Source organism: Lissotriton vulgaris, chromosome 10, assembly GCF_964263255.1.
Source record: "Lissotriton vulgaris chromosome 10, aLisVul1.2, whole genome shotgun sequence".
Lineage (NCBI taxonomy): Eukaryota > Metazoa > Chordata > Amphibia > Caudata > Salamandridae > Lissotriton > Lissotriton vulgaris.
Genome location: NC_141698.1, coordinates 614,418,185 through 614,490,273, shown reverse-complemented (window position 1 = coordinate 614,490,273; position 72,089 = coordinate 614,418,185).

The following is a 72,089-nucleotide window of genomic DNA, read 5'->3' as shown; positions in this document are numbered from 1 at the left end:
AGGCTTCCTGAGACGGGGTGCGCCGCCCCGGAGCCAGGGAGGACGGGAGGGGCCGGCTAACACTGAACTGCCTCTTACCCAGCTACATCGGCCTGCTATTCCCGAAGTACACGGAGGCCCGGTGACCCTCCTGACAGCACCTATGGGAAAACCAAAGGCCTCGCAGGTGACGTCTGTCCCTGAAACGGACGTTGAGAAGATGCCACACACAAGGACGTGGACGCAAACCAATGCGTCGCAAACCGACCCTACGCTGTCGGCAAAATTGGACCAGGTGTTGGCGGCGATCGAAATGTCTTGCCTCTCAATGGAAGAGAGATTGGGCGTCCTGACGACGGACATTAGCTTAATCCGCGATGAACATCGTAAGTTGGCAGACAGGGTGAAGGAAGGAGAACGAACCGTGACCGAGTTACAACCCGTGGTGAAGATGCAAGAGGAAGACATGAGAGAGGTCCTGCACCGTGTGGCAGCCCTAGAGGAACGCACGGTGGACTTAGAAGGACGCTCGAGACGATGCAACATCCGCGTCCTGGGCCTGCCGGAGGGGATTGAAAATTCAGATCCTCTGACCTACATGGAATCCTGGACTAGATCGTTCACCCCGGAGAGTGAGCGATCGCCGTACTTCTCCATCGAAAGGGCCCACAGAGTCCCGGCCCGGGCACCCAAACCCGGCCTCCCTCCACGACCCATGCTAGCTAAATTCCTGCATTTCCGAGACCGGGATGCGGTGCTCCGTGCGGCCCGGACAGCGGGTCCTCTGCAGGTGGAAGATCAGCATGTCATGGTGTTCCCAGACTACGCCCGGGAGGTCCAACAGCAGCGATCCACATTTGTGGAAGTCAAAAGGCGCCTCTGCGCAAACGATCTTCAATACTCCTTGCTGTTCCCGGCCCGCCTTAAAGTGCTTCACAATGGGAAAGCCCTCTTCTTCACTACGGCGGCGGAAGCACAAGATTGGACTGAATTTCACTGCCCACTGATCCCTAAACCCGGACCCCAGAGGACACGCAACAACGACTCCAGACGATCTAGAAGACGGGGTGCGAGCCGTGCCCGATCTGGCCGCCCCAAAAGCCAGGCGTCCTCCCCCACGGGTTCACCCGACCTCACGCAAATCATGCAAGAGCGACGAGACGCCCTACGAGCGGTGACCGAACTGCACACGTCACCCCCAGCTTCGACCTGGAAGGTTAACCGCACCTGTTCACCCCAGAGAAAGACCGAGACAGCGATGGAACGTTGTCGGGATTCGGCCCAATCTCTTCCCCCCTCATGGCGGCACCTAAACTGGACTCTACCCTGGCCGGCCAACCTAACACCTCTTCATGAACAATGAACTGTCAATTGCTGTATCCTTCTGATGGTTGTCCACTGTATTGCGCGACGTCTAGGAGCCTAGACTGCTTTGCCTGATTATTGTATGCGCTAACGAGCGATGGACACTTCTCCTACAAGAGCCCGACCCGCGCACAGGCCCAGCAGTGACACATGCTGCCACCCCCGCAGTTACCTGTTGTATTTCTCCCCTAGTGGGACACTAGTTTGGATATGCCACCTCCGGTGATATATCCTCAGTATTGGGACTGTTGCCCACCCAATGTTCTACTTGTTGTTAATCCCCTTAGTCCCTCCCCCACGATTGTGGAAGCTTGGCGCGCAGAAGCACACGTGACACATACACACTGGCGGCCCTCGGGTACTGTAGGGGGGCCCCCATCCCTACCACGACACCCCAAGAATGGCAGTCCCACGCTCAGACATTAATGTCCTTACATTGAACGTACGAGGCCTGCACACGCCCAGCAAACGATATTCTGTTTACTCCTACATTAAACGCATGTCAGCCAATATTGCACTTCTGCAGGAGACACACATAAACGCTACCGAACTCACTTGCCTGCAGTCCAAATGGCGAGGGATCTTCTGTGCCACACAATACTCTGCGTTTGCACGCGGCGCGTTAATCTGGGTCAGGCCGGGTACTCCCTTCCGGATGCTCCGACGGGTGGTGGACAGAGAGGGCAGGTATGCGCTTCTGGAGGGAATACTGGACGGGCAGGGAATACTCCTTGGCAGCATTTACGCCCCTAACACAGACCAGGATAAATTCTGGGATCACCTAACGGGTGTTCTGGCCCAGTTCACTACAGTTCCATGGGTACTGGGAGGAGACTTTAACTGCACACTAGACCCGACCCTGGACCGCTCACATCCTCCCCCCGCACATTCCCCGGCCCCCCGGCAGGCAGAGCTCTTTAGGGCATGGATCACACATTGGGCGCTCACTGACGCATGGCGACACCTACACCCACTGGCTCGCATTTACTCCTTCCACTCGATTCCGCACAACCTCCGGGTCCACCTGGACCGCTTCCGCTGTTCTGCACCAATTCTCCCTAAGATCACGTCTACAGACTACCTAGGCCGGATCCTCTCGGATCATGACGCTCACATTATACGTCTAACCTGGCGCCCCACCCCACCCACCGGTCCCCACCTGGCGCCTCCCTAGGGATTGCCTGACCGACCCAGTATTTAGAGACACACACAAAACCAGCATACAAGACTACTTCACACATAACACGAACACGGCATCGTCGGTACTGGTGGAGTGAGACGCGTTTAAGGTGGTGGCTAGGGGAGAATGCATCAAACAGGTAGTGGGGGTTCGCCGCACCTTGGAGCGGACACTCCTAACCTCGGAGCGGGCTCTGGCCGCACTCACTACACGGCCTGACGACTCGGAGGAGCACGCTGTACTCACAGCCGATTCTAAGGCGGAGTATCAGACCGCCTGCGCTGACCTCCGGAAATACAATTTTAGGGCTTATGCCTCTAGAGTGCATAAGGACAGAGACAAATCTGGGGCGCTACTGGCTTGGATGGCGAGGCAGGACACTGAAATCAAGCCAATCACAGATATTATCAACCCGGACGGTGTGCTAGTGCGCTCACAGGCCGAGATTCTCCTGGCGTTCCAGCATCATTATACACAAGTGTACGGGACCCCGGTCCAGTACTCCCCGTCTTCTGTAGACAATTTTTTAGACCCACTGACATTACCCACAATATCAGACGTCAACAAGCGCTCCCTCGACGCCAAGATTGTCCCGTCTGACATCACCCAGGTGATACGGGCCATGTCTCGTAATAAAGAACCGGGGCTGGACGGCTTCCCACTAGAATACTACTCGACATTCTCTCCCCTAGTGGTCCCCCGTCTGTCACGGATGTTCGGGGCGTCTCTTCATCTGGGTAGGTTACCCCAGTCACTGCGGGAGTCTGTGATCGTCACCTTTCCCAAACCCCACAGAGATCCACTTCACATGGGGTCATATCGCCCCATCACGCTCCTGTCGGCCGACTGTAAGATCCTGGGGAAAATCCTGGCTGATCGTTATGCGCAGATCATTCGCCCATTGGTCCACCCCGACCAATGCGGCTTCGTGCCAGGGAGAAACACCTCCCAGAATCTCCGCCGAGTCTTCCATGTTCAGGATCAGGTGCATGACCGATTTCCTCGCGCCGCCTGCCTCATTATGGACCTGGAAAAGGCGTTCAACACCCTCACCTGGCCCTATCTCTTTTCTGTCCTGCGGCGACTCAATATCGGCCCGACACTCATGGCGTACACGCGCCTCCTGTATACCGATCTCACCACTCGAGTTCGTATCGGGAGACGCATATCACCAGCATTCGGAGTTCGGCGAGGCACAAGACAGGGGTGCCCCCTGTCGCCTCTTTTATTCGCGCTGGCAGTCGAGCCGCTGGCGGTTCGGCTGCGCCAGGAAGGTGTGGACTGGGGCATCCCTCTTGCGGATGACACACATTGCGTATCCATGTACGCGGACGATCTCCTCATATACGTCCGAGACATCGAAATGGACCTGGCCCCCATAGGGACGACGTTGGCGGACTTTGCAGACGCCTCAGGCCTATAGGTGAACTGGGACAAGTCCACAGTCTACCCCTTATACCCGAGCCTGCCCCCCCCAGGAAGTCGAGCTCGGACCGCATAAACTCTCGTGGTCCGCGGAGGCTCCCCGGTACCTTGGTGTCCGCTTGTACCATTCTCCAGTAGCCATGTTTGAGGGTAATCACCGCGCAGTGCTTGCTAGTCTGCGCCCGACTGTCGCCTTCTGGAATAAACTCCCGCTGGCCCCGATTGGACGGATAGCCCTGGCTAAAATGGTGATGCTTCCCCGACTCCTTTACCACTTCACAAATTTGCCGGTTGTACCACCCAGGTCCTTCTTCCGCGATGTCGACTCCCTCCTAGGGACCCTTATTTGGGGCGAGGGCCGCCACAGGGTCGCCCTGAAAACCCTCCAACTTCCCACGATGCAGGGAGGGCTCGGAGCTCCGTCCTTCGAGTCATATTTCCTCGCGGCACAACTCCAATGGCTGTCTTACTGGACGGCGGACCGTTACCCTTAGGAGACTGTCACCTCAACCGGCAGAATCGCAACCCCGGAACTCACCCGTCTTCTCCTCCCGGGCACCAAGCCACGGCGCACACACCCCCTCCAAGTGGCGATAGCGCGCCGGTGCATGATGCGGATCCACCGGTTGTCCCCCAGTAGACCTCCGTACTCCCCGCTACTACCATTGATAGGCAGCCCCAGGCAGGACTCCTACTTCACCGCTCCACTGTTCACCGAATGGTCACTCTGTGGCATCACGGATCTGGAATCGCTCTTCGAGGAAGGCCAGTTAAAATCGCTTGACCGCCTGGTCGCTGAATACGGACTCTCCCCGGGCCAATTCCTCAGATATAGACAGCTCCTCGATGAATACCGGCCCCACTTTAATCTCTGCACTGGCGAGCCAGACACGCATCCAGTAATACATACAATCCTACGTATGGGGGTGGGACGCCACTTAATCACCTGGCTATATAAATCCATCCGGGAACTCTCACACGCTCCCCTTACGACCTTGCGAGCTACATGAGAGGAGGACATAGGTCGCGCACTACACGACTCTGAATGGACTAAAGCACTTGAGGCCCCGAAATGCGTCTCTAGGAACGCCCGCTTCAAGAACATCCAATACTATATCCTACACAGGGCATACCTCACCCCAGCGCGATTGCAAAAGTTCTATCCCTCCACACCATTCCTATGCCCCAGATGCTGCTCCCCTATGGCAGATTTTCGTCACATGTTCTGGAGTTGTCCCAACCTTCATCCCTTTTGGCGGGCAGTACACGACACTCTGGCGGAACTTACAGGTCTCACTACACTAGCCACCTGGGAGTCCAGCGCACTAGGCATTTTTCATGTTCCTAAGCGAGACCCGGTGCACAAACGCTTTGTGTCCTTAGCGCTCCTGTTGGCAAACAGATGTATAGCCATGCACTGGCGATCCCCGGAGGGTCCCTCTGCAGCAGCATGGATGGGCGCGGTCGGTAAATGGGCGGCGGCGGAGGAGGATGCCCTTAGAGAGGAAGAAGCCAGGGGTGCGTGTAAAAAATTCCCATATCCGTGAAATGGGCCATGCTCCTCCACAGATTCCGGCAGTCCACACGTGCAGAAGACCCACCTACTCCTCCCCCCCCCCCGCCCGAGAGAACCAGTAGCCTCTACCTTGTGTCAACCATCCCGGGGCAGTCTCCCGGTACCCCCTACATCCTGATCAAACCCTCATATGTCATACCGCCCGCCTCGATACCCGCATACACGGGGTGTATCCACCCCCTGCCCATTCCTCTTCCCCCCCTCTTGGAGCGCAGATCAACTGGCTCCGTGGCCCCCCCCCCTGACGCCCGTCACCAGTATCCCCTTGCTTAGACCCTGCTAGCGCCCACATGCTTCTCTCCCACAGTTTTGTCCTCCCCCGTTCTCTGGTGCCACCGCTATATGGACAGTACAGACCTCGATCCTACGCTCTTGAGGCGGGATCCTACCTACCTGTTATTATTCATCGCCCTACTGGCGATGCAGGTTCACTGCCTCCCAACCTGCGGACATATTTGCACGATCTGCACTGATTATTTGAGGAAATGTATATTTGCACCAGTTGTATAACAAGAAAACGTTGCACGCTTGGCTGTTCGTGGCTGAATGTTGAGGCCACGTCAGCAGATCATTTACACTGTACCCGTATACTTTGATGCAACAATAAAACAAATTTCAAAAAAATAAAAAAATGTACTGCAAAATGCCATTTGTGAATTGGACCCAACAGAAAAAACCTCAATGTCTACAATTTGTCCATTTAAACAATGGCAATGCTTATTTTTCTCACAGCTCCACTACTGGCTGCTTGGTGACTTTTTCTCGTTGGGAGTTTCCAATTTTGCCATCCCATTCTCAGAGGCAGCGAAAATGCATTTACCAATATTTAGAAAATTAAAGCTACCGCATCAAAAGTATTCGCTTTAATAGCCAATGTATTAATCCAACAAGCACTTAATTCCTATTAAATCTCACTGAGCTAAAGTAGTGTGCCTCTGTTTCTCTTAAATTTGTGTTGGTGCAGTAGTATCATTCACACAAATAGCCATGCCTTGTTGCATTTTATCAACCCTTCGTTTCTGTGTCTGGAGCATCCTAGCGTTTCTGTGTTCAATCACAGTATTCCTTAGGCTTATGGGTCAATTTAGTCATTAGGCTTAGGGGCCAATTCAGGCCAAGCCATCAAAATTTTAACCAGTTTTTTATCTTCAAAAATAAAATCCCAAAGTAGGATTTTGGTTTTGAAAATTAAAGAAAATAATGTCCACCCACACCATAGGAGTTGTCTTCCACATTGTAAGGGTCATTTTGTAGTTTTCACTGCCCCTTACCAACAGGTTTTACCTGACAGTGACGGACAACGAAAATTGGTCATTTGACTGATTACTCTAAATCAAATAGGCCATCAATGGCCAAATCTCCAATGGCGCTTACTCTGCCTGGCCTTCGGAGGTATATGTCAACTGTGTCGATGGAGTAGTCTTCGTGAATTACATATTGAAGTTACGACCGACTCTAAATGAGGCAGGTGGAATTTCAGTTTGGCATAGAGGGTACAACGTTGCTGTTGTGACTGAGAACCCTCTCTGCCAAACTCTAAATCAGCACTTAATCTTAGTATTATCACCCTCACATAGGTCAACATGATATACAGTATGTGTAAATGGTGGGCCTCAGTCCAAGTTTGTCTCTAATAGACCACACAAGTTAACAGGAGAACCCGAGGAGGTCATATAACCTCTTTGAGACCACAACTGCCCGTAATCATGAACTACGCCGAATCCATACTGACTATCGGTGTATATGGTGACTCGAAGTCTATCGCCTGCTAAGCAAGCACGAGTCAAAGCCACAATTTCAGCTACCTGTGCGGAGTGTACTCCTTCCAGGCAAGCGGCTTCTATAACTCTGGTAATCGTGCATACTGCATAAGCTGCTCTCAGCTGACCGACATCGCTTCTTACGCATGAACCATCGACGAAGAAAATTTCGTCTGGGTCTGTCAATGGCTCATCTACGATATCAGGTCTCGGTTTGGTACATAGTTCAGTCACATCGAGGCAGTCATGTTCTGTACAATTGTCGTCGTCCACTTCCTTCGGAAGTGGCATCAAGGTTGCAGGATTCAAGACAGAGCATCTCTTTAGGGTCACATTCTCGGCAGCCAGTATGACCTGCTCGTAGCGTGTGAGCCTGCTATTCGTCAGATGCTGAGTCTTAGTCCTGGTCATTAACAGTTCTACAGAATGTGGTACATACACTTCTAACTGATGTCCCATAACTACGCTTTCAGATCGTTCAATGCTGACACCCGTTGCAGCTACGGATTTGAGACATCCGGGCAACGCTGCGGCTACTGGATCTAACGTAGCCGAAAAGTACGCCACTGGCCTGCGCGCATCTCCATGGACCTGTGCTAATACCGCTAAAGCGCATCCCTCTCTCTCGCAGCAGTAAAGCAAAAAAGGTTTGGTGTAATCGGGCATTCCTAAAGCCGGGGCACGACATAAGTCCTCCCTCAGCTGCAAAAACGCCATCAAACAATCTTTGTCCCATGGTACCGGATCACTTACTCCTTTGTGCGTCAGTTGTAATAACGGTTTTGCCTTCAGTGAAAAGTTTGCTATCCACTGTCGACAGTAACCGACCATGCCTAGAAACATCCTGACTTCTCTTTGTGTCGTAGGCGCGTTCATTTTCATAATCGCCTCTATTCTGTCTGGAGACACCTTCCGCTTTCCCTTTTCAATCCTATGGCCCAAGTATTGCACCTCAGTCTTACAATATTGCAATTTACTTGGAGACACCTTGTGCCCGTTCTCGGCCAAGTGATTTAACAAGGTGATGGTGTCTTCTCTGCAAGCTTCCTTAGTTTCTGACGCAACTAGGAGGTCGTCTATGTACTGGACTAGAACTGAATTCTTGGGCAGTACCAGACTCTCAAGATTTCGTTTCAATAACTGGTTAAAGATCGATGGGCTCTCTGTATACCCCTGAGGGATACGACACCATGTTAAGACGCGATCTTCCAGCTTGAAAGCGAAAAGATACTGGCTCTCTTCGTCTAACGGTATCGAAAAGAAAGCCTGACACAAATCTATCACGGTAAACCATTCAGCTTGGAACGGTATCTGAAACAATATGACTGATGGATTCGGTACCACTGGACAACATGAGACAACAATATTATTAATCTTTCGAAGATCCTGCACTATTCTGTATTTTCCACTAGGTTTCTGCAAACCCATGATCGGGGAGTTACATGGACTTCCCACGATCTCCTTCAGTATTCCCTGCTTAATCATGGATTCGATCACAGGCTTTATTCCTGCAATCGTCTCTGGCGTTAGCTTATACTGTGGTGTTCTTGGATATTCAGCATGGGGTCTTACCAAGATTTTTACCGGTTCTACTCCTTTGATCAATCCTATTTCTTCTCCAGTAAAATCCCATACCTCAGCTGAGACTTTCTCCCTCAAGTCCTGTGGAAGCTCCTCCACTGTTAAGGTAGGATAAAGTTCCACACATTCCCTTGAGTTTACAACTTTAAAATCAGCGTCCTCATCATTGGTCTGCACTTCTACTCCCTCAGGTGTGCAATGTATCGTGCAATTTAGTTTGCACAGCAAATCTCTCCCTAATAAGCACACAGGACTAGAGTCGCAGATCACAAACTGATGTTCGTCACTGTAATTCCCTATCCTTACTGACACTGGTTCGGTCAAGGGATTCGTCATCCTTTTGTTCGCAACTCCTACCACCTGAACCGTTTCTCCTGATATTGGCAGACCCGGGACTACCGCCGATCTCAACGTGGATCGAGTGGCCCCCGTATCCACCAAAAAGGTCGTAGGACATCCCGCTATTTCCGCCTCTACGTATGGACCTCTCTGATCTACTTCCAAAGCGGCTCCTAGAGTACAATCTTCCTCCCTATTCGCCCGCTGCCCTGTAAGAGGATCAACGTAGTAGCATTCCTCTCCTCCTACAAACAATGGCATCTGTCTGTAGGTTTTCCCTCCGTTTGTGATGCGAGGTGGTTGAGGAAACGGGGCTCGAGGAGTCTGAGTCCCCCCTTTGACAAACCTGCCCTTCGGGACTATGGCTCCCTTAACCACGTTGCTCTGAACCTCTTCCTCCTCCTGCTCTAATTCCCCTGACTCAACATTGTAAGGACACTCGCGTCGCCAGTGTCCCACCTCATTACACTGATGGCATCTAGTCGTCTTTTTCAGTGTCGCGATATCCATTCTCGGTCTCGGTCTTTCTTCCTCGTCTCTGCTCTGATTATTCTGTTTCTTTGCCTGCGTTCCTGTTCCCTGCTGCCGCGGTTTATCCTTTCCAGCAGCTTGCATTTGCACTAACATTAACTTTTCTTTAAGCTTCTTTGCCTTCGAGTCTATCTCGTCACTACAATACCTTGCATACCTCAGAATTTCATCTAAAGGTTTGTTCTGCCAACAGATCAGATGCTGTTGGATCATTAGGCATATTTCTGGTCTTAATCCGAGGACAAACTTCGAAACAAACTGTCCTATGTCCTTGGGATCCATCACATCTAACCCGCTGTACTGCTTGAATGCTTTCAGCAATCTCTCGTAAAACTCATGCACTGTCTCTTTCGGCTCTTGGGTAGTCCGATCTATCTTTACCCAGTCTATGTCCTGCACCGGCACTTTCTCCTTTAGCCACGTTATTACTCTCTCGTATTTTTCCATGACTCTATCAGATGGACCATTCGTCCTGGCGTCTCTTGATGGCTCACAAGTGGGCCATTCAACACTAAGCTTGCACGCCGTCCATAGGTCTCCGGGTACTACGATATCGAACAGTGTGTTCAAATCGATCCACAGTACCTTCGAGATCTTCACAAATCTTTCTACCTGCTTATACCACTCGACGGGATTATCCCTAAGCTTTGGGAAGGAATTGGTGAATGCCGCCAAATCCCCCCTACTCCAGGGCACATGAACGTAGCTTCCATTCGCGATTTCTCGCAAAGGGAAGGCTTCCATTCGCATCAAGCCTGTGTCCTGGGAGCCCTCAAGTACACTCCGTCTAACAGAGCCCTTTCTGGACCATCTTTCCTCCCATCTATCTAGATCTCTCCATATTCTGATACTTACGATCAATTCCCTTATGTGTACTTTCAGCGCGATCGTTCTGCGATCATCCAAATCCTGATCCGTGCAAGTTAGCCTATGGTTACTCTGTAAAGCCTTAGTTCGTGACAGGTCTACCATGTACCTGTTTGCTAAATTTGATAAGTTCTCATGAACTGTCCTCGCTCTCCGAGTAATATCTTTGGATAGAAACAGTATCTCATCTGGTGTATACGAGTCTAATCTCTCTAGTGCCACTGTGCCATCAATCAACTCATCCAGATCTGCCTTCAAACTCATCACGTCTAGCCGTTTTGCTTTTATTTCAGCTTTCAGCATTTCAGTTCTATGTTCCTCTCTCATATCCCTCTCACCTCCACTATGCGCCCTACGCCTGAGCACAGGTGAGTTATGAGGAGTCTTCCTTCCATCTCTTCGTTCCCACCCTTCTAGATCCCAAGCCTTTCCATCTCCACGTGGGGTATGGTGGAATAATGCTCCGTCCCCCAACCCTATGTTCCGATTTTTAGGCTCGGTTTCTCCAGATGTGAGATAGGATCCACCGTTCGGTTCTAACCCATTATAACTTGCTTGTTGTCTGGTGTCGCTTAATAAGATGAAAGGCCCTCGCCGGTCTTCCGTGTTCCCGTGATCTCTTTCGTGATCACCGGATGCATGGCGAGACGTTTCGCGACTCCCTAAATTCTCATGACTCCTTCCACTATCCCCGGATGCATGTCGAGACGGTTCGCGACTCTCCATGTTTCCGTGACTCCAATGTCTCACATTCTCACCTGGGGCATGGTGTGTGCACCTAAAGGTATTCTGGTACTCCTGTGTCCTACGTTCCCCTTCACTGAAGGTGACGCGAGGCACTTCGCCACACCCTGCACTTCTGTCTTCGCACATTAGCCTGTTGCTGTTATCAGCAGGATAAGTATCCCTTCTGCTCTCTTGGCTTCCTCTCTCCCACTCGGGGCTGCTTTCGCCGGCTCCACAATGAGAGAGAATCCTGTTATCCTGCTCTCTCCACTCGGATCCCGTTTCTAAACTTTTATTCCGAGCCTCTTCGGCAGCGTCCCATTCTCTCAGGTATTCCCTTAATTCCTTATGGGTTTTTGGTTTAGGACCCCTCAAATCCATTGGCCCTCTTCGACCTCCCTGTTCTACTCTGGGACCCGTTGCGGAATCTAATGGGGTACTCCGACTTATTGGTGCTCGTATTTGCCTGTGGGAATTCATTGTGGCATTCCTATTCTCCTCTTCTGCTCTTTTATTGTCCCATCGTGCCTGTTCCTCCTGCTGGACCCCTTCTGGGTTATAGATTGACACAATAGGGCCTATGGTGACCGGAACCTGCAAAGCGTCCGGCATTTGGTATGACCTAGCGCATTGCGTCTCCGGCACCTTCTGGACCACAAATCTTCCCACTACTCTCTGTTCAGGACTAGCTTGGGGTATTTCTACAGTCTTAGTAGCGTCCCACTCTGTTACTGGGATCGACTTATATTCCCCCCACCTAGTTCCGTCTACTTGCGGTAATATGGGACTCGCAAGTTCACCGCTGTATGGAGGTGGTCTATCTGTTAACAACCTTTCTATTAGATCCTCCTCCGACTCGCTTTCCTCATCATCTTGTTCTAGAGGTTTCCTTTCTCCCGTAGCCTCTATCATGGTGAACAGTTTGTCCGCTTCTATCTTTTGTACCCTCCATTTCTTAGCTTCATCGTCCCATTTAGCATCCTGCACTGCTTTTACCGATCTTCTCACTCTTTCTTGTCGCCTCTTTACGCCCCTTTCGTGTGCTGTTCTAAACCACACACCAAGAGCTTCAAATTGTGTTGGCCTCGGTAGAGGTCTCATTGAAAGCATCGTCGCCTTCAGTTGGTTCAACACTTCTAATTTAAACGTTCCAAATCTTGGAAACGCTAGTTCTTTTTGCCCTTCTGTTAGCCTGTGCCACTCGGAAATCCATAATATCGAGTGTAGGCCTACATTTACTGCCATATGATATGCAGGTGTGCCTTCTGGTGGAGCTTCTTCTCCGGCATATAAATTTCTCCTTTTCTTTTTAAAGATTTTTCCTAAACCCTTAAAACACTTCATTTTGATAACGTACGATATTTCTTACTTATTTGCGTACTTGATAACAACCACCAGTCCCTGTACGACTCTCGCTAATCAGCCTATCCCAGCACGGTTCTATGCTAACCGACCAATCTCAGCGCGGCTCTACGCTGACGTCACTTCTCCCTTCTTCAGCAGCTTCCCTCGTTCCTCAACTCGTCTCACGATCTCATATGCGTTTTCATTCATACATTGAAAAATGACTACTTCCGTCCAAGCGATCACTTTTCTCTGACTGTACGGCCACAGTCTAACTGTAATTGCTACCTCAACTGGCACAGCGTCTTTCCTCTTACGGTCGGACACTTGCCTTAACTGATAGGTTACTTACACACAGTAGACGTACGACCAGCGTCCGCTACTCATTCACTCACACATACGCTCCCCCTATCATCGGTCTGTCGGGAAATCAATGGTACCTCATGACCCCCTTTCAATGGTAGACAAATTACTCTGGGTGTTCGATACACCCGAACCACTTAAGTCCTCTGGACATAAGATTTCATCCAGTTGCGCGCGCTCACAACCTTCCCTCAATCACACTACAGGCATTCAACTCCGCTTGACATTACAACACAGGAACAACATAAAACCCCGCAATCTTACAACGCATGACCCTTATACTCACTCTCGACCGATTCTGCTGCTTTTCTCTCGACGCACCGTCAGCACCGTCTTCGGCTGCAATTCTTCTTCTGGTCGACGATGACTAGGGACCTTGGGGTAAACTAACCTGGCCTAGGTCGTCTTCCTCAAGAAGATAACCATCATTTCTCTGCTACCAACTGCGGGGAATGAGATTTTGATATCAATTTATGATTATGATAAATTTAATAAAGAATCCCATTCATCTGTTTTGGACCGCTTGTATCTGTCATTGAGGAAAGGACCACCCCCGCATTGGTTAGACAAACCCCATTAACTGACGCCACTCTGAAGAACCACTTACAACTGATAAAGTTTTAAGAGTTTATATGAAGTTAATTTGAATGCGTTACAATCCACTCAGGATAAAATCTCAAAGTATACAAAATACAAAATCGGTTACAATATCAGCTGCTTAAGCTTCGGTGTGAAGTGGTTCCTTCTGCGTCATCTGCAGTAAGATAAAAATATCATCAAGTTAATCTGTCCCTACTCTATGCTACGTGACAATCCTACTTCGCAAGTTTCTTCCCTAAAAAGGTGTCAGCAGTTTGACTTCCAAAGAAGTTCAAACTCTCTTTAGCCTCTAAAGGAAATCTTAAGTTTCAGAAGCAGTACCCTATCTGCCTACCCATTCGCTCTCTAAGGGTCCTCGGCCTACTGCTCCCTTGCGCTCTGATGTCTCAGCGCATCTGCTCAAGGCATCTACCCTCGCCCTTCTCTCTCTGAGCTCCCTGCTGGGCTGTTCGCTATCTTATCCCCGGGGTGCTGTCCCTAAAATACACAATCACAGTGTGGGTGGAACGCCCCTTGACGCCCACCACGGACTTTCCCCGATGATGTCAACTTCCTGCTTCTTCCATTGGTCCACTCCTTGCGTCGTTCGTTAAGTTGACCCTTCTCCTTTGGATGTCATCTTCATCATCTCATCGTCGACATTTATTGATTCCTTTCAGATCGAGTAACATATGAATTTAGACAAGGCTTTAACTCTATGTCTCTTAACTTGACCCTGCTAGGTCCTGTGAATGGTCTTGTCAAAACATAGTCTACATTCAACGTGTCTCTCCTCACGTTCGAGCAATAAGCTCCGTCCGGCATTGTCACCTTAAATCTAACAAGTGCTAGACTTCTCGGCTCTCACGTCCACATCAAGCTATTTACGACCTTCACAAACCCTCTAAATTACATTCCATGTGACTATGCTCCTTCGAACTCTTGACCAGTTAGGTTACAAACACAAATGACCTAAACTCTTCCAGCATTCCTACAAAAACCTTTCTACACAGTATAACCTTTGGCATACATTTATATATTCGTACTTCAGCAAAAGCCCTAGTTATACTTAAATACATTCTACATCAAATATATGAAATACATAGAATACGACTGCATAGAATATAACTTATGCATTTTCCTTGGTTACATCTTTATGTGAGGTCTCTTATATATTTATCCACGTTTCTCCACGTTTACGTCTTTCCACGTTACATTTCTCGCCGCTTCTCCAATTTAAAGTTACACATGTACACGAATTCTACTGTGCACGTTCGATATTTCCTAAGCATTTCTACACATTTCTATATGTATACCCATCATGTATACGGGTCTTCTAAATCTAATGCATTTTAACGTGTGAATACATTTACATTTCCTATACCATGTTATCACATTCATTGGCCTTTATACTATAATCGCCAACTTTACATTACGATATGCGTTTCATTCCTACGTTTATAACATATACGTCTAGATATGGCTACTATATACTTTGCATTCAAATTGCGCTCTCTCACTTTAATAGCCAATGTATTAATCCAACAAGCACTTAATTCCTATTAAATCTCACTGAGCTAAAGTAGTGTGCCTCTGTTTCTCTTAAATTTGTGTTGGTGCAGTAGTATCATTCACACAAATAGCCATGCCTTGTTGCATTTTATCAACCCTTCGTTTCTGTGTCTGGAGCATCCTAGCGTTTCTGTGTTCAATCACAGTATTCCTTAGGCTTATGGGTCAATTTAGTCATTAGGCTTAGGGGCCAATTCAGGCCAAGCCATCAAAATTGTAACCAGTTTTTTATCTTCAAAAATAAAATCCCAAAGTAGGATTTTGGTTTTGAAAATTAAAGAAAATAATGTCCCCCCACCCACACCATAGGAGTTGTCTTCCACATTGTAAGGGTCATTTTGTAGTTTTCACTGCCCCTTACCAACAGGTTTTACCTGACAGTGACGGACAACGAAAATTGGTCATTTGACTGATTACTCTAAATCAAATAGGCCATCAATGGCCAAATCTCCAATGGCGCTTACTCTGCCTGGCCTTCGGAGGTATATGTCAACTGTGTCGATGGAGTAGTCTTCGTGAATTACATATTGAAGTTACGACCGACTCTAAATGAGGCAGGTGGAATTTCAGTTTGGCATAGAGGGTACAACGTTGCTGTTGTGACTGAGAACCCTCTCTGCCAAACTCTAAATCAGCACTTAATCTTAGTATTATCACCCTCACATAGGTCAACATGATATACAGTATGTGTAAATGGTGGGCCTCAGTCCAAGTTTGTCTCTAATAGACCACACAAGTTAACACAAAACGGCAGGGGTGAATGCACTTTTCTGGCACATGATCATGCATAAGCTCTGTGCACGTGATATCACTGTTAATGGATGTGCAGTTAGAGCATAAACTAGCACTTGCAGCATTAGCAAGTGCAGTTTTAGTACATCCTTTCAAATTGCATGCACTGAAACTTTGAATGTAGTAGGAACTCTGAATCTCAAGTGTTTTGGCCCAATCCATGCATTAATAGTTTTAGTGTTTTTAAATCAACAAGTAGCGTTTTGCCCATTCAAAAGCAAATGCTAGCGTTTACAACTTTGGAACCCGGCGTAGGATTTTTTATTTTTCTGTACACATCACTATAGGCGGAAAAAAATAAATTACTATCATGCTGCCGGTTTTTCTACTTTTTTTTTTTTTTACTGTTCCCTGCATCAGTAAGGAATTTACAAAACATTGTAGCGACGCTACACCTTGAAACAAAGGCCTTTTACATGGTGTCGAGTAGTAATTCTCTGCTGATTGTTGGATTTTGCTGTTGTCATGCTTTCGCTTCTCTTGATGGCATTCTATATACATCTTAGAGAGGTCGATCCATGATACAAACCAAAAGGCTGATTAGATACATAATGGCAACCTGCTGATTGCAAGTGTGGGAGAAAACCGAAAACTCTGATTATACACTTACTTAAAATGATGAAACTAAAATCAACACAGTGATTGAGCCTTTCATCCACTGGAAAAAGTCCTTACAGATTGCGTTAAATTCCCGCTACAGAAATTGAATGAAGCTGATAATGTAGGTGTGTATAATTGTGTTGCCTGGTTTTACATTTTAAATCCGTCGAATATTTCGCAATAATGCTTTAAAAAATCTTTTGTCTTTAAAAATGCTTTCGTTCTGATACCGTGAAAGCTGGGTTACTCTTGTAATTGGACAACCGGATGCTGGAATCTAATATACATGTCTGGGAAAACATACATGCTAATTCTGAACTCCCAAATGTATCACTTTATCATCTTTTTTGACAGTTGTGTACCTGTCAGGTTTTTAAAATTGTCTACTGTGTGAGGAGGATGGGGAGAGCCTGAGAGAGGACAGGACTTTCAAGCCGTCACATCCTGAGCGCCATGGAGGGACATTAGAGGAAAGACCCTTGAAGTAGGCGGAGTTTTGTGCAAAAGAAAACGCACAACAACTTGGCTCATGATTCCCCGGAGGCTCTGTAACCTGTAATGCCCCGGTTACTTACCGGTAATCTTCATTACTCCGAGTCCATGTCTTCCTCGCCACAGTATTTACCCATGAGCCTCCGGCTCCACACAGAACTCCAAGTCTAAAAACAGCGCTCTAGTCTCCCCTCCCTCCTCCAAGATGGCCCCCAGTGGCTCCAGCCAATCCCATAAAGGGATACATAGACAACAACTCGACCTGAAAAACCAAGCCGCAGACATGAAGCCACCACCAGGGCCGGGAGGGAAGGGAAACTATACTGTGGCGAGGAAGACATGGACTTGGAGTAATGAAGATTACCGGTAAGTAACCGGGGCATTACCTCCTCGTCCTGTCTTCCTCACCACAGTAATTACCCATGAGGCGATACCAAAGAAATCAGCTTCATGCAAGGAAAACACTCCACAGAAATAATGCAGAGAAACATATTCCAATCACAAGAGGTGCAAACATTCCACAGAAACATACACCTCAAGGAATCCCATCCGACAGTACAGAAGAGGCAAAGGAAACAGAACCCCCAACCCCAATTCGAAGGCGATAATGGGACATGAAAGTATGCGGGGACGACCAAGGGGCAGCCTGGCAAACATCCATCATGGACACCTCCTTAAAAGCAGCCCATGATACAGAAACAGATCTGGAGGACCGACCTCGAACATGAAGAGGGGGAAGTTCAGAAACAGAACCATAAGCCAACAGTATGGCCTCCTTAATCCAACGACTGACAGTGGACAGGGAGGGCTTCAGGCCCTGACCAGACAAATCAAAATTGACAAACAAAGTGGCAACCTTACAAAAGTAAGAAGTGCGTGATAAAGAAACCAACGATGCACATCCAACAGGCGGAGAAGGCAATCCACAGCTGAGGAAGGATCAGGACAAAGAACCGGAAGAACCACTTCAGCAAAACGGTGAAATAAGAATCCACCCCAGGAATAAACGTAGGATGAGGGCGCAAGACTACACGATCAGACAAAATGACCAAAATTAGAGTAGACCGCAGCAAGGCACCCAGCACACCAATACGCCTGGCAGATGCAATAGCCACAAGAAACACCACAGTGAGTGTCAAGAACTCCAGGCCCACCGACTCCAAAGGCTCGAAAGGAGCCGACCGCAAGGAACGCAATACCAGAGTAAGGTCCCAAGGAGGAGAACAGAAGATAGGACGGGGACGTGGCAAAGAAAGCGACTTAAAAAGCGGAGCCACCAAAGGAGAAATTTGAACCAAGTGCAGGACATGAAATGCCCGAATGGCGGCCCATCGAGCCCTGAGAGTGGAAAAGGCCAAGCACAAAAGGAAAAACATCAAGTAAAAAATCCAGAAACCGAGCAGGGTCCAAAGAAGCCAACGACAGCCTGTGACACACACATCAAGAGGCAAAGTAATCCCAATGCTTAGCGTAGGACATAAGAGTAGAAGGCCTCCTAGATTCCTGAATGACGCCAGCAACCACAAAGAACAACCTGCACGCAACAGCGATCCCCTCTCAAGAGCCAGGCCCGCAGACCCAGGGACCGGAACACAGGCAGAGGCAGAAGAGGACCCAACAGAGGATAAGGCACAAATGGTAATGTCCAGCCTGGAGAAACGGCCAAATCCATCAATAGGGGACACCAAGGGCGACGGATCCAACCCGGAGCAAACAGAAGGACAAACGATCCTTCCCACTCGAGTCCCTGCAAAACTACGGAAACAGGGGAACAGGGGGAAAAGCATACAGCAGACCCTCCGGCCAAAGGAACGACAGGGCGTCCACTCTCCAGGCAGCCCGGCAAGGCATAATTGTGCAAAAGCAGCGGATCATGGCATTGGATAGGGAAGCGAAACAGGTCCACAATCGGAGAACCAAACATCATCTGCAACCACCGGAACATCAACTGCGTGAGGGACAAAGACCCCATGGAAGGAAACACCTGGCACAGACAATCCGCCACAGTGTTCACTGGACCCGGCAGGTAAACTGCAGACAGGGACGCCAGGAGCACCTCCGTCCCAACCAAAAATCCAAAAGCTGAGGCAACTGAGGGAACGAACCCTGCACCCACCTTGATGGTACACACAAGACATCACCGACAGGACCTGCACATGGAGACCCTGAACAAGATCCGAGAAATCCAACAAACCCAGAAGGATGGTTTCAGCACCTCGTAGTCGGAAGAACAAGACAACACCGACCCAGGCCAAACCCCCTGAGACGTCGAATCCCCCAGAGAAGCACCCCACCCCAGCAGGCCTGCAACCATAGTGACTCATATAGAGGGAACAGGGTTCCCAATGCGACAAAATGCGGAACACCACCGGGTACAAGTGGAGGTAAGCCCACAGCACCGTCAACAAAGATGCAAACATCAGACTCAGAAATCTTAACTACAGGCCCACAGGATGAGATGGCCCCAACAACAGGGCACGAACTGCAGACATCAGGGATAGAATCCGGGGAGGGGGAAGGAACACCAACCCCAACTGAGTCCGGAACAGAGCCTCAATGAAAGTCAAAACCTGCGCAGGAACCAGGCAGGACTACGGCACAACCAGGAGGAACCCGTGATGCTCCAGGACAAGGCACACCCTCTGGACATGCAACTCCGCCTCAGGAAGAGAAGAAGCAGAAACCAAGAAGTCGTCCAGATAAGGAAAAACAATAATGCCCCCCCATGCAAAAGTCCAAGAAGAGATGCCAGAACCTCAGTAAAGATCCTGGGAGAAGAGCAGAGTACAAAAGGAAATATCTGGAACAGGTAACGACGACCCAGGACACAAAACCGGAGAAACCGCCGAGCGTTCCGGATGAACAGGCACATGCAGATAAGCATCCCTCAAGTCTATGGACGCCAGGAAATCGCTGCGAGACACCAGAGGAAGGATCAACTGAAGCGAAACCAATTAGAATATCTGGTGAGGGAAGAAAGAATTGACCCACTTCAGGCCCAATACAGGTCGAAGATCCCCGGAGCGCTTGGACACCAGAAACAGGATGGAAAACACGCCCAACCCCAACTGATCGCTGGGCACAGGAATCATCGCATCTCCGACCACCAGGGAATCGATGCCTTCCAAAAGCGTCAATCGTCATAGAGGGTCTCAGGGACAAGGCGTGGATCTGAAACAGCCTGGGGGAGCCTGGATAAACCCAAGACGTACACCCTCCGAAACCACCTGAAGAACCAAGTAGTAAGTGAGGCGACCCCCAACCGGACCCACACCAGGAGCTATCCAGTCAGGACTTGTAAGCAGAAGCACCAGAGAACCGGGACATATCAAAGGAAGGGGTACCCCGGCCACACCCCCAACCACGAAAGGCCCGACAAGCACGTCCCCTACAAGAAGGACCAAAAGCCCTCCGAGAACCAAAGGAACGGAAGCGACCAGCCCGTTCAGGAGCAAGCAGTCAACGGTCCCCCGCCGTCTTCCTCAACATTACTTCCAAAGGGGACCAAACATCGTAACCCCAGAAAAGGGGATCTCTGTCAGGAGACCCATCTGCGCAGCATCAGCCGTCCAGGAGCGAAGCCACAGCAGACATCTTGCAGCCACAGAAGAACCAGCCACAGAAGCCGCTGCCCCTAAAGAATCAAAAGAGACATCCAAAAGCAGGCAAACCTGCCGCTCCATCAACGCCAGGGTAGAAGAGACATCCACCCCCTGGACCAACAACTCCGACAGAGACTGAAAATCCTTAAGTAAGGGCTGGATCTAGGAAGAAGAAAAGGCTGCCACCACAAAGGAAAAGTTAGTAGCCGCAAAAGCGCGCATGACAGCACCATCCACCTTCCGATCCACAGGGTCAGCAGGAAAGGAAACCTCAGAGACCACAGTACCATGCGACAACAAACCGTCCATCAAAGAATCCACTGAGACCGAGGAAGGAAATTACGCCGAAAAATCATGCAGAGGATACCTTTTAATCAGGAAACGAGGAAAAGAGCTCTTGTCCACATCCTCTCATTCAGTTTCCAACACCTCCAACACTGAAGAATGAAGGGGCAATGAATCAGGTACAGGACGCTGATACCGAGAAAACAAGACATCCTCCAGAGGCATAACAGAGTCAAGGAAAACCAAGTTTCCGCAAATGTGACACAGCACCTCCTTAAGGACGGCACCCTGTACAAAACGACCCTTGACACCAACCTCCTCCTCAGGGACAGAGTCAACAGCCGGAATGCCATCAACGCGTGCTCACACGTCAGGAGGAACAGGAACCCGGTCCCGAAAGGCAGCTGCCACCGCAGAATGGAACATCTCTCGCAGCAAAGCCACAGAGGGAACAGACATGCCAGAGCCAGAAGCCTCCACTGCCTCAGGAGCAGACAAAACTCGAACCCTTTTCCATGACAGAAAAAGACCAAGTGAAAAGAACACCAGTAAGGCAATAAAAACACCTGAAAGGTACAATAAGCAGCAGGTTGCTAAGCAACCAAAGCAGACTCCCATCGCCCGCCCACAATGTATCATAAAAAACGAGGAACTCCAGCGCTCGCCTCCCAAAGAGACTCCCAACCCTTACACTGCAAGGAAAAGAAACGCGCGGCCAACCGGCGCGCTCCCCCAAGCCGACAACAAACACGGCAACAGGTAAGCGCAAAATGAAACACGGGCATGGCAAATGGGAAAAATAACCCGACCGTGCGATGTCCATGGAACAGGACGCGCGGTCGGCAGGGGGCCACACAAACAATAAACCTCCAGCTCAGCGGGAAGAGCAGGCACGGCCCCCATACGAAGCGAGAGCACCTACGCTCTCGCAAACACACAAAGCACCCGAAAGTTCACTAGAGCATGACAAGGTGCCCGGCAAAGAAGGGGGAAACAAATGCAAATTAAATAAAACATAATCACAAAAATCAGAAATAGAGACTAACTTCCCCCCTTCCAATACCCACGGACATAAGGGGCTGCTGAAGCAAGACCCCCGCCCCACTCACCTGAACCATCAGGGAACACAGCACTCGGAGAAGTGCAGAAAAAAGAACAGCTCGAGTTGCTGTCTATGTATCCCTTTATGGGATTGGCTGGAGCCACTGGGGGCTATCTTGGAGGAGGGAGGGGAGACTAGAGCGCTGTTTTTAGACTTGGAGTTCTGTGTGGAGCAGAAGTCTCATGGGTAATTACTGTGGCGAGGAAGACAGGACGAGGAGGTAATGGTTTTGCACCTATACATGTAATAGCTGGAAACCAACTCTGCACAGGACTGCAGAAGTGGCTGGTGAAATTGGAAATCGAGGAGAATCAACACTCCTCTCGAATTGCAAACAGTGAGCGAGTAAAGCCTGTGAGTGGGACTTTATTGTGGAGACTCTGTGAGGGGGTCTCTAAAATTTGAAAAATACAGGGCCAATAGATTTTTTAACACAATTTTCAAATAATTAAAAAATGTAAATGTTTTAGACGCATACAGTATTCAAAGGGCAGTGCATCCAATTGTTCTCTCTGTTGATATACTGTTATTTTTGTCTTTGAGTCCTGGGAGACTGATAAACACCTCTTAGTGTATGCACTCTATATTAAAATATGGTAACCATGTTTAATTCTATCTGGCATTACTGGATCTCTCCTTGAGCAACAAGTCATATCATCCATAGGCACCAGTGGCATAAAGATGAGAAGTCACATGTGCTGAGGTACGTTGTAAAACAACTCACATGTGTGACTTTGAAAGTATTGCTTAAGTGTCCTACATCCTTGTTTACTCTGTTTTGTAATTTGTTTTGCCTCTTCCATTCTTCCCATGTTCTTTTCTTATTACCTCCCCTCCCTTCCTATTTCGGCCCCCCTTCTTCGTACCCCGGCTCATTCCTTCACACATTCCTCCTATCTTATTCTCTTGCCCTTTTCTCATATTTACACTATTATCCTCTTTTCTCCGCAATCTACTTTGTCTTAATCTTTTGCAAAGTGAGTACTTTCCTATGATGACACATTTTTATATGATTATTCTGCCGTTACCTTATATCTATCTTTGTTCTATTTATATTTAATGAACTCATAATGTAAACTATATTCATTTCCTATTTATGTCAATTACATATTTATTAATTCTTACTCTTCCTACATTCTTCTTCCCTCCCCGTTGCCCACTGTTTCCCTTTTACTCTTTGCTTTCTTATTTTCTGTCTATTTATCTATTCAATTATTTAAATATTTATTCACAAACTACTTATTTATATAGCTCATATTTATATGCATTATTTAATAACAAACGTCATGTATCTACTGCTACTTTTTACCTCACCAGATTCTTTTACCCATTTATTACCAATTTTTTACTGTTTTATTATCCTTATTCTCATAATGTACTCTCATTGTAAAACTCAATAAAAAAATGTCAACACAGAAAGTATTGTTTATGTGCAGTGCTTGTAGGCCAGGCCTGCTATAGCACATGCTAAAGCAATCGATTTGTAAGAAAGCCGACTCCTAACATTAGCTAAGTCACCCATAAATAGTTATTTGCAGCGCGCAAGGTGTGGGTGAAGCAATCTTTCCATTTTTACCAAGGCCTGCTTGAAATCACATCACAGCTCCTCAAGCAACTCCGGACCGTACAGAACACTGCAGCCAGACTCATCCTCAACCTTCCCATTTGAACCAGCACCACCCCCCACATTAGAAGTATCCACTGGCTGCTGACCCATGCCTACAGAGCCCTTAACAACATTGGACCCACCTATATCAATACCGCCCGACCTTCAACCATCCCACCAGGCAACTCTGCTCCACCTCCCTTGCCGCAGCGGAGGTAATTCCGTCTCCTACCTCACTGCCAAGTCCTGAAACAACCTCCGCACTGCTCCATTACTCACCGACTTCAGAAAAGAGATCAAGACATGGCTGGCTCTTCAACTAATGGCCCTTGTGGTGCCAGCACCTGGATTCCTCCTGGGGAGGTAAGCAGTGCTATACAAATGCTGTTTAATGTATTGATTAAGCAGAAATTTCACATTTTAATACATTGGCTTAGGAAAGAGCCAGAAGAAATGTTGTACCTTGTTTCCTTGAAGAACATCCTCTCCATAGCTGCTCAGCCAGGATGAATGTGATGTCTGTGTGGAATGTTGGAATGCCTGATGACAGAGTGGAATGTTAGTGTGCCTGCTTGTGCATGGACTGGGTGACAGTTGGAGAGAGTAGGCTGAGCATCAAAGATGCAGCTCCTGGTGGGGCCCTTACTGGACTTACTTTTTAACTCCCCTGGATTAACTACCATCTTAAAACCAACATGTAACCAACCAATAAACCTTCTACTTGTGTTATACTTCCTGGCTACCTCTGATCATCATTGGATCTAACTTTGTAACATTTCAACAAAAAACATCGTTGCTACCTCGTTATCTTTATAAAAAATCCAATTAACTGGTGAACATGGACTTTTTGCCTCAAAGATACGTTTGAAAAAGTTGTACATCTCTATCTGAAGTCTGTACAGGTACCTGGTCGGCTCTGGCAAGGCCTGTCTCACCACTGAATGGGTGTGAAGTGTCTCCCAGCAAGGATCACTAATTTCTGGGAGCAGACGACCTGCATCTTTCTGGCAGAAATCAGGGATGAAAAATAATTTAGCAGGGTTATAAACACAATGAAAAGTACAGGAATTGAAAGAATGATGTGCATCTTTCTCAGACTCCCTTATGAATGAGTAGACAAGAAAAGATTTCACAGAAAGATCAGTTAAACAACAGAGTCCCTCCAGGAGCGCAAACTAGTAAAACAACCATCTTCGTCAGGAATTAAGACAACTATAACAACACCCACCATCAAAGGAAATTCATGTTGTCCTAATATGGCAGGCATGGCATTAGAGATCAGTTGCCTGACATCCTGTCCTTGATCCTTCTGGCATCTCCCATACTTCGTACCACCTGTGGAACAAAGTCACTCCCCAGTGAGTTTTGTCTGAGGATGTTACATTTAGTTATTTAGGACTGTAAGGGAAGAAAAAGGCATAGATGTGCACAGAGAATAACAGGAAGCATTTACTTTTGGATGTTATTTATTGTGAACAACATGTTTTAAGTTGGCGCAGGTGGTGGGACTATTGAATTGAATTCATAAGTCCTTTAGTGATTTTGATGACTGAATTGCAAACAAATGCTGGATATTTAATGAGGTCTAACATGCAGCCGCCGACATTGATTAAGGCTTTTTCCAAAACGTGTCTGCATGCACAGACGTCTCCTTCAACCACTCCACTGGACTACACTGGACTGACCACAGCTGCATACACTTCATCTTCAAGAAGACCACATCTCACCACCTCATGCATCGGATCCCCCGCAGATGCTGGAGCAAAATCACCACAGACCAGCTAACCACATCACTGAGCCAGAACCCACCAGCCAACACCAATCTACCTGACACCAGCAACGCAGCCCACAACCTCGCACAGTGGATCACCAACTGCGCCAACGACCTCGCTCCACTAAAAAAAAACTAAGGCAAGGCCAGCAACAGAAACCCCTCATGGTTCACAGACATTCTCAAAGCCGCAAAGAAATCCTGCCGAACACTCGAAAAAACCTGGCGCCTCGAACGGACAACAGAAAACATGACATCCCTCAAAAACGCCACCCGCGAATACCACCAGCGGATCCGGGCCACCAAGAGGACATTGTTCAAAGAGCGACTGGACAGCAACACCCACAACAGCAAGGAACTCTTTAGCATTGTCAAAGAACTCTCCAACCCCAACGCCAGCAACAACAACATCACCCCTTCACATGACCTCTGCAACTCCCTCACCACGTTCTTCCACCGCAAGATCGCAGATATACACGACAGCTTCGGACCCCAAACACCACCTCCGGCCACCAAACCAGCGACCCCCACCACCACCCTCAGCGCATGGACCCCCATCAGCAGTGAAGACACCATCCACGTCATGAACAACATCCACTCCGGCTCTCCCTCCGACCCATGCCCCCATCACATCTTCAACAAAGCCGACACCATCATCGCACCCCATCTTCGGAACGTCATTAACAGCTCCTTCACGTCAGCCACATTCCCTGAGAGCTGGAAACACGCAGAAATCAACGCCCTTCTGAAGAATCCCACAGCGGATCCCAAAGACCTCAAACACTTCCGCCCCTATCTCTCTCTAACCCTTCCCGTCAAAAGTCATCGAAAAGACCATCAACAAACAGCTGACCGCATTCCTCGAGGCAACCAACTCGCTGGACCCTTCCCAATCCGGATTTCGAGCCAACCACAGCACCGAGACCGCCCTCATCACTGCCACAGACAACATCAGAACCCTGATGGACAACGGAGAAACAGCCGCTCTCATCCTCCTAGAACTCTCAGCAGCCTTTGATACCGTCTGCCACCGCACCCTAATAGACCGCCTCGACAACACCGGAATCCAAGGAAAGGCCCTGGAATGGATCACCTCGTTTCTCTCCGGCAGAACCCAGAGAGTCCGCCTCCCCCCTTCCGCTCCGCGGCCACCGAGATCATCTGTGGTGTACCCCAAGGATCCTCACTCAGCCCAACTCTCTTCAATGTCTACATGAGCCCCCTCGCCACCATCGCACGCAAACACAACATCAACATCATCTCCTACGCCGACGACACACAACTGATACTCTCCCTCACCAAAGACCCAGCCTTCGCCAAAACAAACCTTCAGGAAGGCATGAAAGATGTAGCGCAATGGATGAAGCACAGCAGTCTGAAGCTCAACTCGGACAAGACGGAGGTCCTCATCCTCGGACAATCCCCCTCAGCATGGGACGACTCCTTATGGCCCACGGCACTGGGCACCGCACCGACCTCCACGGACCACGCACGCAACCTGGGATTCATCCTGGACTCCTCCCTCACGATGACCGAGCAAGTCAACGCCGTCTCATCCTCATGCTTTAACACCCTGCGCATGCTCTGGAAGATCTTCCGATGGATCCCCACCGAAACCAGAAGAACAGTCCCCCAGGCCCTCGTCACCAGCCGACTGGACTACGGGAACGCCCTTAATGCAGGAACTACTGCCAAACTTCAGAATCGCCTCCAGCACATACAGATTGCCTTCGCACGCCTCATACTCGACATCCCTCGCCACAGCCACAAATCCGCCCACCTGAGAAACCTCCACTGGCTCCCTGTCAACAAAAGGATCACGTTCAGGCTACTCAGCCACGCACACAAGGCGCTCCACAACATCGGCCCCGAATACCTCAACAGCTGACTCTCATTCTACACCCCCACCCGCCAACTCCGCTCCACCAGCCTTGCCCTCGCCACGTCCCACGAATTCGCAGAACCACCACCATAGGGAGATTGTTCTCCTACCTGTCAGCGAAGACTTGGAACTCCCTCCCCAAACACCTACGACTGACCCAGGACCACCTCACCTTCAGCAAACACCTCAAGACCTTGCTCTTTGAGCAGTAGCAGCACCCCCTCCCCTCCCCCAGTGCCTTGAGACCCTCACGGGTGAGTAGCACGCTCTATAAATGTCTTGATTGATTGATTGATTGATTGATTGATTGATTGATTGATTGATTGGTAGAAGTGTAAGGATACAGACTGGGGAATTGATGGTGTAAAAGACAAGTGTGCAGGTAGATACAAGACTGCATGCATACTATATTAGGGTTTGAAGCAGTCCATGTCTTAAGGCCTTCTTCGCTGCATAAGTACTGGCTACTGACTGAATCAATAGAATACTGTAAAGAGAGTGTCTGAGTGAATCTATAGGTGCTTGAGTTTTAGTACAGTGAATAGATTAGTACATAGTGCTCAATGCTTTATTATTATTAAACAATAAAATTATTCTTCAGACATCTCATATTTAAACACAGCTTCTAAAAGGAGTTCATCTGGTACTTCTTCGAGATCATACTGCTGGTTTGCCATTTCTTTGGTTTATATCTTCCAGTAACTCTCCGTGATCCAGTGCTTCCCAAAAATCAGCATCATTGCTTTCATTTTCAAAATCACAGGTGATATCTGCAGCACTGATGTCCTCTAATTCAGTCTCGCTGCCTGTTATAGGTAGATTTTGTACTTCAATTAAACTGTTGCTCATTTTCAATGTGTCTTCGGTAATATTCTCCTCTTTATCCATAACAAATCTGTTATGTTCTAGGTCCTTGCACAAAAACATAAACACTTCACTTTAACAGTTTTCTTAGTACATAATACAAAAGTAGGTTTATCAACTATTTTGGCCCCAAAAAAATATTATGTAAATACCATTGTCTAATAACATTGCAACAAAAGAGTTTAAGTATGTCATTAGGTTATTTAAATATAATTGCTTATAAACATATCCTGTTCTTAAGTTTTCTTAAAATTTAAAACCAGTCACTGCTTATGACTATGGAAAATGACTCAGGCTCTTATACTAAAATGCAGTACTAAAAAATGTAGAATTTGTCAATTCACCTTACCCCTTCCAAACTAGTAAATGTGTTTTAGTAAAATGCAAAGGATACTGTTGCTTGTCTAGAATAAAACTGTGAATCTGTGTGTATTTAGGTACCGTTCTCACACTAGTTTTTGAATACTTCATGTGTTTTCACACACATTAATCCTTAAACACCTATCTAATACTCACCTTTTAACATAATTCGAAATTAGTAATTGCTCATATAAGTCGAAAATACTCACAACAACAGCTATAGAACGCCCCTTCAACACAAAGTATTGTGTATAATGAGGGCATATTTACATAGAGGAGAAAAGCTACTCACAGTAACTTATCCTGTACTTCCAAATATGAAAGAGTATTTGAAAACACACTCTGTGACGTATTTAATGTTGAGCAATTTGGTCTCTTTAATCCTGAAAGTCCCTGGTCTCTACTAGCCAAGCATGTCCTTATATTCAATACCATACAGGTGCGTTGCAGAGACCTGTTCTCAAGTCCTGTCCCATTTTATACACTATGACATCTTAGCCTACCACTATCTCACTATAAGTAATACCTTTCTTAATCTTCCCAACGCTCCAAGCGCCAGCACACATTTCCGAGGGTAGCTTTACGATTTACAAATACTAGCATTTTTTTTTCAGGAAGCATAGTAATAACAAATATTAATCTGTTTTTTTCTTCTATTGTAAATGATATTTTTTTATGTCTTCTATTTAGATGTTTTTAATCATGAGAATGCAAATAAAACAGTTTACAGAGAAACACTTTTTAAACTCTCCAACGTATGTAGATAATAACGACCCGGGACTTGACAAAATACCAGGCGATTTATATAAACACGAAACCAACATTTGGGTTCCCTATATTAATCGTTTATGTTGCTGCGGGTGCAGAATTCCCGGATACATGGAAAGGTGCGGAGATAATGACTATTTGCCATTGAAGACTGTGCCTTGCGGGGAGAGACTGCCGCTGCATTTCCTTCCTGACCTTCGCACTCCGAGCCCTGAGCCTGAGGTAATAGGACGCCGTGAAGAGTTGTGAACTGCGGGCTCCTGCTGGTGGCGTGTAACAGGGCTGCGAGCGTAGCAGGGACTCCATCTCCCAGGAGTCCCTGCCTGACCTACTGCTACCGCCTGGTCCGCTCTCCTTGTTGCCCCGCCCACAGCCCACTGGAGGGAATTTAAATCGCCAGCTGTATTTACCTCATGGGTGTGCCACTGAAGACTGTGCCTTGCGGGGAAAGACTGCCGCTCCATTTCTTTCCTGACCTCGCCGCACCCACTCCGCCGGTGCCGCTTCGCACTCCGATCCCTGAGCCTGAGGTAATAGGACGCCGTGAGGGAGTTGTGAACTGCGGGCTCCTGCTGGTGGCGTGTAACAGGGCTGCGAGCGTAGCAGGGACTCCATCTCCCAGGAGTCCCTGCCTGACCTACTGCTACCACCTGGTCCGCTCTCCTTGTTGCCCCGCCCACAGCCTGTCACCACCCCTACTTATTGGTTGCTGTATCCCGCTGCGCGGGAGCGTCGCCGGACGAAGACCGGGCCAAGAGCGGGACCGTTTGTGCCCGTTCGTGACAGTTCGTGACTGGGCCGGGCCCCCCCCTTATTTTTGCACCCCCTGGTACATCTCTAAGTGTGGGGAGATGTCCTCCCGTGCTACTAGGAGGAAGTCATCCTTAGGGGGAGCAGCTATTACCGGAGGTATGGAGAAATTCCTGGTAAGAGCCAATACCCTTATCGATACTGAAATAGACGCTCTGGAAAAGCGCTTATCCAAGGAACTAATTACCAACCAAAGATCCTCCCTTGGTACTCTCCTGTGCCAAAACCCCGGACTGGCACAAAGAGACTTGTAATAATGGCACGATGAACTCGTCCTTAAAATCTGTGGAGAATAATTTGGCGTCATCTGATTTGGACCTATTGGTTAATGAAATCCTCCCTAAAATTGATTTGGTTCTTGATATTAATAAGCCCTCTCTCCCTGATCCAGTTGTTATCTGTGATTCTATTTCAAATGGGGTGAAGGAGGGGGTCACGTCCAAACGTAAAAGACCCTATAATTCTAAACCGGGTGGTAAATCCAAATCCGCCAAACTTCGACATGAAACCCCCATCCCCACACCAAGTTCATCCCATGCCCCATCTAATTCGGATTTTACCTTAGAAACCCTTGGAGCCCTTTTTAAAACCTTCCTATTCCCCCTAGAGTCTAAATTGGAACGTATTGAACTCCGTTTATCCAATAGCGAGAAAACCTCGGCTGCTATTCTAGCTAGACTACCTGAGTCCAACTCCCCCTCCAACTGTCCTAATTCTCAAATTCCCCTAAGCAATTTAGGACCCTCTCTAGTGATTCCTGCTGCTGCCCCTTCCTTGCAACCCCCTATGGGTAATCCAGCCCCGATACAAAGCAGCAATTCTATTATTCCACCTTTGCTACCAGTAGGTCACCCTACGACAGCTACCAATGGGACCATATCTAATGCCCATATAGTTCCCCCAACCCCCGAAAAGTTTGTTCCTAGACCACGAAGACCCGACCTGCCCCCCGAGACTAATCGCTTCATAGTAGTCATGGCTGGTGTCCCCCCCCTTGAGGCAGGAGAACGTGAGAATTTTTTTTCACTCAAAAGTATAGCCATTAAGTGGCTAAATTGGAATAGACCCCTCCCGGCCCACTTTAATAATGAAATTATTATGGTGAGAAGGGTACCTTGGCTAGGTAAAACTAGAAAGTCCATAACAGGGGATTGTATTACGGTGAGTTTTCGCGACCCTAGGACAGTTCAACACATATGTACCGGGTTTAATAGATCTCTCGATTCCACCATTCAAACACTGCCAGTGTCCTTTTTTTTCCCCCCTATTCACATGCACCATGACCAAGCTCGAGGTAACTGGACGAGAGTCGAGCAGAGGGGTAGACCTCGTGGATATGAAGCAAGACCGGTTTTTCTGCCACCTGAGACCCCCTTCTATGATTTTAATGGTTTTAACTGTCTCAACGGGCTGGATGGTGTTGATTGACTGCCCCCAGCTCCAGTTCCCACTCCTCCCTTTATTGGTAACAATCTAGTTGTAACAACGGGTATCGGTTCATTATCCACTTCTCCAACAGCAATGCCCCTTACCACTGCCCCGGGGCACACACCTTCCCAGGGAACTGTAACTGCTGATAATACTCTAGTTGCAGCCACGGGCCAATGTTTAGTACCCGGAACATCTTCCACGTCTACTCTGGTGCACATATCCCCCCAGGGAGCCAACCCTCTTGTTACCGCCCATTCTCCTGCCACGATGGTTTTCCTTGCTGCCAATAAGCCCTCCATCTCTATTGTACCCAAGACCAGTGTACTAGCCCCCTGTATCCCCGGCCTCAAATTTGCCAGCTGGAATATTGCAGGTTGGAGTCGGCAAATGTCGTCCCTGGGATGGAGTGCAATCCTTTCTGACTTTGATGTCTTATGTCTACAAGAGACATGGGTAACCACTGATATCATCCTGGATGGATTTGTGTCATATAACAACCCGGCACAAAGGTCTAATATGGGCAGGGCCAAAGGGGGGCTAGTAATTTTACTTTCGGTAAATCTCCCTGTTCGCAAGAAATTACATCTGACAGTGGGTCTCCATTCACAAATTCTAATCCTTGAACATAACAGGGGCCACACAATTATGCTGATTAATCATTACAACAATTTGTTTGATGCTTCTAATACCACTGTGGTGGACGAGTTGGGCGTAGCCGTGAGTAATATCTGTAAAGGCATTCATAAACCCTACGATATCATCTGGGGAGGGTATTTTAACATTCGTACCTTTCCCCATTCATTCACCAGGACTTGTGGGTATGATGGGGATAATGGGGAAACCGAGTACATTTTATTCATTCTCCCTATGGTGATTCCCTTAATTCTTTGATGCTAAACATGGACCTTATGATACACTCCCCGGCCACAGACGCGGATGGTAATCCCGTACCAACCTTTGTAGGTTTGAACTCGGCCTCTGTTATCGATCACCTATTAGTTTCTGTACACTTTGTTCCACTCTGCACGGTTCCAAATGTAGTCGACCTTGGAAGTAGCGATCATAATGCTATTACCATGCTGATTTCTGTTTGGGGGGCTCCAGCTAACACTCAAAGCTTAATAGTTGAAGATGTAACCCCTTGGAGGCAGAATGGTGTACGTATCAAGTGGTGTATGGATAACTCCGAGAGGCTGCAACTCAAAATCTTAGAAGCAGGGTCTGTGGCAATTATGAAATGTTTGGATCCAGAGGCATACCCTGAGTGCATTTTAGCTGATTTTGTGGAACTAGGTACAATTATAAAAAGAACGCTTACTAAAACAAAAGGCCTAACCAAGAAGGAAAATGTTGGCTGGTTTGCTAGCATGTGTACAAAATCCCTCCGGGAACTTAAGCAGGCACTCACTAAACAACCCAGGGACAGGGTGGGTATCATATCCCTTAGACAGACTTATAAAATGCACCTAACCCGCAGAAAACAATAGCTAAGGGAGCAACCCTGGGATGCCCTTGATAAAGCAGCCATATTGCATGATAGCAAGCTCTTCTGGAACATTGTTAATAGCCCTTTTCTGGTAAAAGAAGACTTCCCCGTATTGTCAGCCCAGGTTAGTGAAGCAAACTGGGTTGGTCACTTTTCTGAAATCTTCGATCCAACCAGGGAGGATTGCGCTAGTTCCCCCTCTCCCATGTTTGAAGAGAAGTTATCCCCCGATATTACCCTTCAAGAAGTGGAAACTGCCATTGATCTGAGCAAAGGGGGAAAGGCACCGGGACCTGACGGGGTCCCGGTTGACCCGTATAAATCCAACCCGACACTTTGGAGTTCACTTCTAACACAGGTGTTCAATGCTTCAGTTAGTGAGAATACACCACTTACCTGGAGTGAATCCATAATCTTACCCATCTACAAGAAGGGAGATAGAGGAGAGGCTAAGAACTACCGCCCTATCTCCCTTTTGGATTCCTCCCTTAAGATCATGAGTAGGGTCCTACTGAAGCGTTTAGAGGAATGGGTAGAGGATAATAAAATTCTAGCGGAATCTCAATACGGCTTCCGCAAAGGCCTTGGGACAACAGAGCAGTGTATTAATCTCGACCTCCTCATCGGGAAGTACACTAAAGCGAAACAGGGTTCCTTATTTCTCTGTTTCGCTGATCTCTCGAGTGCATTTGACCTCGTGGACCACCTCTGTTATGGTCCACACTACTGGAAATGGGAGCCCCCCCTGCAATTATACATTTCCTGGCTAGACTATACAATAAACTATCGGCCCAGATTCGCTATGGTCATGCAGGGGAATGCACTGGGAAAATTAGGGTTAAATCCGGCATAAGGCAAGGCTGTGTGCTGGCCCCATTGCTTTTCTCCCTTTTTTATAAATTCCATGGAGTCTGAACTGAAGAGGGTACAGGCAAATCCCCCGCAGGTTGGTGATCATCCTGTGCCGGTCCTGCTATATGCCGATGATACGGTCCTACTCTCTCGCACTCCAAACGGGCTCCAAAAGTTAATGAACCATTTCTATGACTTTATTAAGGGGAGGAAACTGAAAATCAATAACTCCAAGACTTACATCATGGCCTGTGGGAAACGGATGAAACTTAACAAACCGTTTCATTTTAATAACCACAGAATAGAGGTTGTGGACAGATTCTGTTATCTTGGTGTAACTTTTTATAACAGAGGAACTTGGGCTCCTGAGATTTTAAACGTGAATGCTAGGATGAGCAAAAGCTCCTCTGAAGTATTTCGCTTTGCTTCAAAGTTGGGTAGCCACCGTATTCCAGACATGTTAAATATCTATAGGCATAGATGTGTATCCATTGCTCTATATGGTTCTGGTATATGGGGCTATTGTAATCACAGGGAATTGCAAGTCATTGAGAACCAGTTCATTAAAAGACTCCTTTGTCTACCTTCGTCGGCATCTAACGAACTGAGCCATAGAGAGGTGGGCTTAATTCATCTTACAGACCTAATGGGAATGAGACCTCTAATGGTCTGGAGGTCAATCTGGGCTATGGATGAGACTGACTTTACCAGGCGGATTATCCTAGATTGTCTTTGTTTGGACAATGCCTGTAAGATTCCCTGGTTAAGTTATGTTTCATCTTCTTATAGAGAAATTTTTAACCTGGATATTGTTAGTGACCCCCATAGTGCTGTTACTGTACCAAAAAAGGAACTTAGGATCGTCTTTTTAGGGACCAAAACTAACTTGCGCAGGGTTGAATGTAGCCTCATGTCAACTCATCTATTTTACCATTCTAACATATTGGAAGACAGGGGCATGCCTATGTACCTTAAAACTATTGCCAAGCAATCCCATCAGTTTGTTCTCACTAGGTTGAGACTTGGTATTGTACATAATTTAGTGGCTTTTCCAAAGATGAAAATTTATAGGCAATCTCCCTGCCCCTGTGATGGACAAACTAGACAAAGCACTTTGCACTTTATGCTTATTTGCCCTCTTTATATGCACCTTCGTCGTTATTATCTCAGACCTGTTTTTAAGAAATATTCTGTGTGTACTACTGCCCAAGCAATGAAACTGTTATTCGCATTTGATACTTTGGATATCTGTTTTTTTACTGCTACCTTTTTACTAAAAGCTGTTTCTCATAGGAAAAGCCTGGTGTTTTAATCCCATTACTGATGAGCTGTTTTTTATACTGAAATGTCTGTTACCTGTATTTTTTATAAATTGTTTGCTTTTGTGATTGTTTTTAATAATCGAATAACGCTTTGAAACTTGACTTGACTATTTTTTAAAAGGGTGATAGGAATGATCCTGCAAACTATCGCCTGATTAGATTAATTGATATCTTGCAGAAAATGTATGCAAGGCATGTTTTAAATTGTATAAATATTTGGATGGACGAAGAATTAGTGCTTACAAAGTACCAAGCAGGGGTTAGAGCCAAAATTAGTACTATTGATCAGGTCCTAAGGTTTTGTTGCCTGTGTTGGAAGTATGTCACTCTGAGAAAAGGTCACTTGTATGTAGCATTTGTGGACCTTCGGGCGGCGTTTGATTTAATCCCTCGAAAATTGTTATGGGAGACACTTAGGCACCAAGGGCTACCGGCTAACCTTTTAGAGCAGGTTACAAAATTACACAGAAATAATTATGCAAAGGTCAGGTGGGGCCCAGGTGGGGAGTTAACAAAACAAATACCGATAAAGAGGGGAGTTCGTCAAGGATGTGTGTTGACCCCTACATTGTTCTCCTTGTGCCTCAACAATATTCCATCTTGTATGGAGGCTTGTAGTAATGACTCGCCAAAATTGGGGGGTGAGAGGGTCTCATCCCTCCTTTTCGCAGACAACACTATACAAATATCCCAAACACCACGGGCCTACAGAATTTACTGGACAAGTTCCAGACATTCTGCAGAATAAAGGACCTTAAGATCAATGTAAAGAAAACAAAATACATAGCTATAAACCCCCACAAAAACTTTAAGGAAAATCTGATGTTAAATGGACACAAATTAGAATATGTCCAGAACTTTAGCTATCTGGGTGTTTCCCTGGATTCCAATTTAACATGGAAAAGCCAGATAGAAAAAAGTAAAATAGTATTTACCCATAACGAAAAGACATGGTAATAGCCTAAGCAAAGTTATTTCACCAGCATTATAGATTTTTAAGTTTAAAGCACAATCAGCTGCACTATACAGGGCAGAATTATGGGGATCTACGTGTAAGAAATCTTTTGAAACTAGTGAGAATACATTTTTTAAAGCTTTGTTAAGATTACCGGTCAGCATACCACTGGTTCCACCTTTTTTTAAGACCTTAATATGAAACGCACTGACCACCACACAATCCTAAGACCCCTGATGCTCTGGTTCAGACTTTGGTCAACCCCTGAGCTGATACATTACAAGAATGATCTAAAAGAAATTATGGAACTAGATTGCTGTAACAAAGTTCTATGGCTTAGACACGTAAGATCTTGGTTAACAAAAATTGGTCTGGCACATTTTTGGGATGATCCATCTTTATTAAATCGAACCTCGAAGAAAATTTTAAAGTTGTCTTTTTGGACATACGTGAATCATGATGTGTTGAATGAAAGAATATATGGATCATTAACAAATAGTTTTTTAATGTTTAAAGATATAGCACTCTATGAATGCTTTCTCGATGAGGTGTACCCACCATAAGCCAAGACACTCTATATGAAATATAGATATGGTATCTTGAGGACAAATGTCTGTGCATCAAGGTGGTCTCAAAATAGTAACAATCAATGTACCCTATGTCCTAGTCAGGCAAAGGAAGATGATTTACACATTTTGTTTTTTGTCCGATCTATGCAGCACCTAGGAAAAGATGGATCAAACCCCTTTGCCTAAATATAGGCACAAGATCATATAAAGAGGCTGGAAGAATTTTAAAAACTGACACCAGCCAGGTTATTGTTTTTGGTGTTAGTAGATTCTTGTTAGCTACAAACTTCATAAGAATGAAAATGGGCTTAAAATTATAGCAGAATTTACTTGTTTTAAATCTATGGGAAGCACTTTATACTATACTGTTATATCGAATGGGTAGAATATTTTTTTGATGGCACTCCACACTATTGATAGTGTTGGTTGGCTGTGTAGTTATACATGAATGTTATAAATATTTATTCTATATACAAGCTTCTTATATTTTTTTCATTATTGATATTTTAAATGTAATCATATTTGCCCATTACTGTTAGTTCTGGTTAGCTGTATACTTATCCATGGTTTTTTTATCTTATATAAATGCCTTCTTATACTTTTAATTATTTATGATATTTTAAATGTAATTACATCCACCTTTAAAATTGTACCCGGGATTCTATTGAACCGCTCTTTTATTTGTTGTCACTCCCTCTCATGTCGACCATACTCAAATGAATTATGTTTTATATGTAATTGCATATGTATTTTTATGTATCTTTTATGGTACTAAATGTACCGAAATATAGATTTTGATGATGAACTAATGACCTTATACGTGTTACTATGGAAATCGAAACCTTTACAGCTTCACAGTTTGTAACTTTTCCCAACACGTGCAGAAGTAAAACAGTTAAAAAGTCAGCACGTGTAAACTGTAAAACGTGACATCTACAAAGGTGGAGCTAATCTTCCTTCCATAGACTATTAAAGAACCAAAAGCTATATAAACCACAGATACTGTGCAAATTAGTTTTGTTTTTGTGAGTTATTTTTAAGTCGCCAATCTGTGATGCAGGTTCCCTTTTCTATCATCGGATTCTATTTTTGCGTCAACAAACATATTCAGGAGTTGTAAGTTGTTTCAATATGGCATAGGCATAGTAGTTAGTTATAATTTATGGCAATTTGTCAATATTGAAACATGTATATCTAGAAAAAAATGTTATTGCATGTTTTTCGCTTTTTCTCTGTAACGTCAGCAGCTTGTTTTCAGAAACAGATAGATTGCAACAAACATTGCTCCTTTTCTGACTCCTTTGAGCTTATAAATTGTGACTTTCTATATTATAATGTTGACACTGTACTTCGCTTGAGAGGTGTTGGTGACCGGTTGGCGCAAACCCTAAACATTTACAATCAACATCACCATCTTCCATTTGTTACTGTGTTTTCCCCTAGAGATCATATAATGTTAATATGTATATTATAACATTACCAGTTAGGCTGATCTCAGTGGAGTTCAAGATACGTCGGCACAAAGAGTAAAGATATATATAAGCAACGTCACCGGCTTTTGGTTTTTAGTCTGTCCCCCCTTGTGATCATATACTGTGAATATATATATATATAATATAATTCTCACAGTCATGATCTCAGAGGAGTTTATGACCCATTGCCACGAAGATCAAACTTTTTCACCTCCAGGGGAAATGAAGTTCAGTAAATAATTACCGCTCGAAAGTATTTCATTATGGATGTTCTGTTAAATAGATAACTTTATTTTTCTTTTCTTTTTACTGTAACAATGTTATCAATCGTTATATTGTAATAGATTGTCCTATTGTTACAGAAGAGGAAGAGGAGATTTTTCAGCGCCATCTGTAATATATATCTGTATACATATTTTTTCAAGAACCATATTTTACGAAATTGCAGAGTAAAAAATATAGCTATCATGCATACTTTGTTACTTTAAATATTTAATAAACCCTACATTTCTGAATGTTATTTTCTAATTTCTATTCTTATTTGTGGTTCCTATTCACTTTCTCCCTAATGAATATATAATATATTATAAGAGTACCATCCTATATATTCTTAAGTGAGGATGTGATTTGTTAGTGGAACAGTGTGCAACCTCTAAGCATTATGACATAACATTCCTGAATTCTACAGAATACAAATTTGAAAAATAATAATGCATACATTTCTATTTAATATGAAGTCACTTGTATTTAACTGTTTTTTACTTGTTTTCTTGACATCAGATAATTTAGTGCGTGAGTCTTTGCTGTAGCACTTCTATTCTGCTGTATCTAAAAGTAACTGATGCCCTCTTACATTATCAACAATATGGGCAACACTTTTACAAATTGTAGCAGAAAAAAAGGAGGGTGTGGCCACGCTTAACTGATATTTTATGAAATTCCATTTTTAACTCCCACCCCTTTCATATATACAGTGACAGTTTCTGAAGAAAGTTTATTTGTATTTGCTTAATAAAAACTGTTTGAAACCTAGATTGAATTTTTTGCTGCACAACCACACCTTCCCATCAGAAAAGTAAACACCACATTATAAGTAAATAGTCCTCTTAAGAAGTATGTCAACCACAAATTTGATTAAAAAACAGAGCAAGACACTGTCATTTTTCTGCCTTGATTTATGCACCACACAGCAACTATTTAAATGACCCTTGAAACATATAAAAACAATGTTTTCCCTCATAATCCCTCTCCACCACCTTATAAGCACTGTACAGAGTCAATAGTGTTCCTAACCTGCCCTCTACTACTTTCCTTCCATACTCCTTTGGAAGTGCGTCACAAAATCATTCACAACAGTGAACCATTCCCACCCAATAAGGAGAAAACTTGTGCTCGGAACACTTTAGCCAATAAAATGTCCATGTTGTTCCGCAGAGGAGGAGGAATGACTGCCAAAACCTCTACTTTTAATACTTAACAGCCAATGAACATTAATCTTCGTAAGGTCCCGCTTGGAACACGTTACCCTAATACTCCCTGAACAGGAAGGAATCGCTAAAAACACTTTCACTTTCAACAGTTTACAGCCAAAAAACATGAAGCTTAGGAAAGTCCTCCGTAAAACACGTCAGCCAATCAGATGTCCCTCCAACTCCGCCGAGCGGAAATGAATGGCTGACAACACTTCTACTTTCAATAGTTCGCAACCAACCAACATAAAGTTCAGGAAAGTCCTCCATACAACATGAAAGTCAATTACATGTCCTTGCAACTCTTCGGAGCACAAGTGAATTACAGAAAATACTTCTACTTTCAATAGTTCACATCCAAATGAACAGTAAGATTGTTGTTAGAACACCTTAGCCAATTAAATGTTAATTTTGTATCACGCAAACATACCGAACAAGCCGTCCTACATATTAATAAATTGCCTGTAACAAAGTGACTGTATCTGTAACAAAACTGAACACTGTCTAATAAATAAACATTATTCCACATTATATTAAAGAAAAGACGCAATAAGCTGCATTGTTGTTTTCCCGATATAATAATATGCAGAGTGTACTGCACCCCCCTTCCAACATGAGTAAAGCCCTGGGACTGTGAGAGCCCCAGCGAACCCCTGCTATTATTTTTATTATATTTTCTACTGACTTCTACGACTAACGGTTCCTATGGAAAAAAATGGAAAGCTCCACCAAGTAACTATTTTTATTAGCAACATAGTGTGGTGAACTTCTAACCTCTGTGCTCACTAAACTGTTCCATGACCTGTTACTATGGTAACAGGCAGAAAGTCATTTGGTGGTAGAGTTTAAAGGTACTAGCTGTACAAAAACTGTTATATTTACCATGGATCCTCTACAAGACAGAAAGGAAAGCAAAGTAAAACAAAACACTGTGTTTCAGATTTACAACACCCTTGCGCCACTTTCGTGTCCAACGCCCCCCCTACAAAATGCTTTAATAATAAAAACAAGTTTAAATAAAGCATTTTAGAAATTATACGAAAGTTAAAAAGTATAGAAAGAGGCACGTTTACATGAACACGTGACGCACTGAAACAGTGCAAATGAGAACACCTATCAACTGAAAAACGTGACTTCAAAGTGGGAGGAGTGAGGGTTTGTCGTAGCACTTCTATTCTACTTTATCTGAAAGCAAAAAAAGCCCAAACATTTTTAAAAAAATGATAGGGAAACACTTATATAATGTAAACTTAAGAAATGACTGCTTATGATAAAATAAAAGAAATGTAGTCTAACGTGTGATACCAATGAATGAAAAATAAAAATTTGCATTTCACCCATATGATGAATATAAAAGACTCAATAAAAATATTTTGAAAACTTGTGCATATTTTTAAATACCTTTAAAGTCAACAAACTCGTAAGCAGACTACACACTTTAGGTTAAACACACCCTACCACAACTAGTTTTTGAAACACATTGCAAAATAAAGTGCGTCACAAAATGGGCTACATACATGGTGAGTGTATCGTAACGTCACATAGAAAAAAAAAGACAATCAAAATTACCATGAGGAAGGTACACGTAACCACACAACAGCCAATCAAATGTTTTTCAAAATCTGCGCAAGGAAAGGGATTGGTCACTAATACATCTTCTTACAATGCTTCACAACCATTCAAAAAGAGTGTTGAAAGTATATTTTTTTTAACATACGAGCAAATCAGACAACCTTGCAAGTACACACAGCGAGAGGCAATTATTAAAGATGACTTGCTTTTGCAAGACCCCGAAAGACTTCTTGCAGAATAACTACGGACTTCACTGGTAGACCTCATTTAATGATTATCCAGGCTCTCAAGCCTAAACATGTCACAAATCATCTCTCATCTCTCATTGTGTGAGGCAGACTGCGAGTCCCTATGCCTAGAGCCCTCAAAGGCCCTGGAGACTGCCACACCCCAGGGCCAGCTCCTGTAGTGTCCCGGAGCCGCGCGGCCCCCATCCCAACATATTAAAGCCCCAGGGGGTGGTGGTAAATTAATCGAGGCTGAATACGTTAGTACAGCCCACTCCGCTTACGCTACCTGGAAAACACAACAACACTTCATGGCCCAGATTTCCATTGTAGTGATTTCTTAGTTCCAAGTCTAGTTGTCAGATCAGCACACACACTCCCTCGTGGCTGGTATACACCCATACCACACCCATCCAGCACATACGTCACTACACACGTGACCCTACCTATAAAAAAGACAGGGCGCACGTGCCGTACGCCATTTTAGAGTTGCTCCCATCCCAAGAGCTGTGATGGCCCGTCCTGGTGGTTTGCACGCTTTATGTAGGCCCAAACTACCGCACAAAGGGGCCCACTACCACGTGCATGGCCTCTTTGGTCACTGAGTTAGTGGTACCGAAGCACTGAGCGAGTGAAGAACCTGCGATGATGATGATGGGAGCACGAGTATGTTGTTAGCCATAGAGATATGAAGACCATATGTGAGACTTCTTAGTGGCAGAGCAGGACTGCATGATGTAGAAGGTGTCCTGTCCATGAAAAGGTGAACAGTGACGCCTGGGTACACATCAGAGGTGGTCGAAGGGCTGTAGCAGACTGGATACAAAAAAGAGACGCAGCGATTTAGAAAAATGCAGTCCTATATAGTGTATCAAATTACACGTATATATATATTTTCCAATAGCAGGAATGTTTTTATAATCACTCAAATGTCCGGAATATAAACTATATAAATAGTAAGTTTTTATAAATGTGAGAAGGAACGTGTGTGAAAGGGCAATGTTATCCAACTCCACATTAAGATAGTAACAATTACCAATCATAACATCTTTCTTTGACTGTCTTTTATATGTAGAGCTTCAGGGTGCATTATGTCCCAACACGTGGTGAAAAACACACTGGTGTTAGAAAGTTGAGCTGCAAATATTCTTTGCAGTCACTCTGTCACTTCCTCTCTCCTTTGATAAAAAAATTACACACAATATTAACTTCCTTTTTATCTTTCACAAATTGGCGTCCCCCCCCCCAACACTTCTATAACTCAATGTTCGAGGATTCTGCATTGATGCGTAGCCATCGTAATAACTTCTGAGAAACCTGCTTTGACACCTAGTGCACCCTCTTTGAATCATGCCAATGGCACAAGGTGAGCAAAGAAGCTTGTTTCCGAAACAACGACAAGTCATCAGTCAAAGGAGAAAGTGGGACTATACTATTACTAACTCTTTATACTGTCTTTCAGATCACTAAATTGGAGGGTGCACTATGAACTACCATGTGCTTGGACACAACGGATGCAAAAGGTGAGCTACAAGTATTTTCTCCAGTATTAACTGTTCCATCTATAACTTTCTCTCTCCCACTTTTTAATGGTTTTTTTTCTCCTCTTTCTCACTTTCTCTCACATCGTTCCTCTTACTCTTTTAAAGTTATGGTCGCTGCTGTCCACTCTGCCGTGTACAACCTTACCCAAGTACAAGTAGTGAACTCTGTTGGCCACAGTGAAGCCTGCTTCGACACGTAGTTTACCCTCATTGAATCACGCCAATGGCACTAGGTGAGCAAAGAAGCTTGTGTTAGGCTCCTGCCCAACCCACACACTGCAGGAACGAGGCGTGTCCCAACCACTTCCCCGACTCACCGGTCACTCACTAGATGGTACAGATGAGTAAACCGATGAACCAGAAAAGGGGGTGGAAATAAAGGCACCAAACCTTCCACCCCTGTAGAGCGTAGAATCAAATAACACCCTCCTCCTCGCTTCCGCACCTGCATAGACAGGGAAACAAAAAGATACACCACACAATAACTTTCAGTCCCCAATCCTACCTTTGTAACAAAAGACCATATCCAGTAGTTCACCACACTTACACTTACCAGTAACAAAATGCAGGTTTTGCTTCGAGGGGGTTTATCTTGCAAAAACAAGACTAGTTCTTCGGGTGTTGAGGTTTGGGTGTGAAGGGATTTCACAGGGTAAAAAACATGCCAAAACAACGTGCATGAACAAAAAACCCCTGTGTCTCAAAAAAGGGAAGTGAGGGGGATAACCCAAAACACGGAGAAACGATAACCACTCGTCTCTCGGGTGAATGAGTGAAAAGAAATCCCAGCCGGGATACCGCTCAAACGTCAGATCCGCCCTTAACGAAGCGGACGGTTTCCACAAGACTTGTATACGATACGAACGCCTAGCGTCCGTACGAATTGATCTTACAACGTCTCGGGTGTAAAGGAAAAAAGACACCACAATAGTGTCTGACAAACAGGAGCCCCTGGATGTCGTTGGCTTATCTCTAACAAGAGACGGGGGAAAAAATGAAACAAGTAAGCTAACTAACTAACTACAGGGACACGAGACGGGAAAACAAGGGGGCAGAAGGGAAGGAACAGGTTGTTCACAACAGCGGGAAACAAGGCAAGGGATCCGGGAAAGGGGTAAAACTCCAACGATTCTCACGAGCCCATGAGAAACGGCAACAACCAACAGCTTCACAGGAACCAAAATAGCAGGAACCCACAGGTTTGCAATAACAAGCAACGACACTATAGTAGGACTCCTTTTTATACAGCTGGCGTGTCATGTGATGGTGAAAACTATGGTCATCAAAAGAGGACTGGGGACCGAATCCTAACAGCTTGTTTCCAAAACAATAACAAGTTATCTGTGAAGGAGAGAGTAATTAGTGTCCAGCACATTCACTACGTAGAAATATACAATTACCTCTGAGCAGTGAGAATAGATAGGTTACAACAGTCTGACCAACAGATCTACAAGCTTCTTGCGCCACTTTTGTGTAACTTTTAACATGGGAATAGTAGCACAAGGAGCTTGTGAATCTGCCTCTGACTTCTCAAGATAAACACTCACCTCCAGACTCTGCGAGTCAATGAAATGCAACAGTCTAGGTACGCAGGGGCAGGTCTACAAGAAAGTGCTGCAGCGTAGCACCATAAGCCCTTTGGCTGCACCATGCTACAGCACTTTCAGATCGTAGGAATGCGACATATTTACAAGAATATGTCGCATTCCTGTGCTCTCCCCTCCACTGGTGCACAAACAGTTGCCATGCGCCGGCGCAGGAACCCTTGCACCATGGTGCAAGGATGCTTGCGCGAAAGGGGAGATTGTTTTTGTACAGGAAGAGGCACCTTCCTGCACCTTCCTTTTTCAACATGAAAAAAGTAACACAAAGGTGACTCTTGTAAATAAGCCCTAAAGAATATTGTCCCGCATAATGACTTGATCTCTCACCTAATTCTGTCTCATCTCTGAATCATTTTTAAAACCTGTCGATCTGTAATTTAAATCTGATGCAGTAGGCACTTCCATACAGACACAGCTTCAGCGCGGGCCTATAACACAAGTGAAATGTACCAGGCACACTGCACACGTAAAATCCTAGTGTTACCTTGACTTGTAATGTTTGACCTCATAACCCTAAGTTTCTTTTTTGTTTTGCAGATTACCTACCATACGTCTATGTAATGTATGTGTCTTGTAAAGCACACTGCTGCCCTGAGGAATCGTGGTGCTGTAGACCGCTGGGGAACCCGTCCTGGCTATCCCTGTGAGATGGTCCCTACTGGGTATCTCCCAGGTGAAACCAGGCATCCCCGGCGAATGTGGGGGGCTGTTGTAGAGATGAGGCAAGCTAATGCCCAGAGTTGCCGAGTGTGATCCCTGGTTAGAGAAGGCACTGAGGTGAGAATTATCGAGTCCGCTGACCCTGGTCCACGACCCTGCCGCGTCGGGAATTGAACCCTGTTCCCGGGCCGTTCTCTGCTTCCGGGTCTGTCGCCTCTAACCAGTGAGCCCCACCTCTATTGAAGTCCACCTCACATTTTGTTTATTATATTGTTTAATTAAAGTTATGTTTCTAGTTCTTTATTGTATTGTTATCTTTAAGTTACGTTTCCAGTTATTTATTGTTGTTTTAATAAAAGTTAATTTAAAAAAAATATACATCTTTTTTTGGGGGGGTAGCGGGCCCGACAGTAATGATATTTATAATTTGAAGTATAATTCTGAGACTATTTCCAGATCTGTACCAGAGTCTATAGCTACAACTAACAGTTCCAATCCAAAACTTTAAAAGTACAACGGCATTAGCAACATAGTGTGGTGAACTTCTAACCTCTGTGCTCACGTAAGTGTTCCATGAACTGTTACTATGGTAACAGGCAGAAAGCCGTTTAGGGGTAGGGTTGAAAGGTACTGGCTGTAAAAAAAACATTATATTTAACCTGGATCCTCTACAAGACAGAAAGGAAAGCAAAGTAAAACAAAACACTATACGAGATTTACAGCACTTTCACGTCCAAGGCCCCCGCCCCCTACAAAATTAAAAGTGTGTGGGCCTCAATGACGCCCCTCAAACCCCGGGAACAACCACCCCCCAGAGATTTCTGTAATGTGTGAGGGGGGCTGCGTGGCCCTCCGCCTGGTGCCCACAAGAGCCCTGGAGACCGCCAAGCCCAGAGCCGGTTCCTGCAGTATCCCGGGGTGCCTACCCCTGGGACACTGCTGTTTGCTATGAGAGGGCGGAAGTCTCCTTGCTCCCGCCCTTCCATAACAAACTTAGTTTGAATTTTGAAAGACAGAGCAGTGAAATCTGTTCTCACTTACAAAATCCAAACAAGTTTGCATTTCCACATGCAAGTTAGCATCTCCCCATGTGTAAAAGCAATGACGACTCCCAAAGAAATCAGAAAGCCAGTCGGACCGTGGGGCAGTAGCGGTCGGCAGTAGGTGTTTCTATAGGGCGGTGACGTGGGCAGGAGGAGGGGCAGGGTGGGGGGAAATAATGTACGGATTACGGAGTTTTACAGGTAAGTAAACATTTAAATACATAAAACGAATTTCGTTGCGCACACTGCATCACCAAATGTGATGCAGTGTGCGCAACGAAATTCGTTTTATGTATTTAAATGTTTACTTACCTGTAAAACTCCGTAATCCGTACATTATTTCCCCCCACCCTGCCCCTCCTCCTGCCCACGTCACCGCCCTATAGAAACACCTACTGCCGACCGCTACTGCCGTGGGGGCATAGTGACTCCGCTCACGATCCAACATTTCTTTATAAGACCCGGGGGATACGATCCCCAGGAATATTAGAAAGTTCTGATAGGAGATATTTTTTAACAGAAAAAGTCAAAGTTGCGCACCCAGCTCAGTACAGCCCCCTGTTGTGCACGCCCTGGTTGCACAACTCATAATCTGTATAGTGCGCAACTCCAGCACCTTTGGTGCACAACTTCTACGCATAGGACCCGTACCCTCCAGATGTTCCCCCGCCGCCCAACTTCCCTAGACATGCAAGATCCCCACATTTTGAAATCACCAAGAGATTCAAGTGGGGTTAAAAAGGCCATGTTTATTCACAACATTGTATAAACATGACAAGCAATAACATGCATATCTAATATTTACAAGTTATATTCATAACTACATTTATGAGCATATCATGCTCCATCACCTTCCCAACCCTAAGGGAGGAACACCATCTGGTTCGCATCTCGCAACTGGGTACCCTACGCCAAGTGCCGTGCACCTGCCCCTTAGAGTGGTGAGTCCTGCCCTTCGATCCTGGTCCGCCATTACCGGGGCCCACCTCTCGACCACCAGGCTGCCCAGGGTCGCCCGGGAGGCTCAAAATCTGTCGCCCTAGCCTCCCCAGCCGGTGGTCACTTCCTCCCGGTGGAGAGCTTGCCATATCCCCCCTTAAAGCTGGCCTATGGTGCCGGGCAGGCGGGCTCCCATCAATTTTGTTTAGCCACTAGTTACTGATCGCAGGTCTCTTCTCCGCCACAAGGGTGGCCAAGGCCCAAAGGTCTGACACCCTCCCCACCTGCGTTCAGAATAAATGACCAAAGTTCTCGGATAAAAGTATCAGTTCCAAAGTCCGACAAATGTACCCCATCCTGGTGGTACATCACTTCTCCGGAAATCATCCGGTGCTGGAGGTAGCGCAAGCGGCCCTTCACTGAGCACAACCTTGCTAGTTCGCCGTTCAATCGCCTCACCAAGACGTTCAAAGACCTAGGACGCACTCCTGGGCCCCATGCCCTGCGTGATACCATGCCTGACCAGACAATTTTCGTTGATGGGAACTCATGCCCCAACCAGGCAAACTCTGCCAGTAGGGCCTCCTTGACAGCCAAGTGCCCTCTGTCGACCATGTCGTTGCCTCCCAAATGCAAGATAATCAAATCAGGCGATTTGTGCTCTCGTGCCCTGAGCTCCTCGACGATCCGCCTCAAGTGTGGGATATGCATCCCTCCAACGCCATGCCATACGAATTCGGTCTCGCCTAATGCGGCTGGTTTCACCGCCTCTCTTCGCTGCAAGCGCACCGCCGCGCGACGCACAAAAGAGTGCCCGAGTACCCATACCACGGAAGCGGGCATACTAATCAGAAAGGAGAGAGATGGAGCCGTTAGACACTGCACACATATGTTTTCACAACAATTCAGGCCTTACATATCGCTTATAGCAGTCAGAGGTCCAGCGACCTACGCCTTTCACAGTGTTGGGGGCGAGACCGGCCCCAGCCGCCAAAGTTGCGGCGCCAATCCTAAAGGAATGGGAAGAGTAACCCACTGCACCCAGACCCAGATTCCCCAGAGCCAACCCGAATACTGCCTTGAACTGGTATTGGGACAGGTAATCCCCGTTTTCATGGACGAAAAGAGACGCCCCCCCCCCCCCCAGCTGGACGTCGGGCCAGGTACGCCTGCATACGGGATACGGGGTAGGCAGCTATCCCAGGGGCTGGCAGCAAATGGATGGTGACCCCCTTTCCTGTTTGGTCGGTCTTGGACCGTCTCAACCGCAATACTAAGCCCCCCGGGGAAAGGGAGATATCCTTGTACTGCATGGTCTACTCTGGAGGCCCCCACTATCTCACCCAGGTGAAAGGCCCCGTAGAAGGCCAGGCAGAAGGCCGCCCCCAGCATGGTTCCCTCGAACGGTGACTGGCAAATAACAGGCAGTACTCACAAAATATCAATCAAGGTCGGGAGATCCAAAGGCCTACGACAGTCCCGCCGTGGCCCCTATAATCGGGCCCATCCCGCTAAGGCCTTCCTGATCAAGAATGAAGCCCCAGGGTCCCGTTCCCCTGCTAGTTTAGCAAAGAAGCCTATCGCTGCAAGGGAGGCCCTAGCTTATGACACTGTTTTGCCCTGATCCCGCAGAGCCTGTAAAAAAGGGTACATCGCTTCAGTAGAAAAGATCCTCGCATTTTCTGTCTGCTCCACAAATGATCTGAAAACATTAAACTGTGACTGATAGGCACGTTTGGTGCGATCACTCAGAGCAGCACCTACCAGCCCCGCTATAGCGGGGCTCCAATTTTCCACAGTGACGTAGGGAACGTCGTCATGCGCTCTTCCGCCTGCGGGTGGAACCTCCGGAAGTCCTGCAACTTGGAACGAGACAAAGCGTCAGCAGCATGGTTATCAACACCAGGTATGTGCGCAGCCTTAAAAGTCAAATTCAATTTTAAGTATGCCAACACCAACAGCTTCAACAACCTCAGCACATGTGGGCAAGTCGCCCCTTGCCAATTGATAACCTGAACCACCGCCATGTTATCCGACCAAAAGGTCACTGCCCTGTCCCTGAAGCACTCCGCCCAGACCGTAACTGCCACCCAAATGGGAAAAAGCTCTAAGAAAGCTAAATTCTTTGTCAAGCCTGCTAAGTGCCACTCCGTTGGCCAGACCGCCCCGCACCAGGAAGGGCCCAAGATTGCCCTAAAACCAACGCTCCCGGCTGAATCGGTGTATAGACCTAGCTCAACACTGGACACCGGCGGCGCGGGCCAAACTACCGGCCCGTTGAAGTCTGTCAGGAAGTCACGCCACACCATGAGGTCCTCCTTAACCCCTGCTTTTAATCGCACCCGATGATGCTTCTGGGTAAGACCTACTATCGCTCTGGCTAGAGACCTCGAGAAAGGGCGCCCCATGGGAATGATGCGCAAAGCAAAATTTAGCTGACCCACAAGAACCTGTAACAGATGCAACGTCACCTTCGGACACGCCAAGGCTACCTCAATGGCTAGGGAAATAGCTCTTACTTTAGCCATTGGCAATCTACATTCCCCCGCTATTGTGTCAATTTCGATGCCCAGGAAGGACATGCACGTGTCAGGGCCGACTGTCTTGCTCGGTGCCAGCGGCACTCCAAATTCCTTCAACATAGCCACCATCTGACTCAGGGCCGAAGCGCAGGCATCTGAAGACGCGGGGCCCATCACCATGAAGTCGTCTAAGTAATGCATCCTGACTTTTGCGAAAACACCCACTGTAGCATGGAGCTAAAGGTCTCAAAGTACTTGCAGGAGACCGCACAACCATAGGCATACATCTGTCGTAATAAAATTGCTGTTGGACCTGAAAGCCTAGCAAATGGTAATCCTCGGGGTGCACCGGCAACAAGCGGAATGCTGACTCAATATCTGTTTTCGCTAGCAACGCCCCCCGGCCTAGATCCCTATTTTATTTATTTATTTATTTTATTTTATATTCTTATAGAGCGCCAGACTAGACCCCCGAAGGGGTATCTCTGCGCTATAACTGCAGGTATAGAGAGAGTAAGAGAAAGTGTCCAAGGATGGAAGGACAGTTAATAGCTGGGAAACAAATGGGTTTTTAGGTTTTTTCTAAACGCCATGTGATTAGTGATTGACCTCAGTCCGAGCGGCAATGAGTTCCATAAAACGGGTCCGGTATGGGCCAGTGCACGTCCACCTTGCCTAGTTTTCTTAATTCTAGGTACTTTGAGTAGTAGCTGGTCGCTGGAACGCAGGACGAGTACGTCACTGAGCATACTGCCCGGTCGATGCCATCATTTACCGATGCACCCTTTGGTGCAGATAAGTTATGAATCATCCTGAATTGTCCCGGCTCCTTCTAGGGCACTACTCCCAGAGGGGAGCACACATAGTTCTCCCAGGGAGGAGCCGGGAAAGGGCCTGCTACTCGGCCTAAGGCCCGCTCTTTTTCCATCTTTGTGGCCACTACTGAGGGATGGGTTCTCGCTGAAACTTGATTCCAACACTGGCTAATAGGGGGGACATGAGACGCTGGGATACGAAATCCCCTGGAAAAACCCTCAAACAACATCTTAGCAGCTGCCCTGTCTGGGTACCTGTTCAACCAAAAAATCATCTTTTCAATATTCACTGGAGTAGGCAGATTAGACTTGGGGGGGCTTGATATCCTGAGGGGCTGCACCCCCCCGTTCTTTGGATTTCTTGTTGCACTTGGGTTCGGGATGGGACGGGTGACCGCAGTAGGCGCATGCGTGCTTAAACTTGCACTGCCCAGGGGGCCATGTGCACCCTTTGCCATTGAATGCCCAACATGTACCTTTCTTCTCGCCCGGCCCTCCCTGGGAAGTCTGAAAAGGCTGCCTAGCCGGGTGTTCCCTATTGCTCACGCTCTCTAACCAGGCATTGACCTCAACCTGATCCCAACAAATGTAGGGGTTTTCTTCCTTCGCCCAGCGAAACTTCCTATCATATGTCAGCCAGGCTGAACCCCCATGAGTGGAGTGGGCCTTCACAATCTTATTGGTGTAAAACACCAACGGGATAGCCAACTCTGGCCTTTTCTCCAACAACACTGTCACATAAACGTGAAAGCCGAACAGCCAATTGGTTATTGTTTCCTCAATCCTAGGTCTCCGATCTCGGAAGGAGTGCTCTTTCCCCTCCCTGTCCTTGTAATCCTCCTCTCTTCTCTTCGGGGAGAATATATCTACGTGGGCACCCCTCTACGTAGGCACCCCTCCAAATCTTCTCTCGCATTTCCATACTCACATGCGTAGCTAACATCCCTGACTGAGACAACACGTTCCCCTGACTAGCCCCCACCTCGCTGCTCCTTGCTGTAGCGTCGCCAGGCTTACCTCCTGTAGGTGTTACAGCTATCGCTGTTGCGGGGGGATGGGCTCCTATCGCTACGCTGGGCAACGCCTTGCGCGACTCGACTAAGAGCGCCAACTGCCTCTGAATATCCTGCCACGCGCCCTGTTCTGTGGCCTGAGGGGGCACCCACGGTGCCGCCGCTCCTGCGCTCACTCTCTCTAACACTTTTTCCAGAGCTGATAATTGGCCCACTAATATGGAAACCGACGCCAGCAAGCTATCTAACGGATCACCCGCGGCTGCCACTGCGGCCACCGGCTGCGGTGGGAGTGGGGCCGGAGGGACCGTAACCTTTGGTACCGCGCCCCCCGGGGCCAACGCCTTCAGCACTTCCTTAATCTCGTACAAAACTGAACCCACTGGGTCAACTGGCGCGGGCACATTCGGAATGGGAACAGAAGGGTAAACCTGCTCTGCATCTAATGGAGGCGTGGGGACGGGACCTACTGATCCCTCGTCCCGTTTCCCCCTGGCAGGGCTAGGCCTACTCTTCCCCTGCCTGGCTCCCCTTTTTCCTTTAGGCTGCGCCTTGGCTTTCATCTTTAATGGCAAACAAGCGGCCCTCGGTGGCACCCCCCTGCGCCGCCGCTCTACTACCTCGGGCTGCTCCACCTGGGAAGAATTGCTCTCATCCCCGCTATCGGGATTCTCCTTGCTCAACTTCTTCAGTAGTAATTTCATAATCTGTGCCAATTCAGGCTCAGAATCTTTTCGCTTCTGTCCTCCCTTTTTTGGCGCCATGCTATCTGAATCGCGCTTCGCACTACCTTGCTATAGCACCTAACGCGCCCCGATTTCCCTGCTCCCGCACCCCTAAGCACCGCTCGCGCCGCTCGGCAGGAGCCCGAACCACGAAGACCCCCGCACACAGCCGTAAGCCCTGTAAGGCAGTGACAATCCTATCCCGTCCCAGCACCCACCGTGACTCACGGCTGCCCACGAGGCCCCCGAGGCACCCGACCCCTTACCTGGCTACACGAACGATGCTCGATCCTTCTGCTTCTAGAGTTTCCGAAAGCCGGCCTGGATCACGAGAATGGCCAGGTGCCGGCGTGAGCAGGCAGGTATCCAGGAGTGATAGCGGGAACAGAGACCCCAGTCACAGGGAGTTAATAATAATAATAATGTTAATAAACCATTTATTGAGCGCCTGGTTACACAGAAGACAGTGTGTCCCCGCGCTAATTGCTGCTAAGATTTCAAGAGGCAGATGATAATAGAGCCATTGGAGGGAAAAGTTACATAATGGGAAACAGGAATGTCTTACGTTTACCCCGGAATCTAGTTTCCGAAGGTTCCATGTGAAGATATAGCGGGAGTTCGTTCCACTGTTTAGGGGCCAAATATCTGAATGAGCGGCCACCCATCCTGGCCCTCTTGACTCGAGGAAGTTTGAACAACATCGTGCCGAAAGATCTCAAATTCCGGGTGGGACGGTGTATACTGAGGAGATTCTGAAGATAGTCTGGGCCTTTACCTTGTGCGATACGATGTGCAAAACAAAGGACTTTAAATTTGATCCGTTTCTTGACTGGGAGCCAATGAAGCTTTGCCAGCGCGGTTTTCCCAGAGGCTCTACGAGGAAGCCCAAGCACAAGGCGTGTGGCAGCGTTCTGGACACACTGAAGTTGGTGGAGGCCTTTCACACTCAAGCCTGCTAGCAGGGCGTTTCCATAATCAAGGTGGGGGGTCACCAAGGCATGGACAATAGTCTTTCTGGCACCTATGGGGAGGAGATCTAAAACCTTCCGAAGGACCCTTAGTACGCTGAGACACCTACCTGTCACCTTGTTGACATGTGACTTAGAAGAGAGGTCCGAGTCAAGCATAATGCCAAGATTTCTTACCGAATCCGCAGGAGTGGGCGGGCTACCCAGTTCAGTAGGCCACCACCACCTATGAGACCATGCAGCTACTGCTTTCCCCACCACTAGCAGTTCTGTTTTTTCGCCATTAAGGCACAGGCAGTTGTTGTTCATCCATGATGCCACTGATGACAAACAGTTGGAAAAAGTTGACCCTAAATAGGCCCAGAGTCTCCACCCCCCGACCCCCAGGTCACGCGATATCGCCGGACCGGAAATGGGTCGGCCGGACGCCGATTGGGCCGTCCGCCCGACCAACCACCAGAGACCAGGGGCGGGCGGGGTCCGGAGAGGCCGGGTCCTAAGTGCGCGCGGCGTGATTCTCCGCGCTTGTCATTTGGGAGCCGGCATTACTTTTCCACAGTAGGAACTACTAACATGCACCTTCCCATGTAGAAAAGCAATCTGATTTAGATTTTGAAAGACAAAACATATTGCCTTGCTATGGGAGGGCGAGATGGGCACCCCGGAACACTGCAAAATCTGGCCCTCCCACAATACATTAGTGGTGGTGGTCCTTAGGGCTTTGAAGAGCGTACCATTTTACCATAAAAAAATAGCCCCTATCACTAATTTTTATTATCCCAGGGGACCCCATCCCCCGGGACATACATGAAACATTTGGACATTTGGGACCGTAGAGCCCCAATGCCCCCACGGTCCCAGCCGGCTCCCTGCGTCCTTCGGGAGCCGGCATTGCTTTTCCTCAGGGAGAACAACTAACATGCGGCTCCCCCTGAGAAAAAGCAATCTGCTTTCCTATTTGGAAGAGAGAGCAGTTTTACCTGCTCTCTCTTCCTAATAGGAAAGCAGTTTCCAATAACAGGGTGGGACCTTTTGCACAGGAAAGCCTCTTCTGGCGCACAGCTTTACAATGTAATGCACCCTCCAGATGCGTCACATTGTTAATAGCACACAGCATGGCACATCTTTTGCACCACCACTGTGTCACAAAAGTGACGCAACGGCTGTGTAAAAGAGGCACAAGGGGATTGTAAATCCGCCCCTAACACATACAAATTCACCCAAGCAGTTTCACCAGCAGCGCAAATTAAAGCATAGACTTCAAACATATTTATGTACATATGTTACATTCAAGTACTTCGCACATACTACAGTATACTATTGGTAAACACCTTATAGATTTATGCTGTAGCACTTCCTTATCGTTCTGCACTTTCACATTCTCCATACACTAGTAATATATTCATTCATTCATTTATGAACTACACATTCATTCTGACAAACTTTTACACACTAACATAGAAATATAGTTCTTTCTTTGACCAGTGAAGGTAGTTCTAAAAATAACTGTTTTTTTTGTTTTGTATCTTTTTTGTGTTTTCTCAAATTCCAAGGGGAACAAAAGAATGAAACAAAGAACAACTAATGTCGAGGACAGCAATGATCCTGTGTCCTGCGTTTTATTAGGTTGATAGACTGTTCCCCATAACACAACAAATGCTTCTTCTTAGAAAGTCAAAGTCAAATAATTTTAATGAGACAGAACTTTCAACACTCGCAATAGGAAAAGTTATGAACCAATCAAACCTCTACTTTTAAAGTCACATGGCTTTGCGTACGTGTATGATGCGCTTGCGCAGCTCTTTCAATACGAGTACGCATGATCTTCTACCGCGATTTGTGTAATTCTTTTTAAAAGTAATATAGGATTATTAAAAGTATTTTTTAAAAATCATAGTTATCCCAAAAGTCTTCCCTTAGTATCTGCATTAAATACATAAATAACTGTTTTAAACCAAATAGAAACATTGCCCCCTTTCGCGTACAGAACGCCGGACATGACGTCACACCGAAGCTGTAATGCGATGCGTAACGTCAAAGCATATTCGTACTGTATGCACAGGTACACGCTGAGTATGATAAGCATTACAAACTATGGTGCGATCACCCTCTCAGTGACAAATCAGAGCTCAGGGCCCACTAAGGAGCATGATTAAAAGCGCTGACTCATTGCAGATCCGATTCTGGGCCTGCCTCTGCGTACATTATAACACCGCCCCCATCACTCTCTGTTGTTAATTGTTAGTGCACACACTCATACTTGCACATGTGCGGTGCACGCCCGCCCACACTACCCACATGCCACCAGCAAGCATGCTTGCTATCATTCAGCCTAGAAACCAATACATTAGCCAATGTGATCTCCCCCAGGGCATCATTCTTATAGACCGCAAAAACTCTACCAATGACGGCCCTGGGCTTGGTTTGGTCAGCCCCCGCGGTTCTCATATAATGCGGGCACTGACGTGAGCATGCTCTCTTTTGCCTGCCTCTGCTGCGATGAGACACAGACTGTCCAAAACACCCCAGACTCAGTGAAACCACAGCCTTTCAAGACACGACAAAAGACGACAGAAACAAAGGTAAGAGAAGACGTCACAACATCAGCCTCCACTGTAAATTGTATATGCATAATACTATTTTTTTCTCCTTCATATGGTTTTCCTACCCCTCAATGGTTTTAAATTGTACTTACATAATTGAAATATTTCATTATAAGTCACGAGATCCTATACACCTCTAATCTTTAAAATTGTGAGTGCATAAATTTCTGTGTCGTATTTCTGTACTGCGCCACATGCTTAGGCCTCTATCATCATTAATTGTGCATCCATGATAGTATTTTTTTTTCTGCGTCACAACGCCGTCCCAGGCCTTTATTAACTTATTGATCTTCCTTTGTTTGCTGGAGCTGCAACAGTCTTAACTACAGAATATTAAGAACCCACATTAAAATTCACTTTTGATAGTAGTTACGCAACTCAGTTTCAATGACTATTCAAAATCTCCTTTTGTTTCCTTCACCAAACATCGTTCAGAAGCAACTACGGCCTATCGAGCAACAGGAATGGAATTCTCTGCAACTTATTGAATATACTTTGACGTATAGAAGCAGAGTTCAAGTGGAGTGGTGAACTCCGGTGGCCGCGCTCTTTATACAAGATAAGCACAGCAGCTTAGATCTACAAAGCCTGCATAGCAATGCATTAGAAATAAGTCGCCATAACGGGCATCAGTAACGCAGTAGGCACTTCTATATAGACACCACTTGAACGCAGCACTATAACAAGTAAAATATACCAGGTACACTGCACTTCTAAAACTGTAGTGTAACTTTTATTTATGAAAGGAGAGAGGGCCATATTATCAAACCTTGGCAACAGAATTATCGCCAATTTATCGTCAGGAAAGTGGCGATAATGGGTTTGATAATATACTCCAATCGAAGCTCATGTTAGATGTGAAGGACATCTGACATGAGCTTAGATTGGAATTCCATAGAGCATATTTTCAAACCCATTATCGCCACTTTAGCGACACTTTCCCAACGAATAAAGTGGCAATAATTTTTGTCGTCCAAGCTTGATATTATGGCCCAGAGTGCGTAGTGTACAGCAGCTTCTCTGTAAAATGTATAATTACCTCCGAGCAGTGACAACAGATAGGTTACAACAGTCTGACAAACAGATCATCAACCTTATTACGCCACTTTTGAGTCACTTTTAACATAGGTAAACTGATGCAAAGAGCTAGTAAATCTAGGTCTGGTTCAACAAAAAATCTCAACTCCAGACTCTGCGACACAGTTTCATTTCTCTATCTCTCTTAAACTTAGATACTGCTGTCTGCTTCGACGTGTAGAAGATCTGCTCAACTTAAGTTGTCAACTCCACTTCCTAATGTGTTTGGCGCAAAGTTTACACAACGGTAAGCACAGAGGCCTAGATCTACAAATACTTCATAGGAATATATTAGAAATATTTCGGCATAACGGCCGTCAGTAACGCAGTAGGCACTTCCATATGCACACCACTTGAACGCGGTACTATAACAGAACTGGAATGTACGAGTCACACTGCACACGTAAAACTGTAGAGTTACCACAACTTGTAATGCTTCAGCTCATTTACTCACATCTACATAATTCTAAACTCTAATTTTCTTTTTTCTTTTGCAGATTACCAATCGGACACCTTTTGGAATCCATTTCACAATTTCTTTATAACATTGTTTAACTTATTTGCCAGTTCTAATATAGTTATAATTGAGTTTCGTTTATATTCATTGTTTAATAAAAGTTAATTAAAAAAACTAGATACTTATTTTATTTTGTGGGGGAGGGGTATGACGCTCCACAATAAAAATAATGTTGAAATACTATAGTAAGATATTCAAGACTAGGATTGGAAACTACTGAGTTCTAACTAACTGATATAATAAATACAACGGTGAGGAACTACTAAAATGGAGGTGGACGGAGTACGTAATCAACGTTTGGCGCCTCGGCACTACCTTTCAAATAAATAAATAAAAAATATGACTATTAATACTGTACAAAAGTACAGCACCGGATGAATAACACGAACCGGGAAAAGAAAGCAACAGATTTACTAACTGATATAAAGAAAGGTTTGCTCGTTGAACTTGAAGAAAAAAATGTGAACTTCGAAACGACGCTGATCATGTGAAGAGAGTACAACTGCTACATAGACCAAACACATTAATTGAAGGGTCCAAGGGCGAGTTTAACGACTAACACTAGGTACATGCCCCAAAACCATATATTCCATTCATTCATAAAGATCAATGGCCCGCATTGAATATAGAAACTATGTCAGCTCATTAGAACAAAAATTATCGAACCACACGAAAATGCGGACGAACTCGATAAAGCATTCAAGTGGCCCACGTGGAATATAGATTGCAACCTCGCGCACAATTGCGCATCCATGGGGGCTAATACTAATCCGGTTTATATCTTTCAAGAGATATCTCCTATTTACCCATTGGAGTAATGGAACACACAATCGTTCGGCAAAAAGTAACCGCGTCCGGTGTCAGTAAACCTGCATTAACAACCAGAACTAATGGGTGAGTGGTTTGGATTAAATTTAATCTCTAGACTGTGCGATGAATGCATGAAACTCTTTTCGTAGATATGTAGAAACATGTTGACCACTACTGATCACGGATATTATGTTAAATCTGTGTTTGCACTTGTTTTTTAGATTTGGAGGACTGGGAGATAATAATAAATCACTTACATCTATCCAGCTCATCCAATTTTAATACTCTTCACAATTCACCTTCTTTTTACTTTACACTGCTTTTTTCAGTTGCCACATCAACACTGGTAATTTCAATCATACCTCCCTCCATTAACACGTCTCTCTCTTACTTACAAACGGTCACGGTAACAACTGACCGGCCGTTTTGTTTTGTCTCCTGGGCAAGGAGAACCCAAATGATGCTAAAGAGGGTGGTATGGTGTGGCTTCTGATGGGAATTTTTCCCTATGCCCTTGAGTCTTAACTCGGCTATTATCACACTAAGACCGCACTGTCTGTTCCCACTTTTGTTATCTGTATGGTGTCGGGGTTGGTGCCCACAGTGAATGACCCACTTATTGTGACTCCTAGGTACCCTTTGTGTGTTGAAGTACAACTACTCCACCAAAAAAAAGGAAAGCTTTACATACAAAAAGCGATACATTATCGCCGCTTTTATCGACAGGAAACAGCTGATAAAGCAGCGATAATGTGCTTGATAATAGGCCCTTGTAACTTCCGATAGCAGCCCAGGTTCTGATCCTAACCTAGGCTGCTATGGTTATTCACAAGAACATATTATCAAACTCATTATCTCTGCATTATCGGCAGTTTCCTGCCAATAAATATGACAATAGTGTATCGCCTTTTGTTGATAATATGGGCCATTGCTCTTTTTTTTTACCAGTAAACTTAGGTGCATATTATAAAGGGCGGGTGTTAAAATTCAGCACCGGATGAATCACACAAACCGGGAAGAGAAAGCAACAGATTTACTAACTGATATAAAGAAAGGTTTCCTTGTTGAACTTGAAGAAAAAGAAAACGTGGGCTTCGAAACGACGCTGTGTATGCGAAGAGAGTACAACTGCTACACCCAAAAAAAAAGGAAAGCGAGGAGGCGCTAGGGGGCGCACGGCAGGATGGCTGCTTGAATCGGCAGCTCCGCCGGGCAGACCCGAGTCCAGCGTTTTTAAGGATAAATAAATGGACCCAAAATAGTGCTGAACGCGGTACAGTGTATGGGAAGGCGAGCAGAATAACTGGAGGACCTCGCACGAAGAGCTATCGGCAGGAACTTTGGCGATATGGGCAGAGATCCGAAAACACCAGGTCAGCGGTAAAATAGCAGCTGTGAGCTCTCATAGCCCGTGAGACGAAAGACGCCGGCTGCAGCGCGGCGCGAATGAAAAGGATCCACACCAGCAACTGAGAGGATCAAGAGACAGGCTGTACCTATGCCCATGGATATCAGTAAGTGGCAAGTTAAATAGGAAATGCAGTTTCTGTGATGTGAGGCTAGGAGTCTCAAAATGGCGGTGCCCATATTGCCGAGGAGCCAGCACTTAATGGAGAGTACAACAGGACATTTGCACCACGATGAGCGGACATATTGCAAAATGAGTGCAGCGACTGCATGCAGGGACAATGTGGGCAATGGTGGATCATGATGGCATCAATGGCTGATCTGATCTGGGGTTAAATCGGCCCGCTGCAACATTGGTGATCTGAGCACCGACACACGTGATCAGAAGCGGCGCAGACACCAAAAAGAGCGGGGCTGATATAGCACATATAGAGACACTCGATTTTAAAGAAGGAGTGGCTAGGCATAAGTCCCCAACGCACGAGTAAGAAGATGGTTGCTGACAGAGTCCACTGCTGGGAAACAGCCCGCCATTATCACTTGATCTAACGGCTGGTTGCTGTCGTAGGGGCCGGGGAACCTCACGTCCTAAAGGCTGCCCAGTTGATACGGTGCAATCCCATTGCCTCGCCAGCGCCAAAAGAAGATGGGATTGGAGGGGAGGATTGCTCTGTGGTAACCAGGAACTTGATTGTACTAATGCATACTAGACTGGACCGCATCAGATATGACTGGAGCTGCTTGGCATAGATCTCTGCAATACACATACGTGCAAGCAACGGGGGTCTTTTCCTTTTTTGTAGTCTAGTGGGCAATTCAGCACATCTCCTGGTCGACATAGTTAGAAACCTGCTGCATCTGGTTGCGAGCCCTCCCTCCTACGTCGGGAACATACAAAGGGATTATAAATCGAGGCCCTGTGCTACGCAGTGACACAGATCGTTGGTAGAAAGTATATCAGTTCCGGTGACACTACAAGGTACTGCGAGGAGTTCCACATGGTGAAACCGGATAAGCAACAACCTAAGTTGAACTTTGAGCCGCGCAGAATGACGAGAGGCGTCAATGGTCAAGCGGATGGTGAGCCCGATTCGGACATGGTTGCGGAGAGTAACATGGAAACTATATTAAAGGCTCTACAATCAAACCTACAAGACATCAATGGAAAGCTTGATCATCTCACATGTAGAGTGGACAACATGGCTGCAAAAATGGACAAACATGGGGAGCGATTGGAGACAGCAGAACAACGAATATCGGCTGTGGAGGACGAGGCGCATGGCACCGTGGATAAATGCAAGGGTATGGTGATCAAGGCTAAGGCAGATGAGTTGGAGGCCCGTTCCCGCCATAACAACGTCCGAATAGCGGGTGTCCCGGAGTCAACGAACACGGGCCGCATTGAGGCATATGTTGAGAATCTATGCAAGGAGCTATTTGGTGCAGAAGCATTATCGTCAGTCTTCATCATTGAGAGGGCGCATAGATCTTTCGCACCAAAATCACCTCCAGGTGCGGCGCCAAGACCGATCGTGGTGCGTGTGCTGAACTATCGAGACAGGGACAGCATCTTGAGGTTGGCATGAGAGAAAGGCTAGATCAACCATCAAGGGAACCAACTTGAATTCTATCCAGACTACACATTCGCAGTACAGCAGGCACGGAGAGAGTTCGCAAATACCAAAACAAAACTAAGAGCACTGCAGGTGCCTTACGCCATGTTGTACCCAGAACGCTCGAAGGTTACTTGGGAAGGGAAAACATCAATTCTCCCCAATCCGAAAACAGCACAGGAGTTCATCAAGAAAATGACGGCCAACCGTAAGTCTATGGAACAAGCTGAAAGACAACAAGAATTGGACTAAAGATATGGCAAGTAAGACCAAGTTCGAAAATGAAGAAACAGGTTCCTCCAACTAACTAGCAAACTGTATGATGGTCCGGTTGTGGGATAAAATCTGTAGCTTTCAGGCTACCGGCTGGGAAGGGTGAGTAATTGGGATTGATGAAGTATGCCGGGCCCGACATGAGCTGTAAACTGTAAAAACCATGCAACGTTTGACTAAGACATTCAAAGAATGATAGAGGTAATCTGCAACGGGTATATGTGGCGAATCAGACCTGCTTTGATACTGACATGACCTTCCAAGGTATCATCTATCTCGCGAACTCTAAAAGAATTAGCAAAGGTGGACACGGAGTAAAGAACCAGAATGAGACAGTACGAAGCATGGAATAGTATACGTTCCCAAGCGCTGAACTCTCTGTAAATGTTACCTACTGTAATTGGCCACGTCTGCTATGGCACCTTGTTTGAAAATTGAAGGGTGCACTTAGTTTTCGGCGACTTACCTATAAAGGGTGATGTATAATCTATGCAGACATAATGTGACTAGGATGATATTGAGGAGAGGATGCCATCTGGCACAGTTACCATACACTAATCCGCAAAAGAAGTTGAAGTAGAAGTTTATATAGAATAATTAGGTCTGCCCCCATCCATTAAGTTGGGTGGTGTAGTGTACCCTTGGTGGACCTTCACATGGGTAATCCCCACAAACTTAAGATGTTCTGGGATGTTCATTGTGGGGTATTGCTTTGGCAGGGTTGGGGTGCTGAAGTGGATGGGGGAGGTGGGATAGGGGTTTTGTTCTTGTTTACGGACCAAAGCATTTGAGATGCATTGCTCTAATTCATGATGTCAACCGGAGTTGCTGTCAGACCACTGTACTGAGATTGATATGCATTTGCAATAAGATGAGATGCTCTTGCAATAAGCCAGTAGTGAACCGTGACTTCAAATGTCATGTCTCCTGATCATGCAATATTAAGTAAATTGCGATTGAACCTCCTAACCTGGAACATTCGGGGTTTTACAAACCCAAAGAAAATAAGACAAGTATTTGCCTGTCTAGATAGGTGGGGTATAGACATCGCTCTCCTACAAAAGACTCACATAGCACCGAATACACACCAAAACATAGGTAATAGATGGGCGGAAACCAAACATTAATCCACATATTCCTCTTATTCTAGCGGGGTGATGATCCTGATTAGAAAAGGCACGAATTTCAAGGTAGAACGCACAAACATAGATAAGAACGGTAGATATGTAATTACTACAGGTAGGCTACAGGGGCAAAGAGTGATGCTTGTAAATATATATGGGCCTAACGTTGATGCTCCGGAGTTCTACCAGGAAATATGGCACCACATGCACAAACTAAATGATACTACTATATTGTGGGGTGGCGACCTTAATCTCGCTCTAAACGATGATCATGACCGTTCAGGGGACACGACTGAATCACACCGGAATGCATGTTCAACAGTGATTGATGCAATGGCTGACTTACATATGCGAGACCTTTGGAGGGAAAGACATCCAGACACACTGGGGGCGACACACATGAACGCAGCGCACAGGAGTTGGTCTCGAATCGACTATTGGATCTGGTCAGAAAGCATGTTACTATGGACAGGGGTAGTGAAACATATGCCTAGGACTATGTCAGATCACAATCCGGTACTGTTGTTGTTACACATACCACATTACTCCCCCCCTCCATTTAGTTGGCGCTTCAATGCTAAAGCTCTCACTGGCTCTCTATATGCTGAAACCATAGCCACTGCAGTTAGGGAATATTTCCAATTGAATGAGTCTTGGGTGGAGGACCCAGGAGTTCTGTGGGAGGCATTTAAGGCCACCCTAAGGGGAGTTTGGATAGGCACGAAGGTAGGCATATTGAGGGACATAAGGCAGCAACTGGCTAGATGTGAAATCAAGATGAAAGACCTTGAGACTCAGTATGAACTCACACAAGATGAAGCATTACTAGGGGAGCTTAGACAGGTGATCACGGAGCATCAGTCATTCACGGAGGATGAGCTAAAATATATCACTAAGCGCCCAAATGCTAGAAGGTTTGGGGAAGGCAGAAGACCGGGTAGGGTGCTGGTATCCAAGATTAATGAATGGCAAGGTCCCCCAGCGGTACTGCAAATAAGGGGGAAGGATGGCTCATTAACCACAGATGCAGAAGGTATTTTAAAGAGCTTTGCTCAAACATATAGTGAACTGTATAAAACACAATCCACTGCACCGAAGGCGGTAGTACTAAGCTATCTTGAAGATGTAGCAATTGTGTGGCTCTCGGATAACCAACGGGCGTATCTGTCACTGCCGATAACAGTGGAGGAGGTCACAGAAATCATACATTCACGTGCGAATTCTACAAAACATATGTGGACATACTCGCCCCGCATCTAGTAGCTAAGTACGGTACTGCATTTGAGCAGGAAATACTACCCTCAACACTTCGTGAGGCGGTGATAATAACTCTAATGAAACCAGATAAGGACCCCAAACTTTGCGATTCATACCGGCCACTATCTTTGGTAGATTCTAAAATATTAGCGAAAATCTTGGCAGTCAGTTTGCAGCCACTGATGACTAACCTGGTCCTCCCGGATCAAGCGGGGTTTATACCGACCAAGGCCACTTCACATAACACAAGAACTCTCTTCGCATTATCGCACTATTTAATACCCGATACTAAGGCCATAGCGGTGAAGGAATTTGACTCACTAGAATGGACCTATTTACTAACATTACTTGCAAGAATGGGGTTTCCTCCTATGTTCCAACAGTGGGTGAAATTGTTGTACACAAAACCGGTGGCTAGAATTAGTGTAAATGGATACATTTCGGACCAAATAAACGTGGAGCGACAAACGGGGCAAGGGTGCCCACTGTCACCTCTGTTGTTTGCTCTGGCCCTGGAACCCTTGGCTTGCTTAGTCAGACAAAAGCACAAGCAATCAGCTTTACAGTTTCCATCTAGGCCCCTGCATATATCTTTATATGCAGAGGACATGCTTCTCAATGTGAGAGACCCTGAGCTAAATTTGGCTCTGCTGCTGAGGGAATACATTAAATTTGGCCGACACTCGGGCCTGCAAATAAACTGGTCCAAGTCGTCCATCATCCCACTGACCGATACAACAGAGCCACTCCCCAGGGACTTCTCTTTAGAATGGCAAATGGAACCAATCAAATATTTAGGAGTGTGGGACCACAGAGATCCGGAGCTGGTAATTTGAACTAACTATGGGAGGGTCCTAGAGTACCTGGAGGATAGAGTCAGCAGATGGATACGATTGCCACTCTCACTAGCGGACCGAATTGAGATTGTAAAAATGAATATATTACCCACATTTCTTTATTTATTTAATAGCATCCCAATATCTCCTCCTAGAGAGGTTTTCAAACGTATCAAAGCACTGATACTTAAATTAATATGGGCAGGCAAACAAGCACGGGTAGATCTTCAAACTCTAACATTGCCATATGCTAAAGGAGGGTATGGGGCCCATGATTTCCTACTCTACTACCTTTGCTCACAAGCACAATATGCCACATATTGATACCATCCAACACCATATTTAACGCACACGGCGGTGGAAGAAGGAGACCCAATGCCTATCCCATTAACTGCCATTATCACACATAAAAGACACCCTCTGCATGCCAATGATATTAACACAATAGATAACACTGCAGAGGCTGGGCGAAGGCTGGGACAGCGAGCGCACAAAACACCACTATATGCACATGCATTGCCGCTAACATACCACCCAGAACTATTGGTAACTAAGGAAAAGGTGGGTATGGAACTGATACAACAAGTGGGAATTGCCACTATAGGTGACCTCTATCAGGAAGGGGTATTTAGGACTGCTTTTTAGATTCATGTATGATAGACTGCAACAAGCCATCAAGAAACCGTACCTAAACTATCCTGTGGACCCGCCCACATTAGATACACTCCAACTCATACTGACCTCATCCAACACCACGCTTCTAGTCTCCCGACTATACTCAACGGCACAAAGGGAAATACCGCACACTACTGATAAAGCCAGGGCGAGGTGGTCTGAGGTACTGGGGATCCCTCTCACGGAAGGCGAGTGGGTTACCACGTGTTCTTTAGTTCAGATGTTAACGCCCAATGGTAATCTGAGGATATTACACTACAAGTATATACATCAGACTTACTAAACCCCAGCAAAGCTATATAGGTATGGGCTGAGCACAGAGGCAAGATGTAAAAGATGTGGGGTAGATGGGGCGGACTTTATTCTCCTTGTATGGTACTGTCCAAAGATACAAGACTACTGGGAGAAGGTTATCGCAATAATCACCGCAATGGTGAGGACGGAACTTGATTGTTATATACGCACATGTCTGTAGGTATTGTGCATGCTGTCAGAGCTGTAAAACAGAAATTTTGCAAAGTGGCTTTACTATTAGCTAAACGACAGATCTCGAGGTGCTGGGGTGGGAAGCTCACGCCCACGGTTAAACAATGGATGACAGATATCACCTATTGTAGGGATATGTTATTAACATATAAAGAAGAACTACCAGCAAGGTCCCGCCCAAAAGATTATTGGAAATACTTTACTGATTATGTAATCAATACTGAGGTAACGTCACAAACTCGAATGTATGAATTATCTTACCTGCATTATTGTACTGGCTGGATAACAGAACGTCTATTTGCCTATGTATTGTTGACACATGGAGGAAGAATGCAGTAATGTAATGGTCCTTACGTTTTGGTTTTTTTTTGTTTATGATGATAAAATCAATAAAAAGATTTTTTTTTTTAAAAAGGAAAGCTTTACATACAAAAGGCGATACATTATCACCGCTTTTATCGACAGGAAACTGCTGATAAAGCGGCGATAATGTTCTTGTTAATAGGCCCTTGTAACTGATGAGGGCATTAGCCCAGAAACGCGTCAGGCTTCATTATGCGACAAAAGGACTGTAATTACAGAAGGACGGAGTGTAGCTTTTGCCCTTACAATTGCTATGAGGAATATGCTTGTGACAAGCTGCTGGAGTGTGCTGCCTTGCCTGCGGGCAACTTTGGAGCTGTGAATATATATATATATATTACCTACTGGCGATCGCCAGTAGGTATATATAGTTAGGATTTTTTTGAATAGGGATTTCTGAAAATTCTATGTTGAATAACTTTGGCGTTGAAGGACGGAATTGGCTGAAATTTTCATGAAAATGGCACATTTTGTTTCTGAGCGTCCCCTGAAAGTTCGGGGGGGGTTTTGTGAAGTGGGGGCCGTGAAAAAAGCTCAAATGGCTCAATGGAATACCACCAAATTTGGGTAAATGGTAGGGACTGCTATGTAGTAGGGCCTAATCTATATTTGATGAAAGTGTCTCCAGTGGTTTTTCTGTAAATTACTTTCCCACCTTTTTTTATCGAGCGCTTACCGGTGCGCCCCCCGGTACGCGTACCAGCAGCGTTACGGGAGTCCTCCATTTTGTGTTTCGGTAGAATTGAGACACAAGATGGAGGGCAAACAATGTTCGGAATGGGTAGAAGGGGGCAGGGAAGACACTTCCTGACCCTCTAGGTTTTCTGAGGGGGGCTTAGGACGCTCATATAGGCAAAAAAACCCAAAATTTTTTAAAATTTCACGTGGTCAGCGCCCGGTACGCGCACCGGTAAGCGTACCGGGGAGCGTACTTTGGTGAAAAATAGTGAAAAAAGTTAGAAAAAGATAAACGTTTTGAATGATCAGAGGTAGAGTAGCTCTGAAAAGAGCTTTTGGGTTCTGTGGCTGATTTAGGTACCTACAAGTAGGTTCCAATGCACAGTCTTAAATTCAGGAGGAATATTCTATTCCCCTCATCTAAGAAGTGCACATCATCTCCTCTGTAGATATCTTGTATGTTGTAACGCAAGTTGTTGTTGTATATTGAACCCATTCTAAAGTCTCTCATGTAAGCAGAAACCGATTTATTCACATGTTTCCGTGCTTTCTCAAATTGTGGACAAAATTGGTTGGACCAGTTCCATTTCTGTCTTTGGCATATATTGGAATATACCAAGGCAGTTTGGGGAAAAAGTGTCATCAATGGATGAAAGGTGTCCTTTAAAAGCATTTCCAGACCAAGCCCAGTAATAGTGCCCAAATCATTTCCACCACAGTGCACTATTAATTGGTCAGGGTTTGGCAGATGCATAAAAAATTATAATAAATACATATAAAATATATTTTTCCTTTAAAAGAAGAATACATTTTACAGCTTTTGATATTTGCTATTAAAAAAACTATTGAAATTCACTGAACAAACCATAGGTTATAGACCACATATAGTTAGGAATTAGTATTTACAAAACCTTGAAAATTCACTGAAAAAACCATAGGTTATAGACCATATAAAGTTAGGAATTTGCATTTACAAAACCTTGAAAATTCACTGAAAAAAACCATGGGTTATAGACCATATATAGTTAGTAATTAGCATTTACAAAACCTTATTTTACTCACACAAAACCATTGAAATTCGCATATATAGTTAGTTGCACTAACTATATATCGCGCACCAGCAATCCACTGCTGATGATGTCACATATTACATCATTCATGACATGGTCAGTGACATCACTGATGACATCACTGATGATAACTCAAATGACATCACTGATAACATCACTGAAGACATCATTCATGTGATAATACGATGAACCTCTTCAGACTCTAATATAACCTTAGATACACTCAGTGTAAACAGACACTCACAGACTGTCACTCATCCATGGAGTTACTCATACACCTAGTCAGTCATGCAAAGAATCAATCACACCTCCATTTCCTCAACTGTACAGTTATACACACCTTACTTATTCTAACATATTCTAACACATATTTACTCTCTTATACAATCACTGATACAAGTTTACAATGATCCATACAGCCACTCACACATTCACTGGCTCTTATACACTGTTATTTATATATGTCAACTCTCACATGTACTGTGTTTTACATATGTACTTACTTTGACATGTAGCACTGAGATATCCATTCACTCACCAATACACTCATGCACACAGTCAACCACCCATACAGCTGTTTCCACATTCAGTTTTGAACCCATACATCTAGTGAATCAACTGCTCACACATCTATGCACATAGTCACACACCTCCCAGCCACCCACACACACACTCACTCTCCCATACAAATACTTGGGCAACCAATCAATAACCCATATAGTTAATCATATAGCTACTGATCAACACATGCAGCAGTTTACAGAACAACAGATATAATGATGCACAAATTAAGACAGTTTAGTCACTAACCCATGCACTCAGTGAGACACCTTTAATCACTCTCTCATACAGTTAGTCATGCACCTACTAAATCCTTCATCCAGACACTTATACATCCACTCATTCTTCAATATGTAAGACATATTTTAACTTTACAGAAACATACAGTCACTGGATGTTGTCAGTCATTTGAGTTGTCATCAGTGATGTCATCAGTGATGTCATCAGTGATGTCATTTGAGTTGTCATCAGTGATGTCACTGACCATGTCATGAATGATGTAATATGTGACATCAGCAGCAGTGGATTGTGGTTGCGCGATATATAGTTAGTGCAACTAACTATATATGCGAATTTCAGGCCGTACACCAGCGACGCCCTATCGGACCCGAGATACCGGCGGGAGGAGAGGGGGTAGATCGACATCCCCGAATAACAACTCTGTGGAGGGCTCCAGGTTCAGCAGCCTTCGAAATGGTATCCGCTCGGAGGGAGACGAGGGCGAGGACTCGGAGGGGCGGGAATCCGGGGGAGATGGAGAGAACAGCCGTGCAGAATCCGTCCACCCCTTGGTCACCGAGATACAGCTGCTGGAACAGGACTCTTTGGGTCTAGGCCCCGCGGCGGACACTCAGGACTCGCACTCATGAGCATGGACTTCCGGGGGACACTGAGATAGCAGCCCGGCAACGGGACCACGCAAGTTACCACGCCTTCATAGGTTGTTTTTCTTGTTTTTTACAGTTGTTTGATTTGTGATGGGAGGGTATTGTGGGAGGGCGACAGGCCATCTCCCTCGGATGGTTAGGTCCCTGGAAGGGCCGCGACTGGAAGGGGAGGGAGGTGGGGTGGGGGAGGCAGGGGGGACATGGTTTTTCAGCAATTGGGAGTTGGGGGTCCAGGGAAGTTGGGGAGGGAGGGGGGCACAAGTTAAGAAACAGCGACTGCATGCCATTACGCGCCTTACACTATACCACTTCAAGTGCCACTCCTGGAAATACGGAGGGAACACACAATGGCAGACCCACTAGATCACAATCACACAGTGACACAGGCGTCACGATACTCTCTTGGAATGTGAATGGCCTTGGGTCCAAGATCAAAAGGGGCCTAGTGAATGCATACCTCAAGAGGCTAGCGCCAGACATTATATTGCTCCAGGAGACTCACCTAAGAGGCACTCAGTGCGCCTTTATAGCACGAGGCAGACACGTGGTACTAGCACACGCAGGCTACACGGCAGACTCCAGGGGGGCGGCAGTCCTTGTTAAAAAATCCACACAATGTTTGTGGTCACTCGCACATGGTTGGACCCACAGGGGACATATGCAGGAGTACAGGGAACATGGAGGAGGCGCAGGTACACGATCGTCTCGGTCTATGCCCCGCCAAAACTACAGGCACGCACTCTCAATGCAGTCACTGCTATCCTTCTAGAAACGGCTGATACGATTCAGATTGTGGGTGGTGACTTCAACGATGTAATGTGTGCCATGAGAGACAGATCGGGGTCCTCGCAGGTAGCGGGCCATGGTACGGCGTTGGCAAGACAGATGCACACTTTGGGCCTCACGGATGTCTGGAGATGGCTCCACCCGACACAGGAGGCCTACTCCTTTTACTCCGGGGCTCACAGGGTCTTTTCCAGGTTAGATTATATCTTTACCTCTAGGCAAGAAATCACGGTCAATGACTTAGCGGAGTATAAAGCGCGGGGGATCTCGGACCACTCCCTCCTGTATGTACATTTGGGACGAGGGAGGAGGAAAAAGACTGTGGAATGGCGCCTCGCGGTGTGGGACCTGCAGTCACCGGACCTATTGAAGGGAATTAGAGCAGACATAAAGGTCTATGTGGCTGAGAATGAGGGCTCAGTAGACTCAGGGATCACGCTCTGGGAAGCGTTGAAGCAAACCCTTAGGAATCGTATAAATAGCAGATTGGGAGCGGCTAGGAGGGAGGTACATCATGAGGTGGCGAATGAGGAGGCCACGATCTTAGCCCTCGAAACAGAATAGGAAAGGAAAGGAAACAGAAGGAGGAAAGAATACTTAGGAAACTATTAGACGCACAAAGGCACTATAGAGAACTTGTCACGGGGGAAGCGCGCACACAGGCTCTGGCGACACTCCACCGCCTATATGACGTGGGTGACAAATCGGGCAAACTTCTAGCATGGCTGAGCAGGAGAGAACGGGCGGCACGTTGGGTGGATCGGATTGAAGTGCTAGGGAACGGATCAGCCTGTACGGACGAGGCTATAGCAGAGGCCTTTGCAACATATTACGAGGACTTTTATAGAGCGAGGGACTTGGGTGGCGAGGCGGAAGCCAGCCAATATCTGTGCGACATGGAGGTCCCAACACTGTCCCAAGAGGACGCCACGGACCTGGAAGCAGAGATCACACTAGAAGAATTGGAAGAGGCAATAGCGTCCCTGAAGCCGGGGAAGATGCCGGGACCCAATGGCTTCCCTGCGGAATTTTTCAAACGTGCGGCAGACCTGCTGCAGCGCCATATTAAAAAGCTATTTGTCGAGGCATTCCAAAAGGCGAGCCTGCCACCTGATCTAGCCACGGCCACAATTGTCCCTATCCACAAGGAGGGTAACCCCAGAGACAAGTGTGCCTCCTACCGACCGATCTCCCTCCTTAATATGGAGATGAAGATTCTGGCTACGGTACTTGCTTGGCGCCTGCGGAGGGTAATATCTGACTTAGTACACGCAGATCAGTCCGGGTTCCTTCCAGACAGGGCAACCAAATTAAACCTCCGCCGCACCCATAACTGGCTACAGGAAGTCAGAGGAAGGAGCGAGCCCCACTGGTTCCTCTCGTTGGATGCCGAAAAGGCCTTCGATGGGTCTACTGGCCCTTCATGTTTGAGACGTTGCGGAGGTTCGGCTTTGGCCCTAAGTTTCTACAATGGATCAGACTCCTATACTCAGCCCCAAAGGCGCGAGTGCGCGTGAATGGCCGACTGTCACGCGAATTCTGCATTAACAGGGGAACACGTCAGGGGTGCCCACTGTCCCCCCTCCTGTTCACATTGACGATAGAAATACTAGCAATCCGGATCCGACAGAATCCAGGGATTAGGGGGTTCACATGGGGAGACTCGGAAGCCGCCCAGGAAAAAATCTCATTATATGCGGACGACGTTCTGCTGTTTGTGACGGACCCAGATGCCACGATTCCGGTCCTGTTCAAAG